Here is a 72,089-nt window from a genome sequence, read left to right as displayed (position 1 = left end):
TGATGGTACTTTGAGATATATGGATGTGTATGAAATCCATTTGAGCTCTCAAAAACTTGTTTCTCCTGTAAAAACAAGAAACCCTAGTCAGGGACTGTTTATGTAGGAGACAGTTAAGCGTACCTGATTTTTGTGCAGTGTCGAGTCTCTGCTAATCGCGTGATATTCAGAAGACTTCTAGAACAAAAATCTTGGAATTTTGAATTGTGAAAGATTGATTTTATTGATGGTACAAAACACTGAGAATTGTACTGCCAGCAGTTTGGCTGTCGACTGACTGTTCAGATATTGACGTAGCAGTTAGAGTGAAAAATCAACAGTCAAAGTTAATTTTCTTTTTTGTTGTTTTTGTTTTATGTGAAAAATGAAAGTTTATTTACAAGACTTGTTAGAAAAACACAGACATAATAAATAACTAATATTTACTGTATGCGGGCAAAATTACCGATAATAACCCTGAAAATCATTTAATGCACAGAAAAATGAATATTTGACTGGCAGAAAACACATAAAATATTATCTGAGTAATTAAGCAATATTATGACAAATAGTACAACATTTAATACTGACAGTACAAATATTACATACTATATTGAACAGTACGACGAATAAACGGTACATTTAAGAAATAAGAAATACGACAAATTTTAAGAATGGCGATTGATAACCCATGCTACAAATAGTAACATGTAGATGATTGGGAGCGTAAGCATCCCAGGTCCACAGTGTTCCGGGCTATGTAGACAGAAGAAAGACATGATCACCGTAGCAATGGTGATGACCATAAGAAAACACGTTTCCCACCGCTTCGCCATTTTGTCGGGGAAGAAGAAAGGATGGATTATGAAGTGGAAATTTGAGAGATGAATTAGAATTTGATGTGAGATTTTATGGAAGAAAATGGGAGGTATTTATAGAATGGAAAGAAGGATAGAGACGTTGGGGAATGATGTGATTCCGTACAAAAGGAAAATTTGAGTGGAAATAAGATTTGAAAGAAAGTGGAGATTGTGTTGGGAAAAAGAGAGATTTGATTTTTGAAAAAGAGATTTGAAAAGATTTTTGAAAATAATGGAATATAGTACCAAAATTAGTGGGAAACAAAAGATAATAATAATCTACTTGTTACCAGTACAGTCTGAGTTTCCTGATTCTGCGCCTGCAAAAAGATTTAACTCTGTACCAATTGTGTCAGTACTATTTATCTGTAAATAAATAAATAGCATGTGTGAAGTAATAAACAGTATTTGGCGTTTGCGTAAGAATAAATTCAACTGCAAGCCAAATTACTGTATAAGAAAAATTCTAAAAACTAAGTATTTCATATGTCAGGGTATTTGTTGAAATAAAAACTCATGATTATATGAGACTCTTAATTTTCAGATTGGAGTTTTTCTTGAAAAAAGATGCGGGCAAATTTTGGGGTATAACACTCCCACTGATGACCTCTTGCCACTCAGGCTAATATACCGTTACCGAGCATTAAGCTCCTACTGGTAACCAATGCCCGCAGGCCACCTGTTAATAGCATTCCGCCATTAACATATTGAAATGTTATGATGCAAATATATGACTCTATTACACGACAACAACATCATCAACAATATAACACGGTCACATACTCACGTTACACCGTTTATATTCTATCCAAAAGGATACATCACCAATTAATAACATCGTTATCAATTATATCACACCATGATTACCACACAAGCATTAATAAGCACACATCACACATTCACCGTCAAAACATACTGGCCACATTGGCATAAATGATCGCATAATTGGCCATCGGCCCACAACTTCATCAATACATCATCAACAAGTTGAAGTACAACAATTCAACAATGATAATACATCATTCTTATAACAACAATTACTTGCCATAAGGCCACACATCACGTTGACAACAAACAACCAAACATCGTCACATATCAAGAATGAACATTCATTAATACATAACACATACGAACATGATTTCATGTTAATCCACACATCAGCAACAATTGCAACTAAGCACTATGATTATTTACCAATCATATCGCGCATATAAATAATTATGGGTTTTCATCAACAACACCTCATAACCAATTAATCACAAGCTAACCAAGCCTATACTATCATAGAGAACATCCAACTAGCTTCCTAACGCTTCCAACGGCGTATGAAACAGAGCTACGGATCAAAAGTTACAAGGTTTCAAAGTTTGGATAATTAAACATACAACACAGTTCATCACTTGATCCTAATAAAAATAATAGGAGACTATATCCTATGAATAATTTAATTAGATCATAGTATAGTTCATTGCGTTAGCTTTCCAACACTTCGAACGGCGACAAAATCGGAGTTACAGTCCAAGAGTTACGAAGTTTCAAATTTTTGGAAAAACAAAATATGTTGTTGGCCGCTCAGCGGGCTCAGCATGCCGCTAAGCGGAAATTCCAGAAACGGACCAACGAAAACTCTGCTCAGCGGGCCTGAGGCCGCTTAGCGGACCTGAGAAAAACCAGAAAAAACCCAGCACGAACAGATTTGTCTCAAGCCCCTTATACCCACCAAAACCATTCCAAAACATCATTATAACACCAATACAACACATACATACCATATAAACAACATAACATCCAACTTTCATGGTTGATTCATTAATCTTTCTCAAAACCTAACTTATTATCCAACTTCAATCAAGCCATAGAAATGGAAAACAAACATGATCAATGAAGATATCTATCATCATACTACACGTACACACCACAAAATCATGTTTATAACTTCAAAACTCACAATCCACCATTGTTGGTCAAGCATAGAAATGAACAAGAACAAGAACAAAAGAAAACAAAATAAAACTATAAGAATCATACATCCAAGATAAATTAGATTCACCCTCTTACCTTGGTTTTGTTCTTGGATCAAGGTTTATTTTGATCTCCATAAAATCTCTCTTCCTCTTCTTCTTCTCTTTCTCTCTTCCTACGCTCAAATATCGTTCAAACGCCCCCAAAACGAGGAATATTACCTTAATAATATTTCTAGTACCAAAAATATAAAAACCTTCAATTAAATATTAGCCCTCCATCCCGAACTAATACCGACTGAAACGACTCCAAAAATGGTAAAATTCCAATAAACGTCACAAACGTCCAAATTAAGCATATACTTATTTTTCCAGGCGTTACAGGTGCCCAAAAATTATAGGAGGGTAATCCAAAACTTTTTTTTAAAAGGGGGTAAATCAAAACTCGCCAATATGGCAGGAGGATAAATGACTATTAACCCTTTATTTTTTATCATCTCTCGTTTGCATTTTTTATTGGTTTAACCTAACTATTTATTAAAACTTTGATGATTTAAAAAAATCACTGTCCAGGATTTAAGAGATGCGCATCTGAAACACATTTCTCACGCCTAGGGGTGCTCGCGGTGCAGTTTGGGCGGTTTTGACGAAAAAAATCATCCGAACCGCAAGAGAAAAAATAGTGCGGTTTGGTTTGGTTCGGTTGACTTTTAAAAAAAATCCGAACCAAACCAAACCAAACTAATGCGGTTTGGTTCGGTTCGGTTGTGTCGCCCTCGGTTTTTTACCGTACCTCTCGTGGAGAGATACACGAACTGACTCTTTTCTTTCTGCTTTTTGTGTTTTTGAAAATCAGAGAGTCGCCACCGACCTTTATTTTATCCAATTAAGGAAAGGTTTATAAAAGAAACAGAAAAAGACCTTTAAGAAATTCTGGGTAAGGGGGTAGGTTATACAAGGGGAAGGTGTTAGCACCCTTTGTATCCATGGTTATCCATGGGCTCTTAATTTGCTTAGCTCACTTTGTTTTGAATCACTTTTCTCTTGTCTTGAGATGCTTGTATGTGGTTTCAAATACCTTTGCAAATTGACTTTGTAATGATCCTTGTGCGGATGTATACAAAGTTTTTTATCTTTCGAAAGATGTTTTGAAAAAAAGAACGTTAACTTCGTAATGATCCTTGTTTGGATATATACCAAGTATTGTCTTTTTTGAAAGTTTTATTTTGAAAAACAACTGTATAAGAGACATTTGTTTGTTTTGATTTGAGCAAGCAATTAGGAGGTCTACCCTAAGTTATAAGGTCTTTTCCTATTTCCTTTAGAAAATTCTCCTTTCACCGGATGTAAACGAAAGTTCGATTTTGCATTTGAAACAGTAGAATTTGATTTTGATTTTGAAAAGAGTAAAAGAGGGATTACCCTAAGAGGTGCAAGTGTGATGGTGTTTTGATTCAGATATTTTATCTTTGAAGTTAGTGACCTAACATTTCAATTTTTATCTTTGACATACACACAATTAAAATGCGGAAATGTAAAATGCGGAAAGTAAATCTACGCTATTACATCGATTGTGTGAGAAATGTGAACTACGCTATTTACATGAATTTGACAACCTATACACTTGATCTAGGAATTTAAATTGCAAGAAAATAAAAGAAATATTTTTGGATTTTTTTATGATTGATTTTAATTAGAATTAATGCATGATTAATTTAATTAAAATGAGAAAAAGGTGGAAATAAAATTTAAACCTAAAAATTAAGTTTAAAATATGTTCAAAATGCTTTTTAATTAATTCTAAAACAAAACTAATTTTTTTGAATTTTTTGAAATTGATCTTGAAATTATTAAGTTAAATAATCATATAATTATACAAATAATTATACAAATAATTAAAACTTAAAGAGAAAATTATCCTAAATATGTACAAAATTAACTTATAATATATAAACTATATTCAATATAAAGAACAATTTTTTTTATGATTTTTTGATTGGTTAAAATAATTAAAAAGAAAATATATAAATATATACTAATTAATTAAGAAAAATATTTTAATTTTTAAGAAAAAAATAAAATATTTTATGTCGAAAAATAATAGATTATTTTAGAAGCCTAAAAACATTTTTGTTATATTTTTTTGATTTTTGAAACTATTTAAATTAATTTTGCAAAGAAAATAAAATAAAAATAGAAAAATATATTAATAGTAATCCTGTGTGGTAATTAAATGAGGTCTATGATATGGACGTGTGTTTTGATGCGTTAGATGTGTAGCTGGCATGATCTGATGGTTCAGAATTTGAGGAACATGGCATGTACAGAACCTGCAAGGCACTGAATCATAGGTCATTTTAAAAAAACACGCGCGCGCCCTCCAGCCAATGGGAGGGAGCCACGCATCATCTTCTTCCTCAGAACCACCCTTTTACACCTTTCATTTGCAGGTGGTGTAAAAACTTCAACCTATTACACCTGCAAAAAATAGCGAATACGAGCAATGCATGATATAAATTTGGCGCGATGCCATGGTTTGATTCGTCTGGTCCATACGAATTCAATGGGACATGTTTGAACTTGTAATTTTGCCTAATTTGGAAAGCCCTAATTTTGAGATGAAGAACCCTAGAATGGCAGTTTCGTGGATATGTGTCCAAACTTCAATTAAACTTCCAGAAATGATCAGAACACCAGACTAAACTTAAATATGAGTCTACATCTTGTTAAACATGCAAGTATGATGAAATTTTTGTAAGTTTTAGTTCGAGCAAACTGTGAGGTGTAGTGCTTGATTCTTTGAGTTTCAAAGCTTGAAACTGATTGGAATATATTCAATGATGCTTGAGGATTGTATTTGAGTGTTTAGTTTGAATTAAAAATGGCTTAAACTGAAAATTCGAATTTCAAATTTCTTGGAAAATTTCAATTGAATTTAAGAGTGATACAAGCAAGACTTGAGTTCTGAATTCGTGTCTCTTTCATTGATGAAGTGTGCTACTTCATTTATAGCCAAAGATGTGCTTAAATTTGAAGCTAAGAAGCATTGATGAGCTTTGTTGAATTTTTAACTTGTTTAATATATTAAGCTTTGAATTCAAGCTACCATAGCTTGATTTTTCCACACCTCTTCTGTTGCACTTCTCTTGCTTCAGAGCTTTGAATGTTCTTTAATGACTCATGCTTAGAAACTAAGCTACATATTATCCTTCCATTTCCTTTTTTAATTTAATCTTAAATATGATAAAATTAAACCAAAAAAGGAACAAAAATGATGCGGGCTTTGTCTTGGTCGTGGGAGGCCCTTCACATTATGGGAAACATGTTTGGATCATGGAAATTGGGTTTCATTTGGAAGAAAAACATTTTTGATCAATGTTGATTTCATGCATTTTCCCAAAAAATGGTCAACTTCAACAAGGCATAAATCCCTCAATTTTAATCATATAAAGGAGTTCTTGTACTTTTTGGAAACCTCAAAGAGTCCTCTAACCAATGTCTTAGGTCTCATATCAAAATGATTTTCCATGCTCCTTGTGTGTCCTTTTGAAAAAAGTGACTTTTTGTTGACTTTGAAAATGACCTGTAATGTCTTGGTTCATATTTTTCAAATGGTGAATCTAATGACCATGGGACCAATTTCATTTGAAATATAATTGAATTTACTTCAAAATGAGCTTTGGTTTGAATTTTTTGGATGAAGGATGAGAGAGTTATGACCAGTCAAAGTTCAGTTGACTTTTCAGGAGAAAACCCTAATTTTGAAACTTAGGGTTTTGTTGATTTTTGATCTTTCCTTGATGAATTATGATCAACCAATGATCAAATGATGAATCTTTTGACAAAATATGGATGTTGACAAAAAATTTCATTTTTGACTGTCTGTTGACTTTTTGGTCAAACGGGTCGTCTGTTGACTGTTTGAGCTGCTGACTGTGCGTCTGAGTGAGTTGAAGTTTGAAAATTTGTATGGTGGTACTTTGAGATATATGGAGGTCCATGAAATCCATTTGAGGTCTCAAAAACTTGTTCTCCTGAAAAAAAACAAGAAACCCTAGTTAGGGACTGTTTGTGTATGAGACAATTAAGCGTACCTGATTTTTGTGCAGTGCTGAGTCTCTGCTAATCATGTGATATTCAGAAGACTTCTAGAACAAAAATCTTGGAATTTTGAAATGCAAAAGATTGATTTGATTGATGGTACAAAACACGGAGAATTGCACTGTCAACTGTTTTGACTGTCTACTGACCGTTCAGGTATTAATGTAGCAGTTAAGGTGAAAATTCAACAGTCAAAGTTAATATTTTTGTTGTTTTTTCGTTTTGTGTTAATGATAAAAATTTATTTACATGAGTTGTTAGAAAAACACAGACATAATAAATAAATAATATATACTGTATGCGAGCAAAATTACCGATAATAACCCTGAAAAACATTTAATGCACAGAAAAATAGATATTTAACTGGCAGAAAACACACAAAATATTATCTTAATAATTAAGCAACAGTACGACAGATAGTACGACATTTAATACTGACAGTACAAATATTACATACTATAATGAACAGTACGACGAGTGAATGGTACGTTATTTAAAAAATAAAAGATACGACAAACTTTAAGAATGACGATTAATAACCCAAGCTACAAATAATAACATGTAGATGATTGGGAGTGTAAACATCCCAGGTCCACATTTTTCAGGACTATGCAGACAGAAGAAGGGCATGATTACCACCACGGCGGTGATGACCATAAGAAAACACGTTTCCATCCGCTTCGCCATTTTGCCGGGGAAGAAGAGAGAATGAATATGAAGTAGAAATTTGAGATATGAGTTAGAATTTGATGTGAGATTTTATGGAAAACATGAGAGGTATTTATAGAATGGAAAGAAAGATAGAGACGTTGGGGAATGAAGTGATTCCGTACAAAAGGAAAAATTTGAGTGGAAGTAGGATTTGAAAGAAAGTGTATGATAGTGTTGGAAAAAAGAGAGATGTATAGAATAAAGTTAGGATTTGATTTTTGAAAGAAAAAGATTTGAAAAGAAAGGAAAAGATTTTGAAAATAATGGAATATAGTACAAAAATTGGTGGGAAACAAAAATTAATAATAATTTACTTGTTACCAGTACAGTCTAAATCCCCGGACTCTGCGCCTGCAAAAGATTTAACTTTGTACCAATTGCGTCAGTACTATTTATCTGTAAATAAATATCAAATAAATAGCGTGTGTGAAGTAATCAACAGTACTTGGCGTTTGTGTAAGAATAAATTCAACAGCGAGCCAAAGTACCGTATAAGAAAAATTCTAAAAACCAAGTATTCATAAATCAGGATATAAAAATCCAAGATTATATGAAACTCTTTATTTTTAGATTGAAGTTTTCTTGAAAAAAGATGCGGGCAAATTTTGGGGTATATCAGGTTGGTTCGGTTTTTTACAAATATTTTATTGAGCCATACATACACATATATATGACAACATAATTTTATATTTAGACATTCATACACTAACAAATAACAGCAGACCTCGTCATATTTTGACAACAATTTTCCATGTAATATGTAAAAATTAAATTAGACAAAAGTGGAATATTAAACATAAAATAATAACATAAAACAATATAAAATTATTATAATGAAACAAAAAAATAGAAGACCCGAAAGATTAGTGAAGGTGAAAAAGAAAAAGAAAAAGTGTTGAGAGATTAGAGAAGAAGATGTGCGATAAAAATGAAACTGAAATACGGAACATTTACATAAAAATGAGAAGGTGAAAAAGAAATAATATAGGAGAGTAAAGATTATAGAAGAATAGGGAAGATGTATGTGGCAAAGAAGGTGAAATAATGTTATTAGAGATTTGAGAAGATCGAGACTGAAATTATATGTGTAAGGATGAGAAAATTGTTCGTATTCATAAGACTAATGTATAATAGGTTTAATTTTGGGTTGGATGTGAGTTAAGTAAAATTTAGGTTGTAACATAATGCGGTTTGATTCGGTTTGGTTCGGTTTACAAAATACAAACCGCAAACAGAACCGAACCGTGCGGTTTTGTTAAAAAATGACCCAAACTAATCCGAACCAAATGCGGTTTTTTGTAGTTTCGGTTTGGTTTGGTTTGGTTTGCGGTTTTCTATTGGGTTGGTTTGGTTTTGAGCACCCCTACTGATCAGTGGTTTTCACACATATATTTACCGTTGTTTTTAAGTATGTTTAAGTTATGTTATTGAGTGTTTTATTTCTTTATTCTACATTTTATGCTTTGGTTGTGTATTTTACTGTTTGCAGGCTTAAAGGAATAAATCGAGACAAATCAATGCCAAAAAGTACAAAAAGGGGAGTTTCGAAGGAAGTGAAAAGTCAAGCTACATGAGGTCTGACACGACCACCTGTGTCACCTGAAACTGGCCATGTTAGGATGAAGCGTGCCCAAGAAAATGCAAAAGAGATGAAAGTCACGGGGCTGACACGACTCGTGTTAGCAAGTGTGAGATCTGGAAATTTTCAGCATGTTTCTCATCGTGACAGGTGGGTAGTATTTTGATCATAACTAGAGCTTCGTAACTCCGATTGACGCGGTTCCGGTGGCAAAATTTCGCTAACGAAAAGGGATACAACTTTGATGAAGAACACAAAGCCAAATTATGAAGTTAAGGTCTCACACGGACCGTGTTAATCAACACGGCCACCCGTGTTGAAATGTGGCTGGAAATGCGAGTTTGAACCAAAGTCAGAGGATCAACACGGGCGCCCGTGTGCAGGAACACGGCCCGTGTTGATGAGCGCGGGCTGAATATGTGTTTATAAGCTTTCTTACTCAAATGGGTTCATGAAGGGTATTCTTGGCATTTGGTTTCAACCGGAATGAAAGATTGATTATAAAAACAACTTTAGGGCAAGAAAGAAGGGACTTTTTGGCTAGGAGAAGACACGATTGAAGATTGGAGAAAACAAGGGTTTGGGAGAGAAGAAGGTCTTCATGAACGGAAGCGATTGAAGATCAACTTTCATCTCAATTCTTGTAATGTATCTATTTTATAATTTGTTTTCTTTGAACAATATGAGTAACTAAACCCTAATGCTAGGGGGTGTCCCTTATTTGACTCTGTAATGATTTTGAATTCCTGAGTTCATCAATAGATTTGTTTTCTTATTTAATTTAATTGTACAAGGTTTTTATGCTTTCTTTGTCGGACCAACAAGATTGATTTACGGTTAACAACCAGCTGGACAGCGGTTGTTAAGGTTTTTGTACGATTAGACTATAGTAGATATCACCTAGGACTAGGGATACCCTATAGTTACCGGTTAACTCTTGATAAAACAATTGCTTGATTTCATAATAAATCTCTAAGGAATTAGGATTTAGGTTGAATCTTCAAAGGTTTTCCCGCTAAGGAATTAGGGGAAAATATCCTAAAGGGCTGGTAATTGAATAGTATGAACTTGTTGAGGAGATCTAAAATCCAAGGTTATTATAGGGACAGTCACACACTTTACCCTAGCATAATACTCATATTTGTCAAAAAGCCAATTTACTTTTCTGCTTATTTTAATTATTGTTTAGTCACAATTTGCAAACACAACCCCAACATTAGTTTTTGTTTAATTGAACTACAATTTGAACTCGATATTACTACGCAATCCTTGAGATCGACATTCGGGGAATTTCCCTATTATTACTACAGAGGAAAAATAGTACACTTGCTATTTTACCGATCAAGTTTTTGGCGCCGTTGCCGGGGACTGCCAAAATATAGAATTTTAATTTTAGTTCAATTGAAATTTTGTTGCTCGTCAGCTAAAATTTTGTTTTAAGTTTTTGTTTATTTGAATTTGATTTTATTATAAAAAAGAAAAGAAAAAAAAAGGTTGATTATTTTTGCTTCATGAATTCTTCTATACTTTGCTACTAACAAATTGTCTGAGTTTTGTAGCTATGTATTGTTTTGATACATTGCCACCTGTATCTCCTGCATGTTGGTCGCCTGATTCAGGAGTCACCTTGGAAGAGGCGACTAAAATTTTCAAAGCATATAAGAGGGAGGTAAGAATCCTTATGAATGAATGTAAGGAAGCTAACTTTTATCCATATAGGTTTATTTGGAGAAAGTTACAGTTGGAAGAAGAGTATGTGGAACCAGAAGAAAAATGCTTAACATCAGATGAAGAGGATGCAGTAAGAATAGAAGAATTTGAGGTAAAAAAGAAATATGGGGAAGAAGAAATAAGGAAACTTGAAGATGATCGAGTTTTGGATAAAACCTCAAATTTAACAATTTGTGAAGATGTGGACATCCAACAAGAAAATTTTCAACAAAAGAGTATCCCCAAAAACTATTTTTACAACAAGGCAGATGAAAGACAAGAAATTAACAAAGTATTGGAAGACATTTATGCCTTGTTCAATAAAATCAAGCTGAAAAGGATTTGGGAGCAACATCATCGGTACTTTAAGTTCATGGGATTGCTACCAAACAACAGAAAGAAAAAAGATGATGTGTTCTTTGTGTCATATATGCCACCCTAACAAGGGGAATGGATCGTCGAGCCATGCGACGTTAAACGAAGCGCTTCGTGGGAGGCAACCCACGGTTTTAATAATTAATTTTTCTGTTTGTTTTTGTTATTTTCAGGAAATAAAAGAGGACGTCTCTGGTGAAAGCTTGGAAGTGATTATTAGAGTGCATTACCCTCTGTGAGTCACCTCTCTCAGGCTCGTTCTGAAACATTGAGGCCAATGTTTAGTTCAAGTTTGGGGGAGGATCTTCTCTTTGCATTTTATTTTTATGTTATTGGTATGATGTGAAACCATAAAGTGAATTTTGCCCAAATTTTGACCGAAATTTTAATTTTTGTTAAAGAAGTTTTGATCCTAAAGAGCGATCGGGAATAGTATATAGAGTTGAAGCAAGGTTTGTTTGAGGACAGGAAGTGCGGAATAATGTGACAAGAAGAGGTTTGTTTAAACACCCTTGGTTCCCTAAAAAAAATATGAGTCTAACGTGTAGATTTGCACCATAGTACTTGTCTCCTGAGAAGTACTTCTCGAGTAGTTTATTGATACAGTCTGGCATAATTCAGATTCACTTGCATGGTGACTGGTTGAAAAAAAAAAGAGATATAAAGTTGGCACCAAATGATGAAAAGGCGGTAAAAGGCAATCGGCTCGCTAAGTTGGGTAACCCTCACCCGGTTATTCACCCCAATGGAGATTGATCCCTAAACGTCGTCCAAAAGGACAATATATAACTGCAAAGTTTGAAAATTTCATCGGTAATAAAAAGTAGCAAATGCTGCTAGTTTGGTGCCACGAAAAGAAAATAAGAAGCCTTGATTCGTCTCATGCAGGTGATGAGTATTATAAGAGATGTAGTGCCTTAATATGATTGTCCGAATGAAAAAGGAGGAAAATCGGAAAGAGACTTAAGTGCAAAGCATAGTTGGAGAGGTATCCGAAACGGGAGCTTGAGGTTTAATGTGGTAACAAAACTTGTCGCGTCATGTGAATGCCGAAACAACTGTTTCTTGATCAATACAGATGGATATCTCACGTATGAACACCGTGTGCTTTGAGGGTCATTAACTTTTGTAATTGTCGCTTGAGGTCAAGCAACGGTTTATGTTTGGGGGAGTTTGATCAGTGGTTTTCACACATATATTTACCGTTGTTTTTAAGTATGTTTAAGTTATGTTATTGAGTGTTTTATTTCTTTATTCTACATTTTATGCTTTGGTTGTGTATTTTACTGTTTGCAGGCTTAAAGGAATAAATCGAGACAAATCAATGCCAAAAAGTACAAAAAGGGGAGTTTCGAAGGAAGTGAAAAGTCAAGCTACATGAGGTCTGACACGACCACCTGTGTCACCTGAAACTGGCCATGTTAGGATGAAGCGTGCCCAAGAAAATGCAAAAGAGATGAAAGTCACGGGGCTGACACGACTCGTGTTAGCAAGTGTGAGATCTGGAAATTTTCAGCATGTTTCTCATCGTGACAGGTGGGTAGTATTTTGATCATAACTAGAGCTTCGTAACTCCGATTGACGCGGTTCCGGTGGCAAAATTTCGCTAACGAAAAGGGCTACAACTTTGATGAAGAACACAAAGCCAAATTATGAAGTTAAGGTCTCACACGGACCGTGTTAATCAACACGGCCACCCGTGTTGAAATGTGGCTGGAAATGCGAGTTTGAACCAAAGTCAGAGGATCAACACGGGCGCCCGTGTGCAGGAACACGGCCCGTGTTGATGAGCGCGGGCTGAATATGTGTTTATAAGCTTTCTTACTCAAATGGGTTCATGAAGGGTATTCTTGGCATTTGGTTTCAACCGGAATGAAAGATTGATTATAAAAACAACTTTAGGGCAAGAAAGAAGGGACTTTTTGGCTAGGAGAAGACACGATTGAAGATTGGAGAAAACAAGGGTTTGGGAGAGAAGAAGGTCTTCATGAACGGAAGCGATTGAAGATCAACTTTCATCTCAATTCTTATAATGTATCTATTTTATAATTTGTTTTCTTTGAACAATACGAGTAACTAAACCCTAATGCTAGGGGGTGTCCCTGATTTGACTCTGTAATGATTTTGAATTCCTGAGTTCATCAATAGATTTGTTTTCTTATTTAATTTAATTGTACAAGGTTTTTATGCTTTCTTTGTCGGACCAACAAGATTGATTTACGGTTAACAACCAGCTGGACAGCGGTTGTTAAGGTTTTTGTACGATTAGACTATAGTAGATATCACCTAGGACTAGGGATACCCTATAGTTACCGGTTAACTCTTGATAAAACAATTGCTTGATTTCATAATAAATCTCTAAGGAATTAGGATTTAGGTTGAATGTTCAAAGGTTTTCCCGCTAAGGAATTAGGGGAAAATATCCTAAAGGGCTGGTAATTGAATAGTATGAACTTGTTGAGGAGATCTAAAATCCAAGGTTATTATAGGGACAGTCACACACTTTACCCTAGCATAATACTCATATTTGTCAAAAAGCCAATTTACTTTTCTGCTTATTTTAATTATTGTTTAGTCACAATTTGCAAACACAACCCCAACATTAGTTTTTGTTTAATTGAACTACAATTTGAACTCGATATTACTACGCAATCCTTGAGATCGACATTCGGGGAATTTCCCTATTATTACTACAGAGGAAAAATAGTACACTTGCTATTTTACCGATCAAGTTTTTGGCGCCGTTGCCGGGGACTGCCAAAATATAGAGTTTTAATTTTAGTTCAATTGAAATTTTGTTGCTCGTCAGCTAAAATTTTGTTTTAAGTTTTTGTTTATTTGAATTTGATTTTATTATAAAAAAGAAAAGAAAAAAAAAGGTTGATTATTTTTGCTTCATGAATTCTTCTATACTTTGCTACTAACAAATTGTCTGAGTTTTGTAGCTATGTATTGTTTTGATACATTGCCACCTGTATCTCCTGCATGTTGGTCGCCTAATTCAGGAGTCACCTTGGAAGAGGCGACTAAAATTTTCAAAGCATATAAGAGGGAGGTAAGAATCCTTATGAATGAATGTAAGGAAGCTAACTTTTATCCATATAGGTTTATTTGGAGAAAGTTACAGTTGGAAGAAGAGTATGTGGAACCAGAAGAAAAATGCTTAACATCAGATGAAGAGGATGCAGTAAGAATAGAAGAATTTGAGGTAAAAAAGAAATGTGGGGAAGAAGAAATAAGGAAACTTGAAGATGATCGAGTTTTGGATAAAACCTCAAATTTAACAATTTGTGAAGATGTGGACATCCAACAAGAAAATTTTCAACAAAAGAGTATCCCCAAAAACTATTTTTACAACAAGGCAGATGAAAGACAAGAAATTAACAAAGTATTGGAAGACATTTATGCCTTGTTCAATAAAATCAAGCTGAAAAGGATTTGGGAGCAACATCATCGGTACTTTAAGTTCATGGGATTGCTACCAAACAACATAAAGAAAAAAGATGATGTGTTCTTTGTGTCATATATGCCACCCTAACAAGGGGAATGGATCGTCGAGCCATGCGACGTTAAACGAAGCGCTTCGTGGGAGGCAACCCACGGTTTTAATAATTAATTTTTCTGTTTGTTTTTGTTATTTTCAGGAAATAAAAGAGGACGTCTCTGGTGAAAGCTTGGAAGTGATTATTAGAGTGCATTACCCTCTGTGAGTCACCTCTCTCAGGCTCGTTCTGAAACATTGAGGCCAATGTTTAGTTCAAGTTTGGGGGAGGATCTTCTCTTTGCATTTTATTTTTATGTTATTGGTATGATGTGAAACCATAAAGTGAATTTTGCCCAAATTTTGACCGAAATTTTAATTTTTGTTAAAGAAGTTTTGATCCTAAAGAGCGATCGGGAATAGTATATAGAGTTGAAGCAAGGTTTGTTTGAGGACAGGAAGTGCGGAATAATGTGACAAGAAGAGGTTTGTTTAAACACCCTTGGTTCCCTAAAAGAAATACGAGTCTAACGTGTAGATTTGCACCATAGTACTTGTCTCCTGAGAAGTACTTCTCGAGTAGTTTATTGATACAGTCTGGCATAATTCAGATTCACTTGCATGGTGACTGGTTGAAAAAAAAAAGAGATATAAAGTTGGCACCAAATGATGAAAAGGCGGTAAAAGGCAATCGGCTCGCTAAGTTGGGTAACCCTCACCCGGTTATTCACCCCAAAGGAGATTGATCCCCAAACGTCGTCCAAAAGGACAATATATAACTGCAAAGTTTGAAAATTTCATCGGTAATAAAAAGTAGCAAATGCTGCTAGTTTGGTGCCACGAAAAGAAAATAAGAAGCCTTGATTCGTCTCATGCAGGTGATGAGTATTATAAGAGATGTAGTGCCTTAATATGATTGTCCGAATGAAAAAGGAGGAAAATCGGAAAGAGACTTAAGTGCAAAGCATAGTTGGAGAGGTATCCGAAACGGGAGCTTGAGGTTTAATGTGGTAACAAAACTTGTCGCATCATGTGAATGCCGAAACAACTGTTTCTTGATCAATACAGATGGATATCTCACGTATGAACACCGTGTGCTTTGAGGGTCATTAACTTTTGTAATTGTCGCTTGAGGTCAAGCAACGGTTTATGTTTGGGGGAGTTTGATCAGTGGTTTTCACACATATATTTACCGTTGTTTTTAAGTATGTTTAAGTTATGTTATTGAGTGTTTTATTTCTTTATTCTACATTTTATGCTTTGGTTGTGTATTTTACTGTTTGCAGGCTTAAAGGAATAAATCGAGACAAATCAATGCCAAAAAGTACAAAAAGGGGAGTTTCGAAGGAAGTGAAAAGTCAAGCTACATGAGGTCTGACACGACCACCTGTGTCACCTGAAACTGGCCATGTTAGGATGAAGCGTGCCCAAGAAAATGCAAAAGAGATGAAAGTCACGGGGCTGACACGACTCGTGTTAGCAAGTGTGAGATCTGGAAATTTTCAGCATGTTTCTCATCGTGACAGGTGGGTAGTATTTTGATCATAACTAGAGCTTCGTAACTCCGATTGACGCGGTTCCGGTGGCAAAATTTCGCTAACGAAAAGGGCTACAACTTTGATGAAGAACACAAAGCCAAATTATGAAGTTAAGGTCTCACACGGACCGTGTTAATCAACACGGCCACCCGTGTTGAAATGTGGCTGGAAATGCGAGTTTGAACCAAAGTCAGAGGATCAACACGGGCGCCCGTGTGCAGGAACACGGCCCGTGTTGATGAGCGCGGGCTGAATATGTGTTTATAAGCTTTCTTACTCAAATGGGTTCATGAAGGGTATTCTTGGCATTTGGTTTCAACCGGAATGAAAGATTGATTATAAAAACAACTTTAGGGCAAGAAAGAAGGGACTTTTTGGCTAGGAGAAGACACGATTGAAGATTGGAGAAAACAAGGGTTTGGGAGAGAAGAAGGTCTTCATGAACGGAAGCGATTGAAGATCAACTTTCATCTCAATTCTTATAATGTATCTATTTTATAATTTGTTTTCTTTGAACAATACGAGTAACTAAACCCTAATGCTAGGGGGTGTCCCTGATTTGACTCTGTAATGATTTTGAATTCCTGAGTTCATCAATAGATTTGTTTTCTTATTTAATTTAATTGTACAAGGTTTTTATGCTTTCTTTGTCGGACCAACAAGATTGATTTACGGTTAACAACCAGCTGGACAGCGGTTGTTAAGGTTTTTGTACGATTAGACTATAGTAGATATCACCTAGGACTAGGGATACCCTATAGTTACCGGTTAACTCTTGATAAAACAATTGCTTGATTTCATAATAAATCTCTAAGGAATTAGGATTTAGGTTGAATGTTCAAAGGTTTTCCCGCTAAGGAATTAGGGGAAAATATCCTAAAGGGCTGGTAATTGAATAGTATGAACTTGTTGAGGAGATCTAAAATCCAAGGTTATTATAGGGACAGTCACACACTTTACCCTAGCATAATACTCATTTTGTCAAAAAGCCAATTTACTTTTCTGCTTATTTTAATTATTGTTTAGTCACAATTTGCAAACACAACCCCAACATTAGTTTTTGTTTAATTGAACTACAATTTGAACTCGATATTACTACGCAATCCTTGAGATCGACATTCGGGGAATTTCCCTATTATTACTACAGAGGAAAAATAGTACACTTGCTATTTTACCGATCAAGTTTTTGGCGCCGTTGCCGGGGACTGCCAAAATATAGAGTTTTAATTTTAGTTCAATTGAAATTTTGTTGCTCGTCAGCTAAAATTTTGTTTTAAGTTTTTGTTTATTTGAATTTGATTTTATTATAAAAAAGAAAAGAAAAAAAAAGGTTGATTATTTTTGCTTCATGAATTCTTCTATACTTTGCTACTAACAAATTGTCTGAGTTTTGTAGCTATGTATTGTTTTGATACATTGCCACCTGTATCTCCTGCATGTTGGTCGCCTAATTCAGGAGTCACCTTGGAAGAGGCGACTAAAATTTTCAAAGCATATAAGAGGGAGGTAAGAATCCTTATGAATGAATGTAAGGAAGCTAACTTTTATCCATATAGGTTTATTTGGAGAAAGTTACAGTTGGAAGAAGAGTATGTGGAACCAGAAGAAAAATGCTTAACATCAGATGAAGAGGATGCAGTAAGAATAGAAGAATTTGAGGTAAAAAAGAAATGTGGGGAAGAAGAAATAAGGAAACTTGAAGATGATCGAGTTTTGGATAAAACCTCAAATTTAACAATTTGTGAAGATGTGGACATCCAACAAGAAAATTTTCAACAAAAGAGTATCCCCAAAAACTATTTTTACAACAAGGCAGATGAAAGACAAGAAATTAACAAAGTATTGGAAGACATTTATGCCTTGTTCAATAAAATCAAGCTGAAAAGGATTTGGGAGCAACATCATCGGTACTTTAAGTTCATGGGATTGCTACCAAACAACATAAAGAAAAAAGATGATGTGTTCTTTGTGTCATATATGCCACCCTAACAAGGGGAATGGATCGTCGAGCCATGCGACGTTAAACGAAGCGCTTCGTGGGAGGCAACCCACGGTTTTAATAATTAATTTTTCTGTTTGTTTTTGTTATTTTCAGGAAATAAAAGAGGACGTCTCTGGTGAAAGCTTGGAAGTGATTATTAGAGTGCATTACCCTCTGTGAGTCACCTCTCTCAGGCTCGTTCTGAAACATTGAGGCCAATGTTTAGTTCAAGTTTGGGGGAGGATCTTCTCTTTGCATTTTATTTTTATGTTATTGGTATGATGTGAAACCATAAAGTGAATTTTGCCCAAATTTTGACCGAAATTTTAATTTTTGTTAAAGAAGTTTTGATCCTAAAGAGCGATCGGGAATAGTATATAGAGTTGAAGCAAGGTTTGTTTGAGGACAGGAAGTGCGGAATAATGTGACAAGAAGAGGTTTGTTTAAACACCCTTGGTTCCCTAAAAGAAATACGAGTCTAACGTGTAGATTTGCACCATAGTACTTGTCTCCTGAGAAGTACTTCTCGAGTAGTTTATTGATACAGTCTGGCATAATTCAGATTCACTTGCATGGTGACTGGTTGAAAAAAAAAAGAGATATAAAGTTGGCACCAAATGATGAAAAGGCGGTAAAAGGCAATCGGCTCGCTAAGTTGGGTAACCCTCACCCGGTTATTCACCCCAAAGGAGATTGATCCCCAAACGTCGTCCAAAAGGACAATATATAACTGCAAAGTTTGAAAATTTCATCGGTAATAAAAAGTAGCAAATGCTGCTAGTTTGGTGCCACGAAAAGAAAATAAGAAGCCTTGATTCGTCTCATGCAGGTGATGAGTATTATAAGAGATGTAGTGCCTTAATATGATTGTCCAAATGAAAAAGGAGGAAAATCGGAAAGAGACTTAAGTGCAAAGCATAGTTGGAGAGGTATCCGAAACGGGAGCTTGAGGTTTAATGTGGTAACAAAACTTGTCGCATCATGTGAATGCCGAAACAACTGTTTCTTGATCAATACAGATGGATATCTCACGTATGATGCATCTTCAAAACAGTCTCTTTTGTGGTGTATTCAAAAAAACATTAGTTTTCAAGTTTTTTTCATCCCTACGAGGTGTATAAAGAAATTTCCTTTAAAATTCCAAGCACGAAAGAAAAGAGAACGCATTTTGAGAAAAAGGTGTGAAAACATGAATAGAATCTTGCGGTGTGAGATTTGCAATTACCAGTATCAACTGTAATGACAGACCACAGCTGAGAAGCTACTAGTTGAGTTGTTGACCAGAGAGCAGAGGCCTTGCTCTTGAGTAACTACATACATCGGCATGAACGACGGTGTTTATTGAAAATTTCAACCCAAAATGCGAGTAAATCTATTGGGTTTTTTCTTTAGCCACCTCCCTATGGGGGTGACCCCCAGCGAAAAACCCAAATTACCCCTGCTTCGGAATTGAACTTCCGAAGCGCTTTTTTTTTTAAAAAAAATTCCACAATTCGGAAGTGCATCTCCGAAAATACTTTTTTTCAGATTTTGGGGGGTTTCGGAAATGAACTTCCGAATTATGCAGAAACTGGTTTTTTTTTATGTTTTTCTTAACAGTCTCTTATTTTTAATTAAAGGAAACCGGGAAATAAAATAAATGACATATAAACAGAAAAAGCTAATATGATAAAAAAGTAATATATACAGGCCGATCCAAATCCAAATAAAAATAGTGTGCTAAAGATACAATCCGAAAACAAAAAATAAATAAACTTGACCACTACTGGGTGTGCCTAACCTTCTCACCCTGGGCCCTCCTCTGCCGCCTGTATGCCGCCGCACAGCCCGCATCAGTGACGATCATCTCCATCACGGCGACTGCCTCTGGACCGCCCTGATGAACGACACCTCGATCCAACGCGTCCCGCCCAACATTTCTATCCGCTGGCAGATCGGCAGGAGATCAATGGCGTGGTCATCCTCGGCCTGCTGGTTCTCCAGGATCTCCTCGTGTGTTGGCCTAGGAGCGTCGAGAGCGTCGGGTGTCAGGAGAGGATGAGACACCCGGTAGAACCATGTGACGTATCCCTCTACACTGTGCCAGTCCTGGGTGACCCGCATGCGACGGTACTCCTCCGGTACCACATGATGCGCCCAATCGTCCCATATGGCAGTGAGCTGCACTCTGGTCACTGTGTCGGGAGCAGCCTCGAAGGGTGACCTGGGTATCATCTGCACGAATCTGAATTGTCGCATGCACCGCTCAGGGAGATACCGGACCATGATGGTAGTCCCGCATGCCAACCACCCAGAATATAGAGATATGCCGTCAAAGGGGACAATTTGAGTGTAGTCGCTGAACGGCCTCCAGGTGACGTCGTCGTGCATCGTGCGGTCCAGGTACCCACGGTATGGTCCCACCGCATTGTTCCACCTTTGGAGAACGTATCTGGCGGCCCTGAGCATGGGGTCAACGTACGCATGATCGATGTGGAAGCCGTGGATGCGGGAGAAGTAGGAGATGATCCAGCTCTGAAACATAAATAAATACGAAACATAAGTAAATACGAAACACAAATACGAAACATAAATAAATATGAAACAATTAAAATGAAACGTACCGTGAGTAGTGTGCAGGATCCGACCAACTGCCTCGTCCTCCAGTTCGAGACCTCATTCAGCTTCTGGTAGAGGTATGCCAGAGTAGCTGCCCCCCAGTTTCACTAGTGAACGGTATCCAGGTCCATGAAGTAACGGAGGTAGGTCACGTCGACGTACCTTGCACTCTTGTCCACAAAGCATGCAACACCTACCACATGCATGTACCAGCACCGGAGAGCGCAGCCGCGGTGATACTGTGTAAATAGCTCGTCACCCTCAGCCTCAGCCTCAGCCGCCGCCACCAGGTGGTGCTCGAAGTAGCGGCTCAGTGTGATGAACCAGATATGAGACCTAGATGTCGTGGCGCACTCAAAATTATCAACTTCGGGCTCCATGCCCAAATAGAGCACCATCCACTCAATGGCTTCGACCCTCTGGATCCGGGAGTGGGTCAACAGCGGCCCCCTGATGGGCAGGTGGAGAAGACATTGCACATCATGCAAGGTGATCGTCATCTCCCCAACCGACAAGTGGAAAGAAGACGTCTCCTTGTGCCAGCGCTCCACAAATGCCCCCCGCATGCCGTGGCTGATGGTAGTGTACCCCGTCATGCAGAGCCCGCTAAGCCTGAACCTCGCACCGCGTCGTTAAACCACTGAGCTGCTGGTTTAAACAGACTAAAAATCTTCCGGGCGTGGTTCACCATTTTCAAAGGCTCTCTCTCCTGTTACAAAACAAAACAAATAAAAGCATATGTTAAATAGACCGTTAAGAAAATATCGAATAAACGTCTAAATTATAAACGGTTAAATTAAAAAAAATACGTCTCCCTCCCAGATACGCCTAGCGACGTGGTCGCGGTAGGATATCAGCACGGAAGTGTCAATGGGCCCTCTCGGGTAGCTGTCCTCCTGCTCATCCTCCTCCCCAGGTGGAGGGACAACATCCGGTACTCCCTCCGGCTCAAGGTATGGAACTGCCACCTCCTCCTTCTCCTCCTCCTCTCGCTGGTGGGAAGAAGATACCCGAGCCAGCCGACTCCTAGATCTAGATGAAGAGGTACCCTCTCCCACGTCCACGGGAACTTGCACACGGCGTCCCTGACCCTGCCCCCATCCCTGGGTCGACGCCAGTTGCGCCGCCGCCCGCTCGCGTCTAGCCGACGCAGTCTGAGTCTCCCTACCCTGTCTGATGCATGCTGGTTGGTTGCCTGACATGTTCATGTAAACAATTGAAATCGATTAATATGCGAGACAAATGAAAAAACAAAAAAATGCACTTCTGATACAGTTCGGAAGTTCATTTCCGAAAACTGGGATGGAGGTGTTTTCGGAAATGAACTTCCGAAACACCCCTGCGCAGAACTTCTCTGCAACCTCCAATGGCAGACCCCAAAAACGTAAACCAAAACTACTTTTATGCCTACTAAACAACCTAATATCAGTACCAACCTATCTTAATGTGATTTTTTCAGTTTCTAAACACCCTAATATAGTAATGAATAATGGATCTAAAAATTGAAAAAAAAATGATAAACTTACCAATTAGTGTTTGAGATGAGTTTGGTTGAGTTTGGAAGAAGAGTTTGGCAACCTCTGATACTTCACACTTGCTTTTGCAGAATTTTTGCAGAGAGTTTGAGTTTGGAAGAAGATTAGGGTAAATGATTTGGGGGAGGGAGGCTGTTTTGCTTAATCTGCAAAACGCGCATTATTTCGGAAGTTCATTTCCGAAATGCTGTTTTCGGAAATGAACTTCCGAAATAAGACAATTTTTTCAAAAAAAAAAAGGCGCTTTCGGAGATGCATCTCCGAAAACACCTTTTTGTTGCATTTCGGAGATGCATTTCCGAAGTCAGGGGTAGTTTGGGTTTTTCACCAGAGGTGGGCTAGAAAGATGGGAGGTGGCCAAAGAAATTTCCATCTATTGAATCTCAATCAATTAAAGAGATCCATTCATGAACCAATTGATATTAACCGACACGTTGATAATATTTTTCATTGACGTGATTAGAGCAATGTTTTTAATCGACCGAGATATGTCTAGGGGTGTTCAAAACCAAATCAACCCAATAGAAAACCGCAAACCGCAAACCAAACCGCATTTGATTCAGATTTGTTTGGGTCACCTTTTAACAAAATCGCACGGTTCAATTCAGTTTGCAGTTTGTATTTTGTAAACCGAACTAAACTGAATCAAACCGCATTATGTTACAACTTAACTCACATCCAACCCAAACTTAAACCTATTATACCTTAGCCTTATGATTACCAACAATTTTCTCATCCACCTTAGCCTTATGATTACCAACAATTTTCTCATCCTTACACATATGATTTCAATCCCGATCTTCTCAAATCTCTAATAGCATTATTGCATCTTCTTTGTCACATACATCTTCTCTCTTCTTCTCTAATCTCTACTTTTTTATATTCTTTCTTTTTCACCTTCTCATTTTTACGCAAATGTTCCTTATTTTAGTTTCGTTTTTATGGCACAACTTCTTCTCTAATCTCTCAACTCTTTTGTTTTTATTCTTTTTCATCTTCACTAATCTCTCGTCTTTTCTATTTTTTTGTTTCATTATAATATTTTTTATAGTATTTTATGCTACTATTTTATGTTTATTATTTCACTTTTGACTAATTTCATTTTTATATATTAAATGAAAAGTTATTGTCAAAATATGACGAGTTTTGTTGTTATTTGATAGTGTATGAATGTCTAAATACAAAGTTATATTGTCATCTATATCTGTATGTATGACTCAATAAAATATTTGTAAAAACCGAACCAAATCAAACCACATTGGTTTGGTTCAGTTTTTTTCTAAAAATCAACCGAATCAAACCAAACCGTCCAAACCACACAACGAACACCCCTAGGTATGCAATAAAATGATTCGAAATCATCCACCCCTTTGAATTATGCAGGTTTAGAATGACAATGTTGCAAAGATAAAAAAGTTACTTTCTTTCTGGGGGTGAATAGCAACAAAGTAAAATGTTCTCAAAAAATCAAACACTTGACATAAATTTCAGGAGTTCAAAATTACAGGTATGGTAAATAGTAATAAATAGTAAATCCAATACAAATAAAAATGACTGAACTCCTCAAATCAACTACTAAAATAAGCTCTCGAAAGTTCTAATCTACATTTCACAAAAATGACTATGAATTACTAAAGGTCGTGAAATGTACATCTGAGAATCCTGAAAACCTGCTCTAATTCCACAAAAAGATAAAACAAAACACAATTATGTTACATGAAAATGACCAAATATTTAATATGGTACATTCTAATTTTACAGAATTCCTATGGCTGGCTCTCAACAGAAAACCAAAACTATGTAATGTACAATCATCCTACACCAAATTACTTTTTCTGTTCAGTCTTGGGCCGCGATCTCATGCTAGCCCGTCTTGCTACATCCCATGCCTTTGGTGGAGCATAAGCGCCAAGCTGTGTAGCAAAAAATGACTCGTAACCAGGTGAATCAAAAGCAAATCCGGTGTGCTTTGACAACTCTCGTGGGAGTTGAGATATGGCATAACTCCTTGCTTCAGTTGGCGAAAGCTGGTTCCCTATCTCCAGCAGTTGTGCCCTACCAGTGCTATCAATCTCATCTCTATGTATTTCTTGAACAATCTGATAATCATAGGGGAAGAACCATCTTTGAACCCTGTAACCAGATGAAGAAAAATGAATATAAAAGCCATTGGGGTCCCAAAAACAAGTGGCAGGAATCAACACAAAGATCACGGTTTATCAGTTTATAATGTGCATCAGCATCAACATCAATTTCACTAGGTCAGAAAAGCTACAGCAGTGAATTGATGTCATGTTACTCTCACATACATTTTAAAGATAAAATAGTTAGCCAATAGTCTCACTTAATAGTTTGTTCTATAGTTTTGTATCTTTCTCTAATCTCTATCTCAAACTATTAGACTATAACCTATAATCTAAAGATAAAATAGTATCTGAAAGCTGGGCATCCAGAACAGTAACTATGATATTTTGTTTTAAAAAAAAAAAAAGGCTTTGTAGGAATGTGAATATAAAATTTCCAATGTATAAGTAGTTTATATTTGTGTATCTTGATCTTTTGGGTTCTGTAACTAAACTCACGCAGCATCATCGGCATACTGTCGTCTCTATAAATATCACAAACTTAAAACATAAGAATCATTCAAAGCTGTTTCTCACCCTTGATAAACAAAGTCGCAGAAAAGTGCAGCAACAGGAACAAGTAGTAGTGTGAGGTAGAAATAGACAGTACTCATTAAGACATATATGACAAAATAAACATTCTCCTGCGCACAAATAAAAAATAACTTGTTGTGAATACTTTTAAAGGGCAAAGAAGTACTAAAGTTTATTTTTAAACACACTACATACATACATAAAATGATGGGGTGGGAACTCACCTGTCGGTCATAAGGAGTGGTAATCCCTGAATATATAAAAATAAAAACGAACCAAGCTAATATGCTTCCACCAACACTAATGTAGTGCCATCTTGTGATTGAATTACAAATCATAAGTAATCTCAAGTTGACTGTTACTACAACACAAGTGAAAGCCATTGTACTGACATCCCAGAGTCCAAATGTCTTTCCAGCCGAGTTTTTAGCACTTAAAGTTGATGTACTCACAAAAAAGAAGAATACTAGAGACTGGTATACAGAAAAAAAGGCCCATATAGCCACGACTTTCCATTGGAAGTAGACATTTTTTATGCCCTCCATGTATAATGCGGGATATTTCTTGGATAGAGATGCACTAACATCCTGGTAAAGGCACAAGTAAGGAATCAAAAGATGATATCCATAAATAAAGTGTATTGTAAAATTGAAGCACAAGGCAACCAGAAATCACAAATTGTTGGAGAATAGGCTACCTTGTCAAATAGTCCAACTATAATCACAGGCAGTGCCGTGAAAATAACATTATATAATGACTGATTCCAATCATCATAAAACCTTTGACCAGAGAACCCAGTTTGAAAAGTAAACCAAAACTGAGTAAGAGTAAATGTAAGATTCTTGTAAAAGAAATATAACACCACCTGCAATAAGTGAACAACTTTTCAAGTATTTTTAGAATTAAAATGCTATGCAAGTCCAAACAAACTTAACTAGTTTATAAAAACACGACACCTTGCATATTCGCAGATATGACCAGCGGCCATGAACAAGAAGCAAATCTTCAAGGTAACGGAACTGTGCAATGGCAAAATCACTAGCCATCACAGCTTGCATTCCCTCCATTCCACTTATGCCAACACCAACATGAGCAGCTTGAATCATACTTACATCATTAGCTCCATCACCAATACTAAGGGTTATTTTCTTTGCACCTTTCTTGACCATACTTGTGACCTGTAAGCAGAAATAAGAAATGCAAATTGGTGAAATTTCATAAGCCAAATAGAACCAAATGCAACTAGGCAGTTACTTCCAACACTCCTAACTTTACCATAAATTGAATCGAAGTTAGATTTCTTGAAAACTGAAACATTAACTACACGTATAAACAAGAAAAACTGTAAACGGCAACAGCTCAATAAGAAATTAAGGACACGCTGCATGAATTTTACCTGTGCTTTCTGTAGAGGAGAAACTCGGCAGCAAACAACAGCATGACAATTCAAACTAAGATTGAGCAGCATCACCCTTAAACTTGGATCCAATGCATACATTAGACACTTTCCATCAATTATAAGTGCTAACTTTGGTCCAGATACAGAGTGAAAATAGCTTTGTGCTTCCTCGAGGCTTTTCTTCAGCTCTCTTTTCACTTCTTCTTTAATAAATCGTGCAATTTCCACTTGGTCACCCTAAAAAATTGTAGAACGGTATAACTTTCATATGAGGATACACTAAAAGATGAGCAAAACATGTAATAAAAAAGTGAAGCTTACCCTATCTTCAACTTCTCTAATTGCATCAGTTTCTGAACTGATAACGAATTGCTTCATCTCATTGTTGATCAAATTGCATGCTGCGGCAAGAGGTGGTGGAAAAATTATTTAAAATGATAGCTCAACTTTTTGGGAAGAAAAAGATATCATATTTAGAAAATTAAAAACCATCCAAAAATTCCAACGGACTCACCATATGCTATGTTTATTGCTGTTTCAATCTTGTCCCCTGTCAAAACCCAAATTTTAATTCCAGCTCTTTGAAGAGTCTCTATGCATGCTGGTACTCCCTCTTGAAGCTTGTCTTCTATTGCAGTGCTACCAATTAAAATGAGATCATTTTCTATGAGTTCTGCCGCCTGTATTATTTCTAAAGGCATCAGTAATTGTAAAATTATTTATATTAACAACTTTACCATAAGCCTAAACATTATGCTCTCAAATATATTTTTGATAACTTGAGATTTCGCACATGGTTTGTAAATTTATCAACAACAAACATCAACAACCAAGTCTTATCCAACTATCAGTTTTTGAATTTATCACTGACAATTATATCTAGTTTCATACAATATGTAGTTCTAAGAAAGCAAGTGGAGTGAAAAGTATGATAAGCCTTGGAAGCTATGATACTCTAGCTTCATCAGATGGAAATAATCAAATCATAATCCAAGCAAAGGTAAATGAAAAGAAGTAGACTAAGAACCTAGATCTGGATTATGGTGCCACATTAGCCTGAGGTAAATGAAAAGAAGTAGACTAAGAACCTAGACCTGGATTATGGTGCCAATTAGCCTGAGGTAAATGAAAAGAAGTAGACTAAGAACCTATACGACATGAGTTTGTTGTTTTTCTACAATTTCATTTATTTATTTTACAATTCTTTTTGGTCGCATAAAGCAGGCCTATTAAAAAGTTACTTACCCAAGTAAAATGAAGAATTGTTGTTTTAATAGATAAAAGATAGTTTTGAACGATGTAATAAAAAACAGACTGGTGTTGAAACAGAATGTTCGCCAATTCAAGATTTAAAGGTCCGACCGGTTAATAGTTAAATATTCTTTGTTTAATGTTAAATATATAAAGTAGTGATAAACAAAAATATAACATGATGTATATAGTTTCACACCAAAAAATATTTTTCTTGATAAATATATGTTTTTCTTTTGATGTCATACTCTTAGTACTCTTAGTATATGAGTAGAGACTAACTCATTCCTGAAAAACCGACTTGTAAGATGAGAGATGCCCAAGATTTATAAACATTACATAGGTCATATCATATCTCTTAAGTGAGACTAAATCCACCCTTTCAAATCCAACACAATTAAGGTGTTAGAGGCTGCAATGAAGACAAGTCAAATATCGCAATTAGGCGACTAGTAATACAATCAGTAAGCCTTTCAAGCCATTCATCAAATAATAGGCAAATTAGTAGGGGTGGAAATAGGCTGGGTCGAGTCAGGCTTTGCCAAGCCTAAGCCTATCCTATCAAAAAAACTGAAACCTAAGTCTGGCCTGTAGCTTGTCGTAGGCTTATTTTTTAGGCCTGAGTCTGGCCTTTTCGAAGGCCTGGTTAGCCTGTTAGCCTACATAAAACCTATTTGTTTTAGACATATATAAATAAGCAATTAAAAAAATGTTTAAATAGACTAACTAACTAAAATAACTTATGAGAACAATGTTCATCAGACGTTTTCATCTTATTTTCACAAGTTCTTCAAAATAACTAAGTTTTATTAATGTATTTTAATTCAAAGTACAAAACATAACATAATGATCATAAAAAAGTATTCATATTTATTTCAATAGGCCGGCCTGATAGGCTTAAAAGGCTTTTTTTAGGGCCTGAGGCCTAACCTTTTTAACTAAATAGACTTGTAAAAAAGCCTAGGTCATTTCTATTTAAAGATAATGTGTGGCCTGCCCTGAGCCTATATAGGCTAGCCTATAGACCCCTGTTATCGGCCTGGCCTATTTCCACCCCAACAAATAAGCAATCAAAGAAGTCAATAGCGGTCTAGAGCGCCGCTATCGCGGAGGTTTGGAGCAGAGTGGATGGAGGTTGTCCACGATGGGAAGGCGTGTAGTGACATGGAATAGGATCGCGGCCGCTTCTAGGGTTTTCGCGGGTCGCGGTTTCTGAATAATTTTATTTTTTCACTTAAAAAGTCAGAAATACGCGTTATTTTAAGGGTAATTTTGGCTTTTTTGCTTTATTTTTTGTGGTAAAATTGGTTAACCTAGCTGTCCTTCCTCTTCCATATGATACGCCGTTTCAAACATGTTTCTTCTGCAGCAGTCCTTCATCCTTCTTCAACTTCATCATCTCTCTCCTCTCATCTTTCTTTTTCTTCTGGTGACAATGTCAAAGTTAGAAAGTAGTTTGCGTGTGAATGTGAGTTTATAGCACACGTGCAAAAGTTGTGCTGCCACTGAAGAAGGGATGGATGAAAATAGGTCATGATCAAAACTAGGCTCTGGATATCATACTATAAGAAATGGTATGGAGAGAGAGTGAAACGGAAAAGATAAAGTGATTATGTATTTCTCATGATTTATTTACAAAGTACAATGTCTCATATTTAGAGGGGTATAAGAGCTAAGTAATTTGGTTGAAGTTGAAGAATAATAATTAATTCATTCGGAATGAAGAATCAAGAAAATTCTAGAGTACACTCAGATTATGAAATAGCCAAGACTGCAACTATACATGATATTTTACACCAAAAAGGTGAAGCAAGTTTCTAACGTTTTAAATTTTGTACTTGGAAGAAACTGAAAACATCGTAAGCAGGATTTTTTGGCTTCTGAGTCATCATGATCTAATTCTTAATTTTTCAGTAATGATTTAATGCTTATTAATTATTGGGGGGGTCCAAGTTGCAATCGCAAAGTATGTTGATTGTTTCTAAAATAGAGCTAAATTCCTTCAATTGGAAACAAAGTTGCACCTGTAAGTGGTAAAAAATGTCTAATCATGTATTAATCCCAGTTTAATGGTTTTGCTACTGAATGGGAGTTTTAATTGTAAGGCTGTTTTAAAATAACTGGGCTTCAAAGATAGGTTATAAAGCACAAATTCATCAGAACAGCACAAGAGCTGCTTGCTAATATTAGGTTTCAGAATCCAATGGAGTTAGAATCGGACTGGAAAAAGATTTGAAAAAAAGCCATCAAAATTGACAAACAACCACAGAAAAACTATAATCAAAAGAATAGTTTCTAGTGGAATTTATCTAATTAACACTAATTATTCAAGAAAGATATAAATAAATTGATGCTAATGCACAGAAAAGCGTCCATGTATTGATAAACTGTACCTCGTCTAATTTCTTTTCACGGTCATGTAAAGAAGACTTGGCCTGGATAAACTTTTCATTCCAGCTTTCATAAACATCTGGATGCAATTCTTTGTAAGCCAGGCATAATGTACGTAGTCCAGAAGATCCAAATTGCTCCAAATACTCCCTAGTAATTTTCTTGATATCATTGTTATAATCAGCCAGTCTCTCATAGATTACATTATCAGCACCCTGTGAAAATCACATTCTTCAGAAGATCTCATCCTAGCCAAACCCAAGCAACTTGTAAATCACATGGTAAAACATTAAGAAACTATTACCTTGCAGTATAGTACAAGCCTTCCATCTGGACAACGACATACAACTGACTGACGCTTCCTTGTACTATAAACCAAGCAAAGATTACAACTTACAAGTATTGTCAGAATAGAAAGTTTAGACCTTAATACTATGTATCGGTTGGGGGAGGTTACCTATTAAACTCAAGCACATTGAGAATCTCATAGGATAAATCTTGAACTTTGCCCATCTTCTCAACATGAGATTCTCTAACATATATCATTGTAGGTGTGCGCCTGAAAGAATCTTTTAGATTAACATCAACTCAAAATAGAAAAAATCTCAAAATCAAGCAGCTCTATTGTTGGAAAACTATTAAGCGAAAAAATAAATTTAAGGCTTTTTAGTAGAGATGCACTCATGCTGCTATTACATCTCAAACAAAAGCTAAATTCATACTCACCCAATAGATCAAACGTAACCTCATTCTTGAAAGCTCAATAAATTTGTCTGTTGTTCCCAACGAGTTATGTTAGAAGGTTTACTAATCTAAAATTTTCCATTAAATACTACTAAATCAAAAGCCAGGAAATTGGCATGATTAAAAGGTTCTGTTTTCCTTTGTTTCTCTTTCTACTAATTCTCTTAGATTTTGGGCTGACCTAACTTAACCTTATAAAACTTGCTTGTAAGGTGGAGAAGGTGGACCACATAATCACATTTTCAAATCATACCTCATCCGATGTAGGACTTCTCAACACACTCTCACGCACAAGACTGGAACATGTGGAATGTGACCGGAGTGCCCCCCTGGTGGGTGGCCCAACGGATTTTTGATAGACCGTGATACCATTTTGGACATTGGGTAGGTCAGTTAAGCCTAACTCAACTCTGCAAAACCTTCTTGTAGGGTAGAGAATGTCCGCCACATATAAAAACATTTTAAAGTCATTTTTCATCCAATGTGAGACATACTGGCTAAATTCACAATATAGAGCGAACATAAACTTGAGTTCTAATTAAGGAAGTCAGTCGGTAAATGACTGACACAAGAATTATTTCATGCAATGTATTATCTAACGCATAAGAACTTGATATCACAAATCATTAATCTTCGCTGACAGTTCTAAACTACTACCACTCTAGGATAAAAATGTAGATGTCTACAGTCAATGGTCATTTATAAATGTAAAAGACATTAGACAGAATTGGAATGAACATATATAATTTATATTTGCGACTAAAAATTTGGATAAACGATCGCCATCCCTTTAAAAGGAGGAAACTGCCAATGAGTCTGCAGGTGTAGCTAAATTGGTGCCAGTCCAATTTCTCAAGACTTGGTTGGAATGTTAATGTTGGAGGTTCAATCCTTAAACATCTGCACCTTTCCCACATTCCACTACTTTACGTGTCACATTGTTACCAGGATAATTAGAAACATAATCAACAAGTTTGAACTTTGAACCTGTAGAAGAAAAAACCAAAGTTCTTTGCAGCAATAACCAAAGCAGCCTCATCAGGTGATGCAGCTTGATATTTGATCTTTTCAGGGGACTGCTCATCACCCTCTGGTAGTACAGTATGGCAAATAGCAAGACATCTGAAGAATTCCTACACACGCATATATATAAAAAGGGATATTACTTTATCTTATATAATATTTAACAACATACTAAACTATGGTACTAAATTGGGCATAATGTAATGAAATCAGGTTAGATGCTTAACCATGTACGATCCTTTTCAAAAGAGCAACAACGTGAATAAATACTTTATAAAAATTGGAGGATCTAGGTTGTGCTAAATGCATTTGAAAAATAGTCACTAAAGTATAGGACCTAATTATTACCTAGGAAGTACTTATACGACAGAGACATACATATGAAATGCACGGATACAATGATATGATATAGATGCAAGGGTTAAAATTACAGAACATGACAGAGTGACAGTACAATACACAAATAGGATAAAATAAAATCGTATACATTTATTAGAAATTGCAAATTTTATGTATCCACCCCTCTGAACATATAAACTTTATATGCAACCAGTGACAGATGAGGATGATAGACGATGTAAATATTTATTAGAAATTAGATTTTTAAGTATCCAGCTCATACACATAAACTTTATATGGAACTCGTGACAGGTGGTTACAATTGAGAGAAATCTCATAATTTCTTGGATAAATGTGAACCAATAGCTTATGTATAACATGCAATAAGCAAGCACAGATTAAGCCAACTGATTTTCCATTTTAAAATATAGATGGATGTACAGAAGAACCTTTTTACTCAGCAAGGATCAAACTTACAAACCAAAAACTCAAGACTAGGTTTAAAGATAAAATAAACTGCTACCACTAATACGAAGTAAAGCAAAATTATTTACTTTGCAGGCATCAGGATTGGGTTCGTTCCTCCAAGCTCCTCTCATAAGCCTGGCATCTTCGAAATTGAAGCCCTTCTCATGCACAGTATGGGGCGGTCTATTTTCCTGTAGAGAAATAATAAGACATAATTGTACTATTTCAAAACAGGTCATATACTTTCTTACAATACACAACAAGAGTACTACCTCAATTTTCATGCCATTGCGCTCTGCTAGTCCTCTCTCAATTTCAGTCACACCATTTCCATAGACCTCTACTCCTATTGAACACTTGAAGAACTCCATTAAGTTTCTTGTTAGGGTCCCGGTTTTGTCAGAGAAAATGTATTCCACCTATTAAATCAGTTTGTATAAACATTGAAATATGACCCCGAAAAAATACAGAAACTTCAAAACAATTTATATTTCATATTGGAACACCTAAATCCCACGTAGATTAAAGAAAAGGCTTGATTATATTAGATACGGCTCTGATACGATATTGAAAAATCAGAATGTATTATTATTTTTTTCATTCTTACTGAGTACAATGGATTCAACTCTATTTATCGAGTTGTAGTTAGGCTAAACTAACTTCCTAAAATCAAGGGAACAGTTCCTGAATTCAAGGAGCTGTTATAACTTATAACAGAAACTAACTACATGTTATAACCTATGTAGCACCGACACCTCTGAAAAAAGGTATGTCCGTGTTGGACACCTGCACCGGCACTTGTGATTACATTTAATAAATTATTCATTTTTTCAAATTATTACCGGTGTCGCCATGTCAGTGTCAAGGTCGTCTTCAGCGTGTCTGTGCTTCATAGGTTATAACAGAAACTAACAGCAAGCATTTCAGGGGTGCAAAAGCAATAAGGGAAAACAATACTTCTTTCACTATAAAAATAACTAAATCATGAGAGATTTCGAGAAGAGGTTTTGAAAGGATAGTTTCAGACACAGGGAGAACCTGGTGAAGATGTAACCGTTCGCAATTCTAAACCACTTTTATTCCGAGTTTCTTAAAAGGTCATTATTATTTCAGAAACTTTTCTTAATATTACTTTCTTTTATTTCTTTTGCGTTTGCCTTCAAACCTCCACCATTTTGTGTATATCTTATCTTGTACCTTTTCTTCCACTCTCTTCCTTTTAAATCAAGTATATTTATTTTACACCTACAAGCAAAACACATGGTATACTTACCTGTCCAAGTTCTTCATTCAGATTTGAAGTTCTGGCCAGTGCCGGTGTATTAGTTTCATTGTGGTACATTCCCAAATCCTTGTTGATAAATTGAGCTGATTGAATAAACTTTATCATCTGATACAATAACACAAATAAATTACATTTTCTCTATACAAAGACAGAGAAATTTTGGAGTGTATAAATTCAAATGACTGAGACACAAACCTCTATAGACACATAAAGTGAAATTGGGATGATTGTTGAATACAGTGTGATAAGGGTAAACATAGTCAAGATAAAAACCTGACCACAGAAGACTCAGAATTAGCAAATAAGTTAAGAGAAAAAGAATGAGCAGCGGTGGCTATTTATCTTGATAAAACAAGTACAAGTTACCAGAAATCTGTTTTTTGGATTGAACTGTGCTGAGCCCTCCTCTGATGAATCAAGATGTAAGTAAAAGTATTTTTTGTTCACGAAAATAGCACTGCAATTCACAAACTCCAATAATATCATTCACAAATATATACTACTTAAGGGATTACCTCGCTTTCTCAAAATTTCATTTATTTTTCTAATAAACCATATCATATTACTGAACTAAATATAAAAAGTGCATATTCCTTAACTTCCCATTCTGTAATTACAAAATTTTAGTTATAATAACAGGCTTGCTATTATTATATTAAGATTTTTATAAAAAATTTGACACTGATTACAATTTTTATGAATTTAATACTTATAGTAGGACTCATAATCATTACTTATTTTTAAATCTCAACTAAACAAAAAAAAAAATTCAAGTTGTGGACATGTCATGTATTGTCCATCAAAACACTGGAATTGATAAAAATAATTAAAACAATAAATCTAATTCAGAGTTCATACAAAACAAATTCCAACCCTTCCTAGCACTGCCTAAACATTAGCAACAGTTTAGAAGTGGTCCAGCAAACTCGTTATTTAGCTCACATACCTGCCTATGGCTCCAATAAAACACATCATAAAGAGTGTTGCGAAGAGAGCGAGTATGAGCTTGTCAAGTTTCCTCTCCAGTGTACTTCTTTTGGAAGGAACATTCATAGAATTCATCATTACCTGCAATGTCATTCAGAATACCTGTAATACACTTTTAACAATTACAGAAGAAAAACGTGCTGCCACAACAAAGCGAAAGATATCAATATAAAATCCTAAAGTGAAATAGCAAAACTTGAATTGCTTTCCCAAATTAAATTTTTATCATCTCTGAAGTGCATCAAATAATTCTAAATGATCCTTCAATAAAGTTATCCAACTACATCGCGAAAAATGATCAATGAAAGTCACATAGTACCGATATCCTAAATTAGAAGGCACGCAGCTAGGATCCCCAAATTTCAGAATGCACAATATCAAGTGAAGACCAGAATCTTTTATTGGTGCTACTAGAAAAAGACACCCGAACATGTGTGCCAAGATCGCACAGCTCATAATAAAGAGTCTTTAAATGTGAAAGTTGGGGAACCAGTAATTTGTGCCTAAGAACCATTAGAAAGAGTGACGTTGTGAGGTATTTTAGGAGGTGATAACTTAAAGATAAGAGAGGTATTAACAACTACAAGATCAGAAGCACCAGAACCTAAAAACCTTGATCCCCCGTAGATAGATAGATAGGTAAACCGTAGAATTGCCGAAATGAAACAGGGTGGTTAGTGATGAAACATGTTGGACATCCATCAAACCATGAACCAAATAATAAAAAGTGTAAGCAATCATAAAAAAATGTTCCAACAGGCAACAACATCAAGAGACACGTAGTGGCAGATTCACCCAACACACAAAAACACATTGACCAGAGATCCAAATACTGAACCAGCAGACCTTGTGATGTGATGATCCCAGTGACAAAAGACCAAAATCACAGCAACAATGAGCCTCTAGAGGCATTCACACCGAAAAAACAACAATAAAAAACTATTAGAAAGTAGTAACAAAATACTATTTAACTGTAGAAATTAACTTTTATTGATAAAATATTCTGTTTACAACAGGAACATAATTTAACACATGGTAGAGCATGAATAATTCATAAATAAACTAATGAAAGAGATAGTAGAATATTACAAGACAATTCCTCTCCAAGATAGCATAAATCACAAATACTACCTCCGTTCCAAATTATAAGACGTTTTGCGCAATTCACACGAATTAAGAAATGTAATTATTACTTTATGTGAAAGTGAAATGATGTATAACTTTACAAAAATGTCCTTCGATAATTACATTGGAAAACGAAATTGAATGAATATGAAAAAGAAAGAGTAATAAATGATAGAAGTTATATTGGGAAAAATTGTATTAATGTTGCATTAGAATTGTAAAGTGACTTATAATTTAGGACAAATTTTTTCTCCAAAGTGTTCTTATAATTTGGGACGGAATGAGTATATGTGATTAATTAGCATAACCACCATTCTTAATATGTGTGATTTAGTCAATTTTTGTTATCATTCAGGATGGAGTAATAGCATAACAAGTCCAAAACAACGGAGCCATGTCACTAGTAACATTTTAACAATCAACACATTACAAGAGTTAATAACTATCTTGACTAAACGTAGACCAAGGGCTAGAAAATTGTGGAGGTAGTAACCTTGGATGTCATTTATAACAACATACCTTTGTTTCTTGTCCTGTAAAAATAACAACACCAACAATATACTCCGTATTTCTGAGACTGCATCCCTGAAAATGCAGAGATTCAATAAATTAATGCTTGTTCAATATCATAAACTAAGTAAACAAATCAGAAGCATCTATTGATGATATAGCACAGGAGAATACAATGTCAAAAACAATCTCACCAAAGAAAAAACACTCAACTAATCTGTCAAATGCAACAATTATGGCTAGCTTATGAATAACAGACAAAGCTACAACATGATATCACAAACAGCATAGGGAAGGGAAAAAACACGGCATACTCGCAAAAGAATCTGGTTTGGGCTTAATGGAAGTGTCTGCTTTTGAATCAAAAGATTTCCAGTAAATGTATACAAGGAATTGTTCGGTTGTTCACATTGAATTTCACCTGCAAATAACAACAAGAATTCTTGTCAGAACTTACAATAGATGAATTTATCCTTGGAACCGACACTCATCACCCTAATAATAAAAGAGTATTGAATAGACTACGGAATAATATGTTCTGAAAAAAATAAAAATGAACCGCAATCATTTTGAAGAGCCATTCAAAATTTCAATTACAGCTAGTCGCAAATTAGGAGTTTCGATCAAGAAAATACAACGAATTTAGACATAATTAACAAGACAAGTAAATAATTCAAAATTTTATGAGCATTGAGTTACTACTCCCACTGTCCCAACTTATAAGTCATTTTGCAAAAAAAAAAAAAATTGTCTCAAATTATAAGTCACTTTACAATCTCAATACAATATTAATAACATTTTTCCTAATATACCCTCTACCATTTATTACTCTTTCTTCTTATTGTTTTAATTTCTCTTTCTTCTGTAATTAATGAAGGACGATATTGTAAAGTCAAATATAATTTATCTTTCCCATACAACATTAATTGTGTTTCTTAATTTGTGTGAAATGACCAAAACGTCTTATAATTTGCGGCGGAGGTAGTATTTTAATCATTGTGAATACTCCATCTAACTGGAGAATCTTTACGGGCATGTTTGTTTTAGCTTTAAAAAAAATGGATTTTTTCTTTGTATTTTCAAAAAATGAATTTTATAAAACCGTTTTTCAAAATATTAAGTTTTTTTATATTTGTTTTTTCTGAATTAAAATACTAATTTTAACATCTTGTAACATAAATATATATTATTGAAGATCAAAACAAACGAAATCGCAATTTTTTCAAAAAGTTATACTTCAAAAATGATTTTTACGGAAACCTATTTGAAATAGCTTTAAAATTAAGTGAATTTTTGAAATTTTGAAATCCAAAAAAAGTTTCAATAAAATGATGAAATATCTAAAATAACATTTTAAGAATAACTATTCAAACCAAATTTTCATTTGAAGCTTCTATGAAAAGTTTATTTGTAAATTTTTTTTTACACAAAATTATGCTACACTATAAAAATCATTTTTAAAAAAGTCAAAACAAACGAACTATACATCTAATGATAAATGATAATCAATTACACAATTTTACATGACTTATACGCAACCTGAATCCACTGCTGATCCGACACTGAAGAATGGTGAATGTAAACATGAACATGAACATTTAAATGCACAAATAAGAAAGGACATTATAAATTTGTAGAACTTTTAGGGAAGGGTAATAGACAGGAAAAATGGAGTAAATTAACAAGGAAAATCCAACAGTATGAAAGATTCTGTATGTCTCTGTAGTCGCATTAAATTGAAATCAGAATTATATCTCAAAGAAACTAGAATGTAGTCAATCCATAGTAACTAACATGCACAGTGGACTGATAAAATTGAATTCATGTACTCATTACTCAGATACATTAGCCAAAACTATGATAATGTCGCGAAAAATTCCCTACACTAAAAATGTTTAAAACAAAATACATTAAAGGATGCATGGTTTGATGGTGTATGTATCCTAGAACTTACACAGCAAGTAAATAATTGCAATAAGGGACATCATAATTAAAATACAAACCTTTAAACTCGGATGCCTTCTCTGGGGTCAGGTAATCCCAGGTCTTTTCCAATGCTTTCCTAATCTTTAAATTGGTCTCCCCGTCCAAATTAGCAGTCTGTCACCCAAACTCAACATTGATAAACGGCATATACTGATAAAGAACATCAAGAAAACACTTTTACTAGATTGAAGCATATTAACAAACAAATAAATAAACAAACCTCAATGTAGCAGACACCATCTGCATTCGTACTGGCCAAGAAAAGTAAATCTGCAGGAAAGAATCCATCCTGCTTAACCTGCAACAAAATCATTTTTTCACTATCCCAAGAGATACCTACGTGCCTAATCATACTGTTCAAGAAAATATGTGAACAAATATATTAAAGGAATAGATTAAGTCTAACTAACAGCAAGCTCATGATAGCTTACAGTAGGCCTAATGCATTATAGTGGCACCTTATAACTGACTGTAACTAACTGTCGAACAGTTGTAACCACCCTATCAACCTGATGAACACGTCAGTCCCTGGCCTAGACCTAAGATCAATAAATAGATCTCAGTTGTAATAATCATTCAATCAAATACCATAATATTTCGCATAGATTCCAAGAGAATCATTAGCAACATTGAAAATTCTAACATGGTATCAGTTGAGCCTTGCAATGATCCTGTTTGATATCGTCTGAAAATTCCGACGCAGTGCTCACAGTCACGTCATCATCGGCGCCATCACTGACACTGCATTCTTCATCTTCGAGCACTTCATTTTCCGTTATATATGAGAAGCTTGGCGCTTAAAACTACCTCTTGCGGTGTCAACAAGTCATCGAGTGATGAAAGCTCACAAGCTCTATCATTACCTTGTTAACCCTAAGATTCCTGCGAAGTTTGCAACGATTACAGATGCAGAATCAAACTCAATCTCCAATGAATTCGAAGTCTAGGAGCGACAGGATCAACCCCTTGCTTGGCTTCTATCTACAATCAACAATCCAAAAATTTGGCAATGATGCTTCCATTCGTTTCCATCACTTCAAAAGGGATTACATGTCACTTGCATTTTTTATTCAAAGTTCCCAAGGTAATTCCTATAACTCTCCTTGGTACCACACAAACTCCATCCACGAGTAGTTACCAAAATCTATCCATGCCTTAGCAAGTCAATTCATGCCCCATGCCCTGACCTTATAGCTCTTGCCAGTGCTTTGGTCCTATATCTCGTGCATTCCTCAACCACCAACTTTTTCCATGCCAAACTACCCTAGTATCTCTCAATTTCCTATGATACCTTCCATACATGGTGCATCTCAATTTAGGTCACAGCCAATGATGGTTATCTCTGACTCTATAAGTTCAGTGAATTGGTACCCTGATTCAGGTGCAGCTCCATGTCACCTTCAATGCTCACAACATCCTACGATTATCACCTTTTGAAGGTCATGATAGGGATTATCATTAGCAATGGCCAAAGTTTTATGTCCTTTCTACTGGTTCTACAAAATTTAATTTTTCTTTAGTTGTGGTCCGCCCCTAGTCACCTTAATTGCGGCACTTTGGCTTGCCTCATTGCAGCCTCCAACACCTTCATTGTGTTGGCTTTGAAGGGGTGGATTTAGTCTCACATTGCTTAGAGATATCATTTGTGTTGTGTTTATAAGTGGGGGCAATCTTCACCTTACAAACTGGTTTTGTATGGATGAGTTAGGCCCAACCCAAATTCTAAGAGTGAGCTATATTGAGCGAGAACTCTAACAAAATATAACAAGAGCTCTGCACTGAGGTTTTTACAAGAAATGGAAGAATCCTTAAGAATAAGATATTTGACCAATCAAGTTCTGATGACAACAAGAGCTCTGCACCGAGGTTTTTACAAGAAATGGAAGAATCCTTAAGAATGAGATAGTTGACCAATCAAGTTCTGATGACAGCATGTGGGTGGTTATTATATATGTGTAAGTGTTATATGATGTTATATATGATTTTCCATGTAACAAACATGATTAGGGAAATAATCTGAGGAGCTAAACAAAAACAAAGGTATAGGAGCAAACTATTAAGAAAGTTATAACAATATGATAGGGTGGAGAAAAATACAAAATTATAGAAATCATTGCAAATTAATGTTATATGTAGGAGAATCCAGCGAGATATGAATTTATTCTCCCTAAATTTATTTTATCTTATTTAGTATTCTTTGCTTTTATTCCGGAAAATCAGAGTAGAATGAAGTAGCATTTTGCAGTCTTGTTTGCTTTTAGTCTTAAAACACTTAGTAGTATCGATGAGGGGTATATTTAAAAAACAATAATAAATGCATCTAGTAATTTGAAGTGAGACTAATATTTAGGGACAAAAAACATTTCCAAAGGAGACTTTTATTTAGGGATAGAGGCAGTAATATGTAAATAAACAGAAAGAAAATTATTAATACGTATAACTAAATTTAGAATATTGGTCATCTCGCTTTCTGCTATTCTGAACTAGCAGATTTGGATTCCGACACTCTACGCCACTAATTGAGAATAACAATATCGAATATAATAGGGTCCTAACATATTTTGAACATATGTTAAGAGGATTGCAGCCACCAAGGACATGATAACCAACATCTAATGAAAGTTCATAAGCATAGGATTAATGATCATTAATAATGCCCTTCTTTTGAGGTTGTAAATTCTAGTTAGGAGCATATACAAGACAAAATTAAATCTAGCACAGAAACATATAGAACACTGCAAACTCACCTTGATAATATCTCCGACCTGCAGCTTTTTCCAGGGTATAGATGCCCACTTTTGATCTTGTAAAACATCTATCATATTATTGTTTATGGACATGTCATTTTGAAAACGTTTCTGTCGTAAGAAATTTAAGGGGATAACATATTAATAAGAAGGATATACAGTGAAATCCACTATAATAAATCAATTTATGAGAAAGCCTCAGTAATTTGCAATAATGATGTCATCAAAATAAACATACATCTCTGCATGCATAAACCCCTTACATATATGGAGGTCATAATCACATTTTGAAACGAAACAAGAATAAAGTTTCACAAACTTGGAAGCATTGTGTGATAAATGCTTACACCTATATACATATCAATTCAGCATTCTACTATAAAATCCTTAATTGGAATTCCTATATTATGTTGACTTGAAATTGGAATCCCCTACTCTCAAAAGCTTAAGTAAAACATACCAAAAGAAAGCAATGTTCAAAGAGAGTGAATAATATTCTTACCCAGTCCTCAAAAGCTTCCTTAATAAGAGAAACGAGAAGCACCAAAGATAGAGGAAGCACATTAGTTATTGGAGAGACAGGACTACAACATCAAAAATTATGTAATTAGACTCTAAATACTTTCAAAATAGATAAAACATCAACATATGAAAAAGTATATACTACTGATGGTGACTTTTGCATTAATTAATTAAAGCATGGCAAAATGATACTGGCAGTTTGACTAGAAGCTCATGAATCACAATTAAGCTTGCATATTGCAAACAATCCTTGAAATACAATATTTTCTAGCATTTACATACCTAATTGGGGTGGTTGACAAAATTGAGATTGTGAGGAAGTAGAGATTAGCCACCCGTCTGAACTGCATGACAAAGAGGAATTTCTATCATCTGAGAAAACATAAAAAACCTGATAATGTGGCCAAGGATAGACCCCATCATTTAAAAACAAGCATGATTTACTTTCAATAAACAATAAAAATATGGACAAAACTCAAAAGCTTGGAGAAACTTACCTGTTCAAATAATCCTTTAGGCAGAAAGGTGAAAAAATTGTATTTTGTAGTCGATATTGAATTCCCCTGAAATAATGGATAGTAACTAATCAAATCCAATCTGATCACAAGACATGCGCATGAGAAATACACAATATAATCTCACACGTGAAAAGAAATCCACTGTTTATGAGGGATTAGTTGAACCCTCAACTCTATTTATGCAAACAAACCAACTCATTGTATTCATAAAAACATGAAGCAAATAACTCCAAGATTTGTACATGCATTGCTGAAACCAACTTTTAGTCTTTTACAAACACTGAAAACAGGAAATGATTAAAAACAAGGTGGCAATTCGTAATTAAACATGAACACAGAAAATGTTGAGTTTTCACAACAGACACAATATTATTGATACAATAATGTTATTATGAGAAAAAATTTAGACATTCTACCAAACCCCTCATAGTAAGACTTACTAAATTTAATGGCTGGTACAATTATATACACCGTAAAAGTTGCAGGAGACGGTCAGAGTATTAGGGGCTGTAATTGAACCAATACCATTTGAAACTAAAAAGGAGAGCCATGCCTCACCTGGACAAAGTCCGGCTAAAATGCACTCAAGACAAAGATAGAGTCATACTTCATCTGAAGGAGAGAAGCAAAACACATCAAAGAACTGCCGGGAAGAAGAAAAAAAGGAAACTTGTGGCCAAGAGGCTTGGATCTGACTCGAGACTAAGGAAAACAATTGTGGCAAATTGATAGTAGTAACCTAAAAGCAAAACATGGACCTATACACTAGAAGAAAGCCTGAGCATACAAAATCAATAATATAAATACACATCCCTTTCTATGGTTGCAAGACTCCAATCATTCACTGAGATGAAGGCGGTATGGTGGGTTAGGTTTAATGGAATGGATGATAGAATATAAAAGCAAATATTTAAGACAGTATTCACAAAAGGACATAAAAGATGATAGTGGAAGAAAATATATGATTTTGGAGGAGAAAAAGTGAGCACAGCAAACAGGAAGACCAGAATAGTAGAGATGATGACATCATAACAAAGTCCCAAACTTCCAATTTAAAGGAACTCCGGAGTGGAGCAGTGACAGGAAAGGTAGCAAGAGAAGCACTATTTTGATACCATGCTGAAAATAGAAGGATTTAGGCATAGAAAGAGGACGAAAACTTTGAAAGAGTGATAATGTATTGGGAACTATATAAAACTAACCCCTGTTTATACTAATTTAGACTCATAATCCTAATTAATTAACTCATGAAACAAATCAAAATCCTAACTCTTATTTATTCAAATTCAATTCCTAGTGATAAATGTTGAAACAATTAAAAAAAAAAAGTATTTAGATTAAGAGTCCCACATTGGATAATATATGGCCTAAACATATGTTTATATGTGGGGGCAATCTTCACTTTTACAAACAGGTTTTGTCAAGTTGTGTTGAGGTCACCAGAGATTTTAAGATGGTATCAGTCAGATTCAAGATCCGTTGGGTCATCTGCTATCAGATTTCTGTTATCGGATCACCCATCATTTATATCCATGCGCCAAACCCAAGGGTTTGTTAAAAGTCTCGTATTCTCATTTTAAAAGATGGTTTTGTAAGGTTGAGTTACGCTCAATCACAATACTTAAGATGGTATTGAAGTCTGGTTCAAGATTCGTTGGCCACCTACTATCAAGTTTCCATTAAGTGGTCTCCCATCATTTATATTCCCGCACCAAGCCTAATAGTGTTGCCGTGAGGGGATATGTTAAAAGTCTCACATTGAACAATATATAGTTTGACCATATTTTTATAAGTTAAGCCAAACCCAATATATAGTTTGACCATATTTTTATATAGTTTGACCATATTTTGTTTGGTCACCTGCGATCGAATTATCACTATTGGGTCATCCACCATTTATATCGACACATCAAGCCTAATAGTGATGGGCGTGAGAGTGAGGGTTAGGAGTCTCACATCGGATAATATATGGTCGGGACATATGTTTATAAGTGGAAGCAATCTTCACCTTACAAGCCAGTTTTGTAATGTTGTGTTAGGCCGAACTGCAATTCTAAGATAGTACCAAGGTCTGGTTCAGACTATGTCAAGCCATCTGCTGCTATCAGGTTTTCGTTATCGAACCACCCACCATTTGTATTCGCGCATCAAGCCTAATACTGATAGGCGTGAGGGGGTGTTAAGAGTCTTGCATTGAACAATATAAAGTTATTAATAGTGGCCTGGAGCGGCACTATCCTGGGATGTTGTCCTGGCGCCACAACCCTCCGCTACAAAGGAGCGGTGCGTATCTCACTTTGAGATTCGCTGCCGCGATATGTGGGAAAGCAGGTCACAGGAGCGGAGCGCTTCCCGGACCAGGAAGATTTTGACCCGTTTTTGAAATTTTTTGGTGCGAAAAGATTTTTGCCCTAAATACCCGGACCATACTAATTTCTATTTATTATATTTGGCTTCAAATCCAAGTTTATTGTGGAACCAAAAAAGCATTCCTAGAGCAATCCTGCAATCCTCACGAACTACCCTAGTTCAATAGATAAATCTAGTAGAAAGAGCACACCAATTTATTTAGAGATTACATTACAAAGTTCAAAAATATCTTCTACACACAGTTTGAAGACAGAACCACTTGCTTAATCCAAAGATTTTTCAACTCACCACAGCATAACTCACCCTGGATCTTTAATCTTCAATATAATAAACTTCAGTTTAATCAATAAACTAACCACTAACTAAACCTGCATCTTAAAATCAATAAGCTTACTAAAACACTAAAATATCCTAAACCTCCACATTAGTTTACATTATTCAAAACTTCAACACACAGTTCATCTTCAACCATTTCGAAGATCAATCACAACTCCACTTTGCTTAATCCACAGAAATATCAACTCAACGAAGCAGAACTCAGAACTCGCCCTAGATCTCTAATCTACTAATCTAATATCATTAAACTAACTACTAAAACTGCTTATATAAGAATTAACGAAGTTAACTAAAACACTAAAATATCATTAACCTTTACATAAATGAGAAAAAAACATCAATTAACATCAAAATCAAACGATAATAAGAAAATTAAGAAGCAATCAGTGAAGCGAACCTTGAATCGAACAATAAGATTGGATTCACGATCGTTACAGAAAATGGTGCGATAAGACGGAGCCTGAGGCTGGACTCGTCCGAGTCGAACCGATTGAGAGGGAACGCGATGGCTCATCATGGAACTCGATCGAGAAGAGAGAGAAGATTGAATCCCATCCCATCCCTTCATGATCCCCAAAATTTCAGTATTTCATGCGATCGATTCTCTCTTCAATTTTTTCAACAATTATTCTCTGTTGATCGATTCTTCTCTCTTTGAAATAACGAACAAAAATCTCAGGCGCAAACGCTACTTCGATTGGTGTTCGTTTCAACGTTGAACCTGAAAGAAAACCCACGATTTCAACTTCAACCCCCTAATTTCTGGTATGCCGATTTTGCCCTTGTCATAATACTATTTTCGATTTTTCTTTCTTTTTGGAAAACCCGCGTTCGTGTTATTAGCAGCACGCTAAATTCCCTCCGTCTACGTGTTATGCTAAATTCTCTCCGTAGCGTGCGTGCATTATTATATACTATATTTCATGATTTTTATTTATTGGTAGCTCCACCCACTCTTCGCTAGAAGCAAAATGTTACTACTAATTAGTTTTGTTTATGAATGTGTTATTTTTGGTAGGAAATATGAATGAAAATAAAACTATTGCAACATAAAAACTCTGCTATCGTAACAGTTACTTAAAAAAATAATTTTTTTGGAAAAGTTACGTAAAAAAACTTTGATTTATAAGCATAGATTTAATACTTTTTAAGAAACAGGGGTGGATGCACGGATAAATTTTTATTGAATTAATATTAAAAAGGCTAAATTACCTCTAGGGTACTTTAATTATTTAAATGTAACAATTTGGTCCTGTTATTTTTGCTTCATAATGGTCCTTTACGTTACCTAACATTGTCAACGTTGCCCTTGGTCAAAGGTTCCGTCCCAAAAATGATGATTTATCATTAACGGTGTTGAGCTGTCAGTTAACGTGTGCTGACTATGAATATATCTTATTGTTTCTTTAATTTATGAAAAAAAATTCCTACAAATCGTGAACCCTAACCTTGCTGGGTTTACATTTCATTCCCAAAATCGTGAACCTTAATTTTTCTCCTCTCCGTCAATGGCCAGATTCGGTAGCAGCGCAACAAATCGTAGAGCTGAGAACTCAATTTCGTTAATATCGAGTGCGTCTCAATCTGGAATTGAACCGTTATGTTTGTGTGGATCCAAAGTAGCGATAAGATCAGTTAAGAAGAAAGGAAGAGACTTGGGGAAGCTATTTTGGGGATGCAGATACTTTAAGGTATGTATGTTGTGAATAGGTTGGATATGATATTTGATTCTTATGTGTCTGAGTTGGGTTTACTCTTGTTGATTTTGTTATCAGAGTGAAGATGATAATCCTGGTTGCAATTTTTTCTGTGGTATGAAAATCAACATAGTGATGAAGGCAAACAAGAGATACAACACACTGCATTATCAAGGTGTTCTAAATGTGACGAAAAGGATTTACAACTCAAGATGCTTAGGGGGGATGACAACTACAACAAGGATGTCATGAAGAACATTTTGAAGATGATGACGATGTTATTTTATGTCATAATCTGTTTAGTTTTGATTGTTGTAGTGTTGATTTGTATGTTGTTTAAGGAGTGGTGATCATAGTTAATGTTATGGTTGTAACACATAGTTTTTGGCCCCTTGATGTAATATTTGATGACAATTGGAGTTTAATGACAACTTCTTGATCTGTGTTGCATATTTCAGTTTTGATACTGCAATTTACTACTTAGTGCAATGTACAAATGAAGGACCTGGTTGTTACAATTTAAAATCCTAAAGGATCAGTTTGTTACAATTTAAAACGTGACTGATATACATTGTTATACACAAACCAGTTTATAACAATGTTATACACAAACCAGAATTAGATAGTAAATCAATAAATAACCAAAACATTGCATATTCAATTAATCAAAACATTGTCATAATAATGAAACACTTCATACCAGAATTACATAGTAGATAGTTGAGTACTTAACTAATCAAAATTAGATAGTCATAACCAATCAAAACATTATATCCCAAAATAATCAAAACATTAGATCCCAAAAAATACTAAACAAGGTTACATCCTATTTGGATTTTCTTTTATAAGGCATCTTGGGTCTCTGACTTGTTGGTGGCTGAAATGCTGCTAATGGTCCTTGTCCTTGTCTAGCCCTCCTCATGGCAAGTAGTTGAGCAACTGTGATTGAATGGCGTGTTTGAACTCCTTGTTTTTGGGTCACTGCTGATTGCCTTGTTTAAACTCTACTTATTGGTTGGCTTTAGATGGTGACATTTTGAGATTGCCTTGTTTGAACTTTATTTGTAGGTTGAGACTGGGAAGTTGTGGGAGTTTGGGTGGGGACAGTGGTGGTACTTTGAGATTGGGCAGTTGTGGGTGTTTGAGATTGGACAGTTGTGGGAGTTAGGGTGGGGACAGTGGTGGTACTTTGAGATTGTGCAGTGGTTGCATTGTTGGACTGTCTTGGTGCAGATGGACATGATGATCTGTTTATGTCCAGATAGACCACATGCTGAGCATTTATTTGGCAATCCCTTTCTGGAAATAGTTGTAGTATCCTTCCTCTTTTCATCAGCATCTCTATTTCTTCTCTTTTTTGGTCTCCCATGTGCCTTTCTGGATGGGGGAGGAAGAATGTCAGTATATGGTGTCAATTCCCACAAGTTCTCCCCATTTGTTGGATATATCAAAGGTGCATAGCAAGCTTGGTATGTCTCCTTCCTAAACCAGGAAGGAATGTACTCAGTAGGATCTTCAGATCTACCGAGGATGCAAGACAATGCATGGTGGCATGGAATCCCAGTCAGCATTCAACTCCTACAAGAGCACTCAAACTTATTGAGGTTAACTGCGAATTTTTCCTCAGCCACACTAGTATGCCTCACTTCATAAATCATGTTGCCTGATAACCTGAAAAAATGAGGATTATATGAGTATAGTGTTTCAGAATTATTGTCATTTATGAAGTGTCATTTGAATTACCTTGCTATAAAAAACCTTGAGAATTCTTGCCTTCTTTCTAGCACTTTCTTAATTCTTGGTAGTACGGACTCACCATACTCTTCAATATTGGCTCTATTAGTTGCCCATCTATCCATGAGGTACCCTCTGATTTCCTCCATCATTATTACAATTGGTTTTTGTCTTGGTCTAATAATAACACTATTAAAAGTTTCAGACATATTGTTAACCAACACATCACTTTTTGTTGTATATTTGAATTGTGATTTACTCCAAAATCTAGGAGGAATCTTCAACAAATGCTTGTATTCTTCCCCATTAACCTTTCTCATCTCCCTCATTTCCCTTTCCCATGCTTGGGGATAGGTTGCCTTTGCTGCCTTCCACATTAATTCCTTCAATTGCTTGCCTGGAAACCTTTTTCTAAAGTTGCTATATAGATGTCTAACACAGAATCTCTGGTCAACTCCAGACAATAACTCCTCTATTGCAGGTAATAGTCCCTAATCAAGTCAATGAACAAACAGTGTTACACTTTGAAAGGACTTAATATGTTACATTTTTAAAACACAAAGGACTGAATTGTTACAAAGCAAAAAAAGTTAAGACAATAATGTTACCTTCTGCTGATCTGAAATGAAAGTAAATTTCTTACAGATTTCTGGTCCTCCCAAGTCTCTAACTAGCAGGTCAAAAAACCATGCCCAAGAATCCTTTGTCTCAGCTTCAACTACAGCCATTACAATGGGCAATATTTGATCATTGGGGTCTCTCCGAACTGCTGCAAGAATCTACCCACCATAGTCGCCTTTGAGAAAACATCCATCTATTCCTATTATTGGTATACAAACTTGGAAATTATCAACGACCCAACAACCTAATGAGTATCAAACCCTAACATTGCTATTATCAACAACAGAAACGCATTCAACAACAATCAGTTTAGAATATGGGATACATACCTCAGCAATGCTCTTGCGTCACCTTCAGCTCCGTCGTCTACGAGCACCTTCGCCTTCTGCGTGATCTTATACTTTCATCACCTTCTGTTTGACCTTCTACTTTCTTCACCTTCTGACCTTCTATTTTAGAAGTGGAACGTAAAAGAATGACTTTTAAACATAAAAGAATAATCAGCATATAGGACTAGACACGTATGACTAGACACATCAGCAACTTACTGGACACATCGTCCTTTTTTAACATGGCATTTGACCAAATCCAACGTTGAGGACGTTAGGTAACTTAAAGGACCATTATGAAGCAAAAATAACATAAAGGACCGAGTTGTTCTATTTAAATAAGTTAAAGGACCCTAGAGGTAATTTAGCCTATTAAAAAATATTTAAACATAATTAAAATCTCTTATTTTAAAATTAAAAAATAATATAAAAAATAGAAACAAATAGAAAAATAGAGGGAAAGAATATATAAAAAAATGGGTTAAACCCTATTTTGCCCCCTGCCATTTGGGGCGAATCTGAAAAACAACCCTGTAAAAAAAAAAACACAGATTCCGTCCCTGCCATTTGTAGATTCCTCTATTTTGCCCCCTCATTGAATCTGGTCAACAAAAATGATGATGTGGCGCTATTTTTTTATTTATTTAATTATTATTTTATGACGTGGAATGCTGACGTGGAATTTAATTTTTTTATTTTAAATTCTTTTTAATTCCACGTAATAACCCTTTATTTTTTATTTATTTTAATTTTATTTATGTATTATTATTATTACATTGTTAACATTCAAAATATATAATTAATAATTCTTAAAAAGTTGTCTCAAGTGAGGTTTGAACCCAAGACCTTCCACACCATTCTACAACTTCCTTGCCAACTGAGCTATTTACATTCTTTGTTCATTAATTGCATCAATATGTATATGTTACATAGGTATTATTCAACCATATATTAAATCGAAAGTATTTTTTCAACCATAAGTATTATTCAACCCAAATTTTATTATTCAACCATATATTAAAACTGAAAGTATTATTTCTATAAATAAATATAATTTTCAAATATATTATATTGAAATGTTATTAAACAAACAATTTTAATATTTATTATTTAAATACTAAAAATAATAAAATAATAATAAATTGAAAATAATTGAAATATAATTTCAGTTTATTAATTGAACGTAAATATAATAAACTGAAATATTTAAATGTAATACTTTTACGTCTAATATATTAATTATTTTTTATTGATATAATGCTACAGTAAAATTAATTCCAGTTTAATTTTAGTTTATTATTATAGTACACTAAAAATTAATTAACGTTATTATATTAAACTGGAAATAAATATATTTTAATATTTTAATATTTATTCACCACTTTGTTTTTTTTTATTTATGTTTTTTATATTTAATTTATATATTTTAGTTTCTTAATATTTCATTTTATTTGAGCGTAAATAAAATAAATATTAAATATATTAAACTAAAAAATAAATATAAATATATCTTTGAAAGTTAATATTAAATATATCTAATTAATATATCAATTTCATTATTTAAATAAATTTTTACGTTTTACAATATACCATATAAATACAAGTGGAGATATTATTTCAACATAGCTTATGGCCTAGTGGTATGGTTATATTTCAATGAGGTAGAGAACCTGGGTTCAACTCCTCCCTCTTGCAAAAATTTTGATGTCTTAACATTTAAATGTTTCAAAATTCTAATATAAAATGATTGTATTCTTAATAATTTAATAGTAATAATTATAATAAAAATTAATTTGGCCAAATGCGTGAAAATAAAAAATAATAATTTCTAAAAAAATTAATTAATATTTGAAAAATAAATACATTTAGAAAAATAAAAAAATTGCAAAAATCTAGTTGGCAGCCACGTCAGCAATAAAAAAATCAAAAAAATCCAACACAGCTCGCCACATCATCATTTTTGTTGACCAGATTCAATGAGGGGGCAAAATAGAGGAATCTACAAATGGCAGGGACGGAATCTATGTTTTTTTTTTACAGGGTTGTTTTTCGGATTCGCCCCAAATGGCAGGGGGCGAAATAGGGTTTAACCCCTCAAGGGAACTTTAGGGAACTTTTTAACTCTATGTTCAAATCTTTATCAATGGATGTCTTGAACAGAACTGGGTCATCCATACGGATACTCTGAATATCGGTGAGTGAAGTCAATGTGTGCTCTCGGTGATGCTCTATCCATCCATAATAAGTCTCGTGATATGCTAAACAATATAGGAAAATCCGATTTGTTATACCCGAGATGAAGGTCTAGAGTAAGAGTCTTTAACGACGATGAATTTGCAAGTATGAATCGTATCAAACTCATTGCATGTTGAAAGTTGGTACGAAGTTTGATATTCACAGACAAAAGTTGACTTAGGCAACCGTTACTGCACTCTAACTCTTCCCCACGATCCGGCAACTGTGTCTTAGAATATTGGTCCAAATCAGTCTGCATTATAAAATATAAAGAATCATAGTATCACGATAAAAAGATAAGCCAAGATATACAGGGTATTCATGGTCATCTCTAAAACAAAAAGATAAGCCAAGATATATAGGGTATTCATGGTCACCTCTAAAACAAATTCCACCAGGTTAGAAGCATTTTTTAGTACACTGACAATATACAACAGTTCACCTCTTTCATCCAAATTCACGCCATTTAATTTGAGATACTTTAAGCTTATCAACTGTGATGGATGAATAATATCTGCATACAACATCTATGCACAAACAGCAATGCTATAAGATATATTTATACAACTCTTCAATTGGAAGTAACACAACTTTCACCGTAAATATTGGAAACATTGGATTGGATTATCAGTCAAATTAACTAACCTTGGAACCTAATCCCATGGTAAGCCTTTGAATTTCTGGCAAAATTTTATTCAAACCAAAAACTCCATCCTTGTAAAGTATGAGCGTAAAATCAATTAGATTCTTTGCTTTTTCCAAACAAATTGACTTGATGACATGACCATATTCTATGCGGAAGACCTTGAGAGTAGGAGCAATTAAATCAACAGATTCATAACCAGAACATCGTACAATCCAGAGTTCTTCAAGTAATGAGGAGCCAGAAACAATACACTCAAGTGCACCAATCCCAAATGTAATATTTTCTAAGTGAAGGTGCAGCAAACTTTTAAAGCCACCAAAATTAGGCGGAACTGACAAGTTAAAATTGCGAATTAGAACATGGGTCAACTCTTGACAAGAAAAGAGATAAGATGGCATTCGATAGCTTCGAATTCTATTCTCAAGCTGAATATGCTTAACACCATTTCTTGACAAAACTATAATCCACTTAATGAGGTGTCCAATTGTGATGTTGAAGCCACAAGGGATGGAAAGTGCAAACTTATATATCGGCCCATTGTGGATGAAAAGAATTTCCGTGATAATTCTAGAAACCTCAGGGCCATGGTCCTCAAAGTCCTCGGTGTCATACAAATCGAAAAATTCTTTGTCAAACTTAAGTCGTGGGAATGAAATCCACAGATACCTCCACTTCCTAGACAGAATACTGGTCCTAACTAGGTCTCGAATGTTCAAGTGTTCTAGGATGCCATCAATGACATTACTTGGCAAGTCACTGATTCGATCAATGTGATCATCACAATTGGCTTTCTTATTGAAGAGAGTCATAAGTGAACTACAAAATCAAGAAAAAAAAGTCATGCCAAATTCATTAAATCCAATGTTTTCGGTACTGAGTTTTTATTAAAAGATGCAATGATACGTGATTGGATGAATGCTAAAATCTAAAGCTTCCAGCTGCCAAAATGTAAAAAATTGAAAACCCTAATCATAGTTATGAATCCTAACATGTGATATGAAAACTAAGGAGTGATTAGAAATGAAAAGAGTGCGCTACTTATGATTGCGAAGACTTACGGTTGAGAATGAGTGAGACGATTTCCAATCGAGGGTGACTAGGCGGCGCCGTGGAGTGTAGAAATGAAAGATTGGTTTTCTCTATACCAAACTGTCTTTTACCTGCAAGAGCAGGTTTTCACCGGTGATATATAATTTTGTTTGTTTTGAATTACTCAAAAATATTAAAATAATTATATTTAATTATTTATTCTTACATCTCTATCTTGTGAATTTTAACATCTAAATTCCTCTCATTTACTTTCTTTTTTTTTTTTACGCCAATTACAAACATTCAAATAAAATTATAATTCGATACGAATCGTTATCTACCATATAAGAAAAGATATCCGCCACGTGGAGAAGAACATGTCCTCCTTTAACTTTGAGCCTAGCGTCTCCACGTCACTACTGATGCCTCTTCTTCCATTTTTCATATGTTACACATTCTCTCCCTCCCCCTTGAACTATGTAGCGGTTACACAATCTCCCTATTCTGGTCTCTCTCTTTTTCACTCTCGCTCCCAATATTCTTTTCTTCTCCGTCCCCCTTCTTCCTTTATCTCTTTATTCCTTCACATCACACTGCTTTCATCACCATTCATCAAAACCCTAATTTCCATTGAAAAACACAATAAATGGTTCTTTGAGACTTGAAACCGCTCATGTTATGGATCTGGAAGGTGGAAGAACTCGTCAAATTCTTCAAAGGTAAGAAAATGGGTGGTGTTAAAAGCCTTTAAAGTTTTTATTTTTAATTCATGGGTTGGTTTTATTTTCGATTTAATCATGTTTCTGATGTTGGTAATGTTACAATGTTGTTTCTTGATTTCTTTTCGTTTTTGGATTTTGCAGAAAGATTCATGGAGGACTGTTCTGACACTGGCATATCAGAGTCTTGGAGTTGTTTATGGAGATTTAAGCATTTCACCTTTATATGTATTTAGAAGCACTTTTGTGAGGGAATTGGTTTCTTATATGTGAATGCTTTTACTTTTTGATTGCTCTGTATGATGTTCTGAAATCGGATTAGTCGGTTAGAAGGCTGATTACCAAAATTTCACAGATAAATGTTCTCAAATAGTTCTGTGCTATTAAAGAATTCATGGTTAGTTTCTTTGTTGTAGATAGGAACGAGGCATGGTGTAGGAGCTTTCAGATGAACCTCCATATTAACATGATTCTCTTCAATTATTTTTAGGGAATGGGAATTCCTGTTGGAAAGCTTTCTCTATATACTGCATTAGGAGGTGTTCGCCCTTCATCGGTAAGAACGACCGAATGCTTTTCTTTTTTGGTTTTTCTTTCTAATTGATCAATCGATTAATGGATTATTATCTGCATATTTATAAATTACAGTGCTTGCCTATAACGATTGATGTTGGCACAAATAATGAGAAGTTGTTGAATGGTGAGTTTTACATTGGCCTTAGACAGGAGCGAGCAACTGCGAAGGTTTGATCATCCCTCACTCACTGGATTTTGTAGTGAAATTTCTATATTGCTAACATTGTGTTTGTTCATTGTGGTTTAGGAATATGCGGAGCTTCTAGACGAGTTTATGGATGCAATTAAGCAGAAGAATGGAGAGAAAATTCTTGTATAAGTTATATATCTGATTCAGCATCATGTGTGGCTTTGGTGTTTTTCTTGAATATATTATTTTCTTGATTTTGTGATTCTTTTGTTTTTTCAGTTTGAAGAGTTAGCCAATCATAATGCGTTCGATCTTCTTGATAAATATAGCTCGTCGCATCTTATTTTCAATGATGATATACATGTAAGGTAGCATAGTTGGAAGATTTTGACTTGTGCATCGTTTCTGTTATTGATTGTGTTCTATTTTGATTCAAATCAGGGTACAGCTTCTGTGGTATTAGCAGGATTGCTTGCTCCCCTTATCTGATCACACACTCTCCGTAAGGGGAATTCTTACTTCTATACTTTGGTTATTGAAGGTTGGGACTGGTATAGAAGAGTTGATAGCTCTTGAGATTTCAAAGCAAGTATAACTTGGTTTAAATAGTTAATTATTTATTTCAAAACCTATTTTTTTTTATCTCAAGTAGTTAAATTAAATTCTATCTTTTTGGCCAGACAAAATGTAACACCCCAATTCTACCCTTGTAATTATTAAGAAAATCAGAGTTATAAAGTTCTTTTTCCACAAACAATTGGAGTATTACGCTACAACTTAACAACAATCTCATGCTATCATATATACATAACACAGATACTCGGATGAACCAAAACCACAAGAATCCACTTTATTAACATTAACCAGCGGAACAACATTCATCAACTTTGATGACATAACATCTTTTCAACTTAAAACCATTTCAACATCAACAATTACTCTTCATGTATCAACATAGTTATTCAACAATAAGATCAAACAACTAGCGTTTATCCCCCCGAGTGTTACGTATCAGAGCGACAACCCGACTTGGACTAACGACAACTAATTCTTAAATTCTAGAATACCTGCGCGTTACCAACAAATGGTAACATTCAAACAGAAGGGTGAGAATTTAAATCATTATAAATAAACATAATATGGGAAATGTAAAACACAACAAGAATACATTTCAAGAATTCATCACTCTTCACATAAACATGCATTCATATTCAATATATCAAAATTCACATGTTTAGGTCATTTCAATTCCAAGTGATCAAACATGGTTACTAGACAATGTACATAATCATTGCTATGCATATGCATGTGGTACCATTGGAGTAAAACTCCCGTCTCAAACATTTGCCACTTGGGCCGTCTCAAACATTTTCCATTAAGGTCGTCTCAAACATTTTCCATTAAGGTCGTCTCAAACATTTTGCCATTTAGACCGTCTCAAACAATACAATGGATGCAACTCAAATGATACACATCCACAAACACAACATAAACAACACGTCACAACATCGTCTCAAACAACATCAACTCAATGCCAAGGTTCTATGGCAACAACCATATCATTACTATCATAGTAATTTATCACGTCTCAATCATGTCACTATGTCATATCAACATACAACATTATCATACTTCACACTATATCACAAATACAACTTATCCATATTGACCATAGGGTCTACAACAACAACAACAAATTCATCATATTATCAACAACAACAACAATTTATCATATTAACAAAAAACATCATAACAAAAACACAATTTTATCCACACCAAACCATCACAATGACACATAACAAACTAATACATCCATGTCATTCCAATTATATGCTTAATCCCGACATACTTGTCTCATATATACATAAATTTCATACTTAATCAGGTGTTCATTTAAGATATCCAATACATAGTCCTAACAATTTTAAATTGATCATAATCATTATAGAATATAAGGAATACACAATTCCATGAATAATCAACATATAATTCACATTCATCACCAAGAACATCATTAACATCAAGCTCATCATCAAAATGGGAAATTGTTAACACATCATCAAAATGTCGAACTTTCATAAATACATGGCAACTATAATTATACATCAAATAACTCATTTTATTCCATCATAATATATTTCATTGTGTTAGCTTTCCAACGCTTCAAACGACATTCAATTTGGACTCACGGTTAAAAAGTTATGGGCGAAATGATTTTTCCAATGCGGAATCCGAAGCTAGCGCGCGACGCCCCAGATCTTGAGAATATCTCTTTTGCTAAAAATAACTAGAGGAAGTGATTGGCGCCAATCTTGGATCCATCTCCGACTCTTTTGAGAATTATTTATTGCAAGTGGGCAATTTCTACTCTCCATTTTGCATTCTGAGGGAACAAGTATGGTCATATCAGATAGTTAAAGATGGCAAATTGTTTCGCTCAGAGATTAGTCAAATTTGTATCCTTCTTATTTTTGACATTATTGCTTGGTTTGTTTATACAAATGTGGCACCTTGAATTGGAAAGCGTGTATATATGAATTTGAGGCTTCAAGGCTGAGACAAGGATGTGGTAGGACATAAAAGAAGTGGTTGTGGAATGGACGCTTGGAGCTGATTTCTTGAAGCTAGAAAGTAGAAGTCAAAATCGAGTAAAGATCTTAGAGAGATATGTTTTAGACATTGTATACATTCAAAGAGAAGATTTGAAGTTTGTATAATTTTGCAATATCTTGAATCTTTTGATTATATTAAAAGAATATGTGATAAAATTGCAAAAATCATAGTGGAAGACTACAAATTTTCAATTGAAAATCATTGGAGAGTGGAGTATGCACAAAGCGAGAACGAACATGTTGAACCACTACAAATCTGGTGTATTATCTCTCATTCTCTCTTTCATTCACTTTTCTATATTTTGTTTAGAATCATATGTTTGGGTTTAGTATTTTCTTAGAACTTACATGATGTTAGGCTTTACCGCAATCGTAGTGATTTCGTGTATAAGAATTACATTTGTGTTAGATCAAGATCTTAAGCATTCTTACTTTTGATTAAATATGAAAATTGTAATAATTTATTTCTTATTCAATTGAAAAGTTTCGATTTAAACATCTCATGTAAAGAAATTTAAGTCAGTTGAAGCGTTGATTGATTTAGTCTCTTCATCTTTCGTTCATTTTATTTCTATTTTAAGTGTATACTGTGATCAATCCAATAGCATATACTCTGTACGAAAATTTTGTTCTGCGGAGCAGTTTTTATTGAACTCTAATTTCACAAAGAAAATATTTTTTAATTTGGTATTTTTGGGAACGACCTATTAAACCATTCGAATTCATATTCTCCCCCAACAGACATTGCATTCATTATGAATAAGACATGTGAATTTGTGTCTTCTCCTTTGGAATCACATTGGTATGTTTTCAAAAAATCTTGAGACACATTAGTGGAACCTTGGCACATGGCCTGCTTCTATCTCCTTCTCCTTTGACACACAAGTTTTCCTTAAAAACCTATAATGACTCTGATTGGACAAGCGATCCAAAAGATCGCAAGGCATGTTTTCAATCTTGCATTACTTTGATCCTAAACTAGTTTCACGGAGTTCCAAAAAGAAGACCCTTGTGGGTAAGTCTAGCATAGAGGTTGAATATCGAGTCTTGTCAAACATCACTTTTGAACCTCTATGATTAGAGTCTTTATATATTGAACCTACCATTGTTTTCTTACCTAGTACACTCTTATGTGACAGCTTGAATGTTATACTTCTTTCTCGTAATCCAATTCTTCACGTGCACACAAAACACATTAAAATTGATATACACTTTGTGAGGAAAAGAGTTATAGCTAATGATGTTGATCTAACATCTTTCAAGCACTACTCAAATTGCAAATACTCTTTCAAAACGTCTTGAATTTGCAACATATACTGATCTTCATACCAAGCTCAAAGTAGCAAGCAACTTTCATCCTTCCTTGAATTCGGATTCATAAAATGATACGACCCCTTTATTGTTATTCTAAGGACGATTATTCAACTTGGCCACTTGCTTTCCACAACTCTTATTCTAATTGTTATCCCACTGTTTATGAAAATCTTTCACTCCCCAAGACACCGCAGCTAAAATCTATTGACCCCTATTACCCAAATCTCAGAGATTCTTTGCACCTGTTTGTACAAAAATAAAAATAGAAGCCACAATGTTGTTCATAGTTTGAGTCATTATTCATATGGTGATTGGTATTTTTTTACAAAGCCAACACCAATTTGAAATTTCATCACCAACTTAAAGAACTTCAATAAAGCAAAATTCCAACTACTCACAAATACACACAACAAAATAAGTAACCATAGATAATCACCTATTTCATCTCTTGGAGAAAGTTATGGTTTAAAAAGAATATTGAAATTATAGAATAAAGCAACGTTAACATAAAATCAAATACATTTAACAATAGAACACCTATTTCAAATGAATGATTTTAATTCGCGCTCTTTCTGATGCTCGTTCCATCCATAACAAGTCTTGTGAAAGGCTCAACAACATAGGTGCATCTGATGCTTCGAAACCAAAACCAATGTCAAAAGTAAGAGTCTTTAACGACGGGGAGTTTGCAAGTATGAACCGTATCAAACTCATTTCATTTTTAAAGCTCGTTCCAACTTTGATCTTCACCGTCTTAAGTTGACTAAGGCAACAACCATTACATTCTAACTCCTCTGCTAGGTCAGGCTCTTCATTATAGTAGTAACAACTCTAAATTATTAAAGAAAAATGTCAAAAACGACAATAAAAAAAAAACACAAGCTAAGAAAGCATAGGGTATTCATAATCATAGTCACCTGTAGAACAAGTTCCACAAGGTTAGAAGCACTTTTGAGTACTCTGACAAGATACAAAAGTTCTTCTCTTTTATTTAAATTCATGTCAAAGATATCCAGAAACCTTAAGTTTGTCAGCTGTGTTAGAGGAATGATATCTGCATACGGCATCTGTGCATACATACATACAGATGACAAAGCTATGAATATATGACAATAAATGCCAAAAATTTTAATGAAAATATGAGAACATCGGACTAACCTTGTAACCTAATCCGAGAGTAAGCCTCTGGACTTTCGGAAAAGAATTTATTAAACAAGATTCGTTTTCCCGAAAAATTAAAAGTGTAAGATCAATTATATTTGTTGTTTTCTCCAAACAAATTGATTTGACAGCATTGTGAGAGTCTATGTTTAAGACCTTGAGAGCAGGCGCGGAGAAATTAAAACATTCACAGCCTGAGTAATTTAAAATGCAAAGCTTCTCAAGTAGCGGGCAACCCGAAACAAGACTATGAAGTGCATCGAACTCGAATGTAATAGATTCTAAATGAAGGTGCAGCAAACTCTTAAAGCCGGTGAAATTAAGGGGAATTGTCAAGTTAAATCCGCTCAATTTTAAATAAGTCAGCTCCTGACAAGAGAAGAGATGATATGGAATTCGATTGAGAATAGGCCTAACTCCATGGTTCACAATGTCCACAAGATCCATGGAATTAACATGGTTCACAAGCTCAATGTATTTAACATGGTTCCTTGACACAACCAGAATCCATTTATTTAGGTGTTCATATACGATCTTGAAGTTGAAGGGGAGTTGAAGAATAAACTTATTAATAGGTGCATTGTGGAGGAGAAGAACTTCTGTGATGATTCTAGAAGCCATATGGCCAGGGTTATTGAAATCCTTGCATCTACCAACAAAGTCTTCTCGAAACTCAAGTCGAGGGACTGAAACCCACATATACCTCCACTTTCTAGACAAAATACTGGTCCTAACCAAGTCTCGGACATTCAAGCCTTCGATGATGCAATCAATCGCATTATCAGGTAATTCACTAATTCTATCAATGTCGTCACCATAATTGGCATTCTTGGGTTGAGTCATAACTGAACTACAAATCCAAAAAAAAAAACCAAAAAAACAGTAAATATTATGAAAAATAAAAAATAAAGTGCATTAAGTACTCACTAGTATATACAGTTGAGATGATAGTAAGACGACGGCTGAATGGACGCAAAACTAAAAGTCAAGGGTATGAATAACCCGAATGAACTAATATTAAAAAATTTAGGGGTTCTAAGCGCTATTAATCAGCTGAATTTTGTGCGAAATAGTTGCGTAATTATCTTATTAACAAAACTATGAATATTTTTCGTACTTTACTTCCTTATTTACATTTTATGGAATAAGTCAAATAGCTTATACCAAATATTTGTTTTTTTTTTTTTGTTAATGTAGCCACAATATGCGTCATTTACTCCCTCTATTTTTTAAAATTATAATTCTTTTTTTTTAAAAGAACTTTACATCAAAATATATGTTTTTTTATTTTTAAGTGAGAAAAGAAAAAGAAAAGCAAGCCAAATTATCTAGAAAATAAAATCAAACTATCATTTGCTAGTAAGAGAGTGGAGATTTTAACATAAGGTTCCGCAAAAGACTAGTATGTCATATCATTACCAACTCTATTTTGTTAGATAGTCGATAAATGTCTTCCCCTCCCTAAAAGTATGAAATATTTGAATTTGTTATTCCCTAGAGAGAAACTCTTTAATGTTGTGAAGAATTGCAACATAGTGATGTAAGGCATTAAAAGACTTTGAGATAAGCTTGATGATAGAGTTGGAGTCAGAATAACACATCAAGTCTTTGAAGCCAAATTCACAAGCCATACAAAAACCATTATATAGCGTCATCAATTCAACGTGAAGGATATTAAAATAACCGATATTACCTGCAAAATCGTGAACCCAAGCACCATCAGCATTTTAAATCAATCCACCAAAATCCGAGACACAAGATTATCAAGGCAACTGCTATCAAAATCATATTATTACTTTTGTGTGCATTCGACATGACTGTTTTCGTTGAATGAGGCATATTATGCTTGAGAAAACATTTAGCTAACAGATTTGCATAATTCAATGTGATGAATTTCAAAGTATAGGAAGATATCACTTCATTCACAAAACAATTTATTCCTAGTGCGCAACAACCACCAACAAGCAGCCAAAAAGATAGAGCCATTGTCGATAATGAGATCACCAACAATTTATTCACAAAATAATTTTTGAAAACAAATGAAGACTAATTAACCTAGCTCACTTAGGTTTAATAATGAGATCATAATCAATAAACACGAGAGTGTGAGAGGACGGTTTTTAAACTAATGATTTCTACAGAGAAGTATTTTTAAATTACGATTCGCGTCGATAGTTTACTAGATCCCCGACGTCCGACCATTGCATACTGGTATAATTCCCTCTTAATTTAATTTAATTCTATTTCCCTGTTTCCCCCGTATGATCCTAATCAATCAAATATTAGCCTTAGATTTACGTAGTAACAATTGAATACATTAGGTCGATTCTTAGTCCTTTGGGTTCGATATCTTTTAAAGCTACGCGATAGACTGTGCACTTACAGTCATAATCATAGACATACCCACTTTGTCGCGATCACTATCCCATTGAAAGAATAGTGGGTCCAAGAAAACAATATATTTCCAGAAACAAGTAGCAAATGCATAGTCTCTCAAGCAGTGTAGAGTCGTCTCAGCGTCCTGATTGCATCTAGGACATAGATTTTCCTGGAGCATACCACGATGACACAATATTGATCTCATAGGAAGGGACTTATGTAAATCCATCCAAAGAATTTCACATTATATGAGCAGGAATATGCTACACTACACCCACTTCCAAGAGTCATTGTTTGTTGTATATTGCATTAATTCAAGCCTGTTGAGCTAGTTATAACCATCCCGAGCAATATCGATACTGTCTAAATTTTCTTTCCATGTTAACTAATTACGTACCAAAGAATTCAAACAAATATGGAGCGCTTTCAGGTGGTCATAAACAACCGGGGGAATATTAGTACATAATGAATTGAAGTTCTAATTCTCATCAAAGTAAACATCATTCACTCGCATTTCTATAACATGGATATCCAAAAAGAAAACATGTTCCGCTAATTTCTCTACCCAAACCAATTGAAAAACAAACAAAAAAAGTTCTCATCTCCCAATCTAAATTCAAATTCATCTTTAAAAGTAGAGAGTTTTAATAATTGGATTCCAAGTATTTGATCCTGGTTTCTTTTTCATATTAAGGAACATTTCCTCACTGATATACTTATGCTTCAAAACTTAAACCCATAGGGAATCACAGTCTCGACGGAGACCCCAAACCATCTTATCCAACATATAAGTATTGGTCTCTCTAACTTTCTGGATCCAAGACCATCCATCTTTTTGGGCTTGGAGATTTTATTTTAGGCAACGAGATGCACAACAGAGTTTGAATTATCTTTCCTTAAAAAAATTCATAGCCACCCTATCAATAAAATGACAAGTTTATTGAGGTAGCCAAGCCACTTGCATATAATAATTTGGAATGGAGTTCAAGACATACCTAATCAAATTCAAACGACCAACCTTGTTTAACAATTTATGTTGCCAAGATGCTAACTTCTGACTAATTTTTTCCTCTAGGAACTCAAAGTCCTTGCGTTGAAGACGACCATGCAACGTAGGGAGACCCAAGTAATTCTTGTTGAACAAGTTACTTCAAGCACAAGAGGGGGTGAGTTGTGGTATTTAAAATTTGCGATTACTTTTATATTTTTCTTGATTAAGATCCTGTTAGAAGTTTCTTAGGAGTGAATAGCGGCGGAAATAAAACAGTAGAAGTAAATAGCATAAATTAAAAAGGATTGGTTTAGAGAGATTGCAACAGGAATTTATACTGGTTATGCCCACGAACATTTATACAAATTGATCTTGAGATTTTTATAAGTTTATCCCCAACCAAAAATAGCTTTTACCATAGGCTAAGATAATGAACCTTCTTAGAGATTTTCAAGTTGATCTCAATAACAAATAACATAACTTTTTCCTACGAAGCTCGAAAAATTAAAAACAGAAATTTTATGACTAGATTATCTCATGAACCAAACTCAATCTTTTCAAGAAAACCACACTCTAAAAAAATGAACAAATTACATAACCACTTAAAATATATTCCTCACAAGAAAAATTACACTTAAAAAGTATTATGGCTACTTTAAATAAAATAAAATAAAAAATGTTTCTAGAGAGAGAAATAAGAACTTAACAAATAACACAACCACTTAAAAAATATTCCTCACTAGCAAAATTACACTCAAAAGTACTATGGCTACTTTTAATAAATAAAAAATGTTTATAGAGAGAGAAAGCTAGAAAATAGAGAAATAAATTCTAAAGAAAATGTAAATCTTTGGAAAGTGGCGTGAAATGAAAATGAGGTGAGCCTCATTTATATAGGAGTTGGAAAATTTAAAAAATAAAATAATCCATCGGCAAAATTGATGAGCCAATTAATTGGCATAATTCTCTAATTTAATGGCTAAATCATTTTTAGTCGATTATCATGCCCAAAAAGGAAATATTGTATATAGAGTTGTTGCAAGTCATTAAGTTGTTGTCCTAATTGTTTGGTTAATTGTTTATCCCTTATCTAAATGATTGGCTTAATGCTCCCATCGATTGGATGGCTCAGAAAAGTTTTTTCAATCAATTGGCATAAGTTACCAATCTATTAGTTAGTTCAAAAATTATTTGGAAAGATATTGGACAGCTTTGTTATTCCTTTTGATTGATTGCATTAGGTAAAACAACATAAGTACAAGATAAACTTTCTGTAGAGGCTACACGTTGGACAAGATGTTCCAACATCTATGCACAGCATCTGACCTCAGTCTGTTGATCAAGACTTGTGAGTGAATGTGTGTTTTTTGATGTTTGAATCTTGGAAGATTTGTTGTTTTATCTCTTAGAAAATAATATTCAGTAAGATTTCCTAGAAGATTTGCTAAAATTATTTTATTAATCCATAAGTTTGAAGAAGATTTAGTTAGATATGTATTAATTAAAAAATTTTGGAGTTGGTTTAAATAAGAAGATTTGCTTGGATTTTCATTGAAGAAAATATTTAATTGGATACCCACTTTGAAGATAGATTTGTCTCAATTTTATCTCAGATTGAACTGGAGATTTAATTAAACGAATAATCAATGAAGAGATTTAATGGGATTTGTTTAATTACAATATATGGATTTACACTTAATGAGAAGATCTTCAATCCAAGATTTTAAAGTGTGGTTCAGTTTTAGCAAGAGGTTTATTCTGAACCCTTTGCTTAAGAAGTTGGAATTGAGATTTATATTAAGTAAAAAATTCATGTGATTTGTTCAAAATTCATAATTCTGTCACGAGGACAGATGTCGAACCGAATGTTCCAGCTTGTATGCAACATCTGGTCTTTGATAGCATATCATGATTGTTGTTATTCTGAACGTAATTTTTTATTAAGTTTCAATCAGATTTGTTGTTGTGGTTTAGAAATGCTTTTGTGTAGATTTGTTTGATTAGATTGGACGTGATCAAATCAATTCTTTTGGAGGTTGTTAAGAAACAAATCAAAACAGAATCTCCTATATTTCTAAAGGAGATCAAAGCTGCTTATGCCAATTGGAAAAATCCTAGAAGAAGCATTGATGTTTAAGGAGACTCAAACCTAACATTTGAAGTGTGCAAGTATTGAAGATTCCTTGTGTTAGGTTTTATCTTTTGAGTATTTGTTTGTGTTATTTTGGGCACCATTCTAGTGCTTTCATTCATATTTTAAAGCATAGAGTTTGATTTGTTTAGTTGAGCTGTAATTCAACAATCTTTATTCTAATTATTGTAGTTGATCACTTGGGATTAGTGATTAAGAGAAAGTGACAAGGGTTCTCATGTTTAGGGGAAGTCCTAAATAGAAAGTCATTAGGTAGTATTATGAAAAAGTTATGAACAAGGTATGTTCATGTAAAACTAAGTGTACTAATACATTGATAGTGAGTTTCCTTTATTGGGTCAGATGCCCTCCAAATGTAGGTGTGGTTTGCACTGAATTGGGTTAACATTTATTGTGTTCTTTTATTTATTTAATTGTTATTTGCTATCTTTTTGAAGATTGGTTTTTCTAGTATACAATGTCACAGACATCGTGTCTGACATTTGTCCCCATAATATGTCATTTTTCATAAACCAGTTGTACATGATATCCCAGGTATATGGTCTAACATTTGTTCCCTTAAGAATATAATTTTAATTGGAATCAGAGCATGCGCTATTGGGTGAGAATATGGACACAAAGAGGTCTAGAAAGGGGTGAATAGACCTGTGTCCCTTTAAGAAATGTTCAAGAAAGAATTAGGTACCATATACGAAATGATAGAATCTCATAAGCGTGGAAGCAAAATACAAAAATAAGAGAGGTTGGAAGCATCTTAATAAATTAAAACAAATGAAATAGTACATGATATTACTAAGTGATTGATTTCTTCTAATGCAAGTCAATCACAAGACAATCAAAGTCGCTTTAAACAAAGTGATTCAAGAACTCTGTGCATATATGTTCTAGAAAAACCTAATTGGCTTCATGATAATTCAATAATATTGATACACCATAAACCTAAGCTTATACATCAAATATCTATAAGCATAGTCTAACTTATGTGGCATACAATCAAAGCAACAATGCACTTGATGCAATCATAAAATTAATTAATACTAAAAAATTAAAAGAGATAAGGGAAGAAGAAAATATACACAGAGATAACATAATGATTCGACATTCGCCTCACTTTGCCTACTTTAGTCTTCAGTGGTGTTAAAAACCATTGGGAAATCATGATCTTCCTTTATTTTGATAAGTTTGATGCAAGCATTTTGGTTACAATGAACTATCAAATGATAATTCACTATCTTGATACAGACACTCAAACTGCTAACATAAACAAGATCTCTAAAATATCCATATCCAATAACCCTTCTATCCATAATAACATGCTCCGAGTATTCGTATGTGGCAATCCTCTTGATCCCACTGATTTCTTGTTTGAGTGATCGCCATTAGCTAAGTGTTGATTAGACAACTCCTAAACTTGTTTGCGAGCAATCTTTCTCCAGGTCTATCAAAGATGGATGGCTTCCATCCACGCCTTATGATTATTTGATGCCTCGCAAATGTCATAGATGTTCACAGTTATCACTGTTTTCCAAGATGTCAGTGTTGTTGCACCACCTTCTAATGATGCAGCTTCCATTCTAAGATTTTCTTTCAGTTTTTCATACATAGAATAACATTAGCATTATCAGCATATTAATTTCATTTTGGTTGACTGGTTATTTTGTTACCTTTGACAATATTTTGGGCTATGTATCTTGTGACAAGTTCTTTAGTCATGTATGTATGATATCTCTATAATTCTCTCTATGATATTTGTTTCTTGGTATCTCACTGTTATTGCACCACCTTCAACACAGGTAGTCAATAGAAGCTCTCACAGAATCAACTTGAGAGGTAACTCGAGCTTTAAAGGCTTGCATCTCAGCCTTCAACTCAACTTTTAACTTGCTCTTCAGCTTTACCCAGTTTTCTTCCCTTTCTCTAGCCACACTGTCAATGTGTCCCATGGTCTGCTCTTTTCTAATTTGGTTATTAGTCAAAATCCTCCCGACCAGCTCTTCAAGATATGATTTTAATTCAACATATAACAAACCAGAAGAGGATCCACTGGGCTCATCAGAGGGGTCCTTAATCGGCTCGACAACCTTCTCATCATAAACCTTCTTGCCAGATTCATCAAGATAATAGTAGTTAGCATCAGAGTCCCTAAACCTTCTTGCCAGATTCCTTAAGATAATAGTAGTTAACATCAGAGTCCCTATAGTATCTCACTTTAGAAACTCCAGAGTAATCCAGAATTTTAGGAACTTCAGTCAGGTCTTCTTCTTTGGAAACAATGTCATTAACCTCAAGAATTAATTGCGCAAAATAAGAGAAAAATAGAGGTCTCTTTGAGTTATCCCTCCATTGAAGCATCCAATCAACAATGAACTTCACCCAATTAACTCCACTATCAGTTATGAGCGCCAACATTAGGTAGAGGTCATTATCATCAGCGCTGCCCCAATTCTTAGGTTTTCAATAAAAATATTTTGACAATAATCCAGTGAAACATACACATATCAAACTTCACTTGACTGATGCGAAAGTTTGACAATGCAAGATTATCATAAAATGACTTGGAGATGGAGAGAAAAATAGAAACTCTGTCATATTCAGATGATCTCACAACAAACATATTAGAACCCGTAGATAATAGACCAAGATATTTAGTAAAAACCATGTAATTAAACCTAATTATCTAATCCTTGAACCTGCTTTCAATCCCGTCAAGGGTTTGCACATGATTACAATAGAAAGGTTTGACATAATGATAATAACTTTTGTTCATCCCAATAAACTTCAACAAATTATTATCAAACGGTTTCAGAAATTTCTCTTTCAATGCAACTTCAGTAGAGGCATCAACATAATATTCATGATCAACCGGCTTATTCAGACATTTATCTTGATAAATATGCAAACTATCCTCAGGAAAAAGGTATTTTGCCTTGTGTCACAAAGCATCGACAGTTTGACTCTTGGAGGTTTTCTTCTTGGACACCCTTGCATCAGGGGTTTCTTTTCTCGTTTGAACTTTTGTTCTTGCCTTACTTTGGAACTGGTGGAGAAGATGGAGTTGATAATGACATTGGTCTCTTTGCCTTTTGTAACACCCTAAATCCCCAAAGATAATTGTATAAAATAAATAGAAGGAATTAAAACAATTAGACAGTTAGGTTGTCATCTTCATTCATCACATATGCTCATATAGCAAGATACGCAACACATAATTATATATTCGTCTTATTTAAGTATATATTCGTTTACTCTTAACTCTTCAACATTAGTTATAATCATCATAATTTAATATTCAACAAACATCATCAAATAAATACAATAAAGTGGAGTTCTACAAGGGTTTTACTCCCAACATAACAAAACAGACGCAATTAACCCCAAATGTTACATACCAGAGCTGACACCGACTCATTGTACTCACTATGAGACAATCTCCTCGACTAACGTCATTCTCAAGCTTCTTCAAATTACATGTGTGTTACCAACATAGGGGTAACATTCAAACAGAAGAGGTGAGATATCATAACAATATAAGAAAGCGTATGATAACAAGTATATGAGAATATAGTCATACATGATTCACCACTTCACAACACATCCACGTCATTTATTAAAAAGTAGTATACAATCATTTTACAACATCTAATCCATCGTCACATCATCGATTATACAAGTATTCATCACCAAACAACTCATCATTATTCATCATCAAACAACGCATCATCATTTGTTATCAAATAGCTCATCATTATGTAAAATGCAATTAGACCAATGATTATGTGAATGTATGTGGTACCAATAGGGCATACACCCTCGTCACAAAGTTGCCAATAAATAGAAGCATCAACAAGGCATACACCTTCATCACAATTTGAACTCAATCCACACGTTGGGATTGAGGCCATTATAGTTTTACCAATTCAGGCCAACGTGTTTTTGCCAATACAGACCAACGTGTTTTTGTCAATCCAAGCCAACGTGTTTGCCAATCCAGGCCAGCGTAAAAATGTAATGTATGTGACTCAATAATGCGACATCATAAAATGCAACAACATCAACGACAATAATTATGCAACCATAAGGCATAAGCCTTCATCAAACGCCAATATAGCCCATCACTTATTCGTCATCGCAAAACATCATTATACAAACATACACAACAACAACAACAAAATTCATACAATATAAGTTCTACAACACATATCAACAAGAATCATCACTAACATACATCAATTTCATAGAACTCTTCATTTACGGTCAAAATACGAATTTTTATGAAACACAACAACAACACCAAAATTCATGCAATATAAGTTCTACAACACATATCAACAAGAATCATCACTAACATACATCAATTTCATAGAGTTCTTTGTTTTATGGTCAAAATACGAATTTTTACGAAACACAACAACAACATCAAAATTCATGCAATATAAGTTCTACAACACATATACAACATATATCAACAAGAATCATCACTAACATACACCAATTTCATAGAATTCTTTGTTTTACGGTCAAAATACATTTTTTTACGAAGCACAACAATAAATCCAGAATTCATACAATATAAGCCATATAATATCCATAATTATCAACATGCGTCGATTTTATTAATTTCCTATAATTCCCCTTAAAAATCTAAGTTGTCAATAAAACCCCAAAAATCATTCCTACATACAAATCATCATACTAAATCTTATAGAGTTAGAGCCCCACCGTTACATTGGATTGAAGGTTCTCTACTCTTTCAATGGGAATCCTTGCTCTAGCCTCTTTGTGCCTCTTCTCCTCTTTCACGAAAACCTTCTCTTTTCACGTTCTCTGCAAATTCTCTATTTTCCATTATATTTTCTTTCTTATTTTTATTTAACTCCTTACTAACTTTTAACTTCACTAATGGGCTTAATAAACACACCCTCACTATTCTTCATGCTAACACAACATAGGTCCACTAACTATTTACTCATTTACTCTCTTATGATTATTATTATTAATATTATTATTATTAATATTATTATTAAACCTCAATAATAATTCTTATTTCAATCATATTAAATCATCTAATTTTCTAATAAATTAAATCAAATGAATAATTATATTTATTTAATTCCGCAACTTTTAATTCAAAGACACTACCCTCTATTCTAAGGATACATACCCTCCGATATCACAATCATCATATAACATCAAAGAAAATTCATTCAATAAATCAACAAAATATCAAAATAACACTAAATTATTGAATAGAAAAAACCAGAGTGTTACAACTCTCCCCCACTTAGATTATTTTCGTCCTCGAAAATTCACTCGATGTCAATAAATCTAGATACCCCTGTCGCATCCCCCAAGTTATGTTTAGCAATACCTCGTCTACTACTTCCAAACTATAATGATAACACAACAACAATCCAACCAAATGCACGTGCTAATCATTCAACATCTTCGCGACATAACAGTTAACAAACATAGCAACCACTTATCAACATTTCAACGTAGCAACAACAACAACACAAATAGTAATGATGATGATGATGATGATGACTTTTAAATGGTAAGACTGATATCATGTGGATCAAATGGATCCACTACTACATAAAATATGTTAATTTGATGATGGTCCCCATTATAAATGATTGCTCTTGAATCTTGAAGGCTATTTTAAGACAAAGAGACATGGTTCATCAATTGGATGATTGGAATGAAGAGAGGTTTGCAACAAAAACCACATATTGTGTCATCAAAGAGACGAACATGACTCCTCAACAAAACATACATTGGAGAAAAGTTTTTTATGGTAACTTGGCTAGACTTAGAGCCTTAATTAACACCTAGTTAGCTTGTCATAAATAATAGACATGCCACTAAAGAAAGACTGTATAGGTTTGGGATCATAGACAACAAAGCTTGCTGCTTTTGCAATCAAATTGAAACATTGGATTATGTTTGACTATCAGAATTGAAGAGCATTTGGAGAGAGGTCTTGGACTAGCTGCACATTGACCATAGGCCTCAAAAATGACAAGATGAATTAAGGTGGATTGTGTTGAACCCTGAAGGTAAAGGTTGGAGGGTGCAAATTCTCAAAAACAAATTTTACGGAAACAATTTATGAAGCTTTGAGGTATAGGAATGACAAATGTTTTCGAAAAAAATGTAAGTAACAAAGAACTAGGAATAAAAATTATAGATACTCTAGTTTATAGGGTTTGGAGCTTAGGAAGCATATTGCAATTTTGATGATGATGTAATTAAGCTAAGGTTTGTTTTTTGTAGTTCTTTTTGAGTGGTTGGATCTTATGATTTCTGATTGCCTTGTTTGTATGGATCATTTTTGGATTTAGTGCCTTATTTGTATGGATCGTTTTTGGATTTTGTAGTTCTTATTGAGTGGCTTGTTTGTATGGATCATTTTTGGATTTTGTGCCTTGTTTGTATGGATCATTTTTGGATTTTGTAGTTCTTATTGAGTGGCTGGATTTTCTAATCGCCTTGTTTGTATGAATCGTTTTTGGTTGATCGAGTAATAATAATAATAATAATAATAATAATAATAATAATAATAATAATAATAATAATAATAAATGTTTTGAGGAACTAACTCCACTATGAAACAACTCCACTTATAAAAAAACTCCACAAACAAGGTGATACGTAACGTATAAGTGGTCTTATTTATTTATTTATTTATTAATTT

The 72,089-nt window shown here is 34.5% G+C and overlaps 5 protein-coding genes across 5 annotated transcripts; 1 reads left to right on the top strand and 4 right to left on the bottom strand.

The window, feature by feature from the left end:
- Positions 1 to 24,016: 24,016 nt before the first annotated feature.
- Positions 24,017 to 45,929, bottom strand: LOC131620483 (phospholipid-transporting ATPase 3-like). The gene is made up of 27 exons (XM_058891569.1): positions 45,465 to 45,929; positions 42,341 to 42,406; positions 42,126 to 42,187; positions 41,824 to 41,905; positions 41,322 to 41,432; positions 38,795 to 38,872; positions 38,592 to 38,688; positions 36,903 to 37,009; positions 36,598 to 36,663; positions 34,913 to 35,034; positions 34,333 to 34,423; positions 34,162 to 34,239; positions 33,955 to 34,071; positions 32,954 to 33,100; positions 32,768 to 32,872; positions 31,839 to 31,984; positions 30,565 to 30,666; positions 30,412 to 30,475; positions 30,110 to 30,322; positions 26,980 to 27,145; positions 26,787 to 26,866; positions 26,463 to 26,702; positions 26,023 to 26,244; positions 25,764 to 25,931; positions 25,291 to 25,653; positions 25,070 to 25,176; positions 24,017 to 24,542 (listed from the first exon to the last, which is right to left on the bottom strand). Exons 1-27 carry the CDS (start codon positions 45,633 to 45,635, stop codon positions 24,236 to 24,238), a joined length of 3,678 nt encoding a protein of 1,225 aa, XP_058747552.1. The 5' UTR covers positions 45,636 to 45,929; the 3' UTR covers positions 24,017 to 24,235.
- A 2,406-nt stretch (positions 45,930 to 48,335) lies between these two features.
- LOC131618947 (uncharacterized) lies at positions 48,336 to 49,226 on the bottom strand. Its single transcript, XM_058890093.1, has 3 exons — positions 49,107 to 49,226; positions 48,508 to 48,989; positions 48,336 to 48,435 (listed from the first exon to the last, which is right to left on the bottom strand). Exons 1-3 carry the CDS (start codon positions 49,224 to 49,226, stop codon positions 48,336 to 48,338), a joined length of 702 nt encoding a protein of 233 aa, XP_058746076.1.
- Positions 49,227 to 51,576: 2,350 nt separating this feature from the next.
- On the bottom strand, positions 51,577 to 53,457 carry LOC131617148 (F-box/FBD/LRR-repeat protein At1g13570-like). The gene is made up of 4 exons (XM_058888507.1): positions 53,388 to 53,457; positions 52,329 to 53,145; positions 52,061 to 52,210; positions 51,577 to 51,936 (listed from the first exon to the last, which is right to left on the bottom strand). Exons 2-4 carry the CDS (start codon positions 53,136 to 53,138, stop codon positions 51,616 to 51,618), a joined length of 1,281 nt encoding a protein of 426 aa, XP_058744490.1. The 5' UTR covers positions 53,139 to 53,145; positions 53,388 to 53,457; the 3' UTR covers positions 51,577 to 51,615.
- On the top strand, positions 53,451 to 55,378 carry LOC131618946 (NADP-dependent malic enzyme-like). The gene is made up of 8 exons (XM_058890092.1): positions 53,451 to 53,501; positions 54,222 to 54,305; positions 54,568 to 54,633; positions 54,726 to 54,821; positions 54,901 to 54,966; positions 55,063 to 55,146; positions 55,225 to 55,239; positions 55,325 to 55,378. Exons 1-8 carry the CDS (start codon positions 53,451 to 53,453, stop codon positions 55,376 to 55,378), a joined length of 516 nt encoding a protein of 171 aa, XP_058746075.1.
- Positions 55,379 to 59,246: 3,868 nt separating this feature from the next.
- LOC131618944 (F-box/FBD/LRR-repeat protein At1g13570-like) lies at positions 59,247 to 60,713 on the bottom strand. Its single transcript, XM_058890091.1, has 3 exons — positions 59,868 to 60,713; positions 59,627 to 59,776; positions 59,247 to 59,540 (listed from the first exon to the last, which is right to left on the bottom strand). The coding sequence occupies exons 1-3, from the start codon at positions 60,711 to 60,713 to the stop codon at positions 59,247 to 59,249; spliced, it is 1,290 nt and encodes a 429-aa protein (XP_058746074.1).
- Positions 60,714 to 72,089: the final 11,376 nt, after the last annotated feature.

This window comes from Vicia villosa, linkage group LG7 (assembly GCF_029867415.1).
Source record: "Vicia villosa cultivar HV-30 ecotype Madison, WI linkage group LG7, Vvil1.0, whole genome shotgun sequence".
Lineage (NCBI taxonomy): Eukaryota > Viridiplantae > Streptophyta > Magnoliopsida > Fabales > Fabaceae > Vicia > Vicia villosa.
This window is presented reverse-complemented; position numbering and strand designations above follow the sequence as displayed.

Coding starts and splice junctions, on each gene's coding strand:
- LOC131618944 (XM_058890091.1), bottom strand. CDS start 60,713: ATGACTCAACCCAAGAATGCCAATTATGGTGACGACATTGATAGAATT. Junction 59,777..59,867: donor CTCTCGGATTAGGTTACAAG/GTTAGTCCGATG, acceptor ATGTATGCACAG/ATGCCGTATGCAGATATCAT. Junction 59,541..59,626: donor TTGTGGAACTTGTTCTACAG/GTGACTATGATT, acceptor TTAATAATTTAG/AGTTGTTACTACTATAATGA.
- LOC131618947 (XM_058890093.1), bottom strand. CDS start 49,226: ATGGCTGTAGTTGAAGCTGAGACAAAGGATTCTTGGGCATGGTTTTTT. Junction 48,990..49,106: donor TCATTTCAGATCAGCAGAAG/GTAACATTATTG, acceptor TGACTTGATTAG/GGACTATTACCTGCAATAGA. Junction 48,436..48,507: donor TCAAGGTTTTTTATAGCAAG/GTAATTCAAATG, acceptor TCATTTTTTCAG/GTTATCAGGCAACATGATTT.
- LOC131618946 (XM_058890092.1), top strand. CDS start 53,451: ATGAAAGATTGGTTTTCTCTATACCAAACTGTCTTTTACCTGCAAGAG. Junction 53,502..54,221: donor TCTTTTACCTGCAAGAGCAG/GTTTTCACCGGT, acceptor TGGATTTTGCAG/AAAGATTCATGGAGGACTGT. Junction 54,306..54,567: donor TAAGCATTTCACCTTTATAT/GTATTTAGAAGC, acceptor AATTATTTTTAG/GGAATGGGAATTCCTGTTGG.
- LOC131617148 (XM_058888507.1), bottom strand. CDS start 53,138: ATGACTCTCTTCAATAAGAAAGCCAATTGTGATGATCACATTGATCGA. Junction 52,211..52,328: donor CCATGGGATTAGGTTCCAAG/GTTAGTTAATTT, acceptor GTTTGTGCATAG/ATGTTGTATGCAGATATTAT. Junction 51,937..52,060: donor TGGTGGAATTTGTTTTAGAG/GTGACCATGAAT, acceptor TTTATAATGCAG/ACTGATTTGGACCAATATTC.
- LOC131620483 (XM_058891569.1), bottom strand. CDS start 45,635: ATGAAGGGATGGGATGGGATTCAATCTTCTCTCTCTTCTCGATCGAGT. Junction 42,188..42,340: donor CTAAAGGATTATTTGAACAG/GTAAGTTTCTCC, acceptor TTTGTCATGCAG/TTCAGACGGGTGGCTAATCT. Junction 41,906..42,125: donor TTGTCAACCACCCCAATTAG/GTATGTAAATGC, acceptor TTGATGTTGTAG/TCCTGTCTCTCCAATAACTA.